The sequence below is a fragment of the Caloenas nicobarica genome, chromosome 16 (genome assembly GCF_036013445.1).
Source record: "Caloenas nicobarica isolate bCalNic1 chromosome 16, bCalNic1.hap1, whole genome shotgun sequence".
Lineage (NCBI taxonomy): Eukaryota > Metazoa > Chordata > Aves > Columbiformes > Columbidae > Caloenas > Caloenas nicobarica.
Genome location: NC_088260.1, coordinates 14,493,571 through 14,554,518, shown reverse-complemented (window position 1 = coordinate 14,554,518; position 60,948 = coordinate 14,493,571). Strand labels below are relative to the sequence as shown.

The 60,948-nt window shown below is 59.7% G+C and overlaps 4 protein-coding genes across 5 annotated transcripts in view; all 4 read right to left on the bottom strand.

Moving 5' to 3' along the window:
• Positions 1-2,857: 2,857 nt before the first annotated feature.
• Positions 2,858-7,147, bottom strand: SLC7A4 (solute carrier family 7 member 4). Its single transcript, XM_065646359.1, has 4 exons — positions 6,105-7,147; positions 5,319-5,995; positions 4,418-4,526; positions 2,858-3,313 (listed from the first exon to the last, which is right to left on the bottom strand). Exons 1-4 carry the CDS (start codon positions 7,084-7,086, stop codon positions 3,120-3,122), a joined length of 1,962 nt encoding a protein of 653 aa, XP_065502431.1. The 5' UTR covers positions 7,087-7,147; the 3' UTR covers positions 2,858-3,119.
• A 5,379-nt stretch (positions 7,148-12,526) lies between these two features.
• Positions 12,527-21,367, bottom strand: LOC135995188 (protein DGCR6). Its single transcript, XM_065646314.1, has 5 exons — positions 21,194-21,367; positions 20,920-21,080; positions 20,206-20,306; positions 15,210-15,350; positions 12,527-13,399 (listed from the first exon to the last, which is right to left on the bottom strand). The coding sequence occupies exons 1-5, from the start codon at positions 21,328-21,330 to the stop codon at positions 13,316-13,318; spliced, it is 624 nt and encodes a 207-aa protein (XP_065502386.1). The 5' UTR covers positions 21,331-21,367; the 3' UTR covers positions 12,527-13,315.
• A 12,124-nt stretch (positions 21,368-33,491) lies between these two features.
• On the bottom strand, positions 33,492-55,745 carry SCARF2 (scavenger receptor class F member 2). Its single transcript, XM_065646732.1, is given in 12 exon segments — positions 33,492-35,467; positions 35,853-36,005; positions 41,460-41,581; positions 43,066-43,183; positions 43,263-43,366; positions 45,776-45,904; positions 46,296-46,514; positions 46,630-47,149; positions 47,464-47,565; positions 49,324-49,382; positions 55,356-55,631; positions 55,633-55,745. Coding segments are annotated over 12 exon segments (3,105 nt in total). The 5' UTR covers positions 55,731-55,745; the 3' UTR covers positions 33,492-34,262.
• Positions 55,746-60,335: 4,590 nt separating this feature from the next.
• PRODH (proline dehydrogenase 1) overlaps positions 60,336-60,948 on the bottom strand; it is an 11,658-nt gene continuing 11,045 nt past the window's right edge. For both annotated transcript variants that reach the window (XM_065646606.1, XM_065646607.1), the window contains one exon: positions 60,336-60,948. This exon is cut by the window's right edge and continues 377 nt beyond it. In XM_065646606.1, coding sequence (XP_065502678.1) covers positions 60,854-60,948 — 95 coding nt within the window. In that variant the 3' untranslated portion in view covers positions 60,336-60,853.

Sequence of the window (60,948 nt, the reverse complement as noted above, 5' to 3'; positions counted from 1 at the left end):
CGCTGACCCACATCCCACACTGGTGCTTTTTAATTACATTGATTTCCGTCCAGCCTGACCAGGCTGATGAGACCATTTCCATGAGGCCCAGAAAATATGATTTTTTTAAAATTAATTTGGAGACAGATACCCCTGTGGCAAATTGGTGTGAAACGAGCCACAGCAGAACAGCGACCGGCTGTCCCGTCGTGTGCTGTGAAATGGGGTTTTGTGAGCTGCACGTGGGGGTGGTTTGCTTTTAAATCTGGCTGGATCACACATACGGGCTACAGATGGGGGAACTGGTGTTTTTTCTCCTACAATTACAGGCTGCCATCTTACAGCACCCTCACAGCGTTCCGTTTGGATTTTTTCTTTTTCCTGCTGAGACAATTTTCAGGAGCAAATCATTGTAGGAGTGTTCCCTTGGGGGCAATAGCTGCTGACAACCCCCTTTTTTTCTGGACATTAACAGGTAGACAATTTAAAATCAATGTTATATGCCCGTGCAGCGTACATTACTGTAATAACATGGTGTATGGCACAGATGAACCAAACAGTTTTGTAATCCTATTTAAAAAAACCCCACAAGTGTTCTCGGGAGGGCATGCTTGCCTCCCAGGCTGCCCTTAATTATGTCTCAATCCTTTAATTCCCCCTCCAGGCTGTGCAGGGGGTACCCTGAATCCACGTGTGCTTTTTATGGTGCAGCCTAGCAGTAATTTCTCTGCATTTTTACAAATGAACCTTTTAAAATAGGTTATCAATGGTTAGGAGGCTCATTTGACAACTCTGAGATCTTGGCCAGTTTAAAAGGCCAACCCAGAGCCCACGCTGGGTGAGCCTGGCCCTGGCGACAGCCGAGACCATTTTGCGATGCGACCCCTATGGCCCTTCCTCCAAAAGAGAACAGAAAAGTGGTTTGAACCTCAGCCTGTTCTCTCTGTTAGGACTTCACTGCTCCTCCCCAATCCTGCTCTGGGCTCCTTCGCTCCCGATTCATCACTACGGTTCTTTCTACTCGCCTTTATCCTGCTGACAATGGATTTATAGCAGAGATTAAAAGTCAACAATTGATAAGGAGAGTTAAGTCTATGTGTCTCCCTGGATACCTGTTGAATATTTTTTTAATAAAGACTTTATTATCACAGGAAGGAAACTTCCCTAGTGAACGCCAGCAGTGAGGATGGGGTGTCTGCGGGTTATCTCCAGTGACTCACACTGCAATTCCCATCACTTGCACTGGTTCACAAGTTCTCCCATCCACTCACCTTGCAACCCGCGGCAGCTCCAGCGATCCCGTCCCCGCGCTGCTCAACATCAGCCTCACTGCTGACAAAGGGGTTCAGGCCCGTCTGGCTGAACGCAGTTATATTTGTGTATCTGTACAGCTCAGGTTCCAGGCTGCCCTTGCACGGCTGCCCCAGCCCCTGGGGGTCCCAGCTGCCGTGGGTCTGGCCAGAGCCCGTCCCTGTGTTCGTGACACCCGTGCCAGGGGCGCAGAGCTGCTGGGTGGCAGTGGGTGGCACAACTGTCCCCAAGCTTTCAGGGGCTTTCCTGAGCACTGGCTGCGTGAGCAGCTTCCCCACGTGGGCTCTTGTGGCGGGACACACAGCACAAAAAACCAGAGCCACCACAGAACCAGCATTTATGAGGGTGAACGCGTCAGCCCGTTGCTCACAAGCCACTACACAGAGGTGCCAAGCGGGGCCACAGCACGGCAGGGACACGCAGCTCTGCTGGCAGCAGCGGCAGCGCAGCGGGGGCGGGACGTGGAGCAGCGTGAGCAGACACGAGGGTTCACCAGGGAGCCGGCACATCGTACAGAGAACCCCCATGGCCCCTCCGGGCCCCCCAGGGACTGGCCAGCGAGAAGCAACGGGACCGGCTCGCCCGCGGTCCCCGGCTCCTCGCGGGATGCTGATGAGGTTGCATGTCCAGGATGGCTGCAGGGAGCATGGTGTCCACGCTGCAAGGCCTCGCAGCTTGGCAAGCTTGTGCCTGACTGTTGCCTCCACGTATTTTTTCCAAAATGTCCTAAAACCCCCTTCCCTTCCACTTCAGGCTGCTCATGGGCAAACCAGCCAGGGGTGGCTGCAGCAGTGCTGCTGGGGACCCCCAGGACAGCACAGCAGCCGGGGTGAGCGCCAGAGATGCTTGTTGGGGAGGGGGCAACACTGAAAAGCACCTGCAGAGCCTGCCCAGAGCCACCGAGAGCCCGGGAGGGGCAGCATGGGGGGCTGAGCCCCCATGATGGCCGGGCAGCAGTGCGGACTGTGCTGCTGGGGAAGTGGGGAGCCAGCTCCAGGCAGCCCAGCCCAGGGATGCTGCTGGGGACCTCTGGGGACAACACAACAAACCTTGGCTCCTGAGCACCCACAGCCAGCACAGGGCTGGGGCGAGAGCCTGGCCCGGGCAGGACCACAGCAGCACCTTCCAGCCGGGCACGGCCCCAGCCCACCCTGAAACAGCCAACGCCAGCGGCTGGGAAGGTGCAGTTGGGCTTGTGCCGTGCCAGCCGCACCGGTGTTCCCGGGATCCCTGCCCAGCTGCTCGCTCTGGTATTGTCCTTTCTCCATCTCATGTCCCCTGCTGCTCCTCGGCCCCCTCATTCCCAGCATTTTAGGAGAGCGACCCTGGTGGGGAAGTGAATTTGGCCCCTGCCTCCTCCTGCAGGAAGGGCTCAGCAGGAGGCAGGGGCTCCATGAGACCCCACACTGCAGCCAGGATGAGACCCAGGATGGGCAGCGCTGGGCTACCTGCCCCGGTCCCAGGGGACCCTCTGCACAACTCTGCATCCCCCGCTGCGCGGATGGGCCAGCAGAAACGAGATTCGCTGCACGGCGCCTGGGTGTGCACAGGGGAAGGATGCGGCTCCTGGTGAGCAGGGCAGGCAGTGGGCTGAGCCCCAGTTCCTGAGTGCTGGGGATGGTGAGGGGGCGAGCCAGCCCCCGCCGCGCTCTGCGGGGAGCTGGTGGGGAAGGACGAGCACCCTCAACATCTCTGGATGGAGCCACAAGCCCAGGGCAGCCCCGGTGGCTCTGCTGCAGAAGGACCAGGCGGAGGAGAGGGGGTCTCTGGCCTCGCCATGCGGGGGGGTCAGATGCTCCCATCGCCAGGTGCCCCGGTCCCCTGGGGTATCATCTCTTGCAGTCCTCGGTGTCGGCGTCCGGCAGCCCGGCGGGGGGCTGGGGGCTGGGCTGCACCGCCTGCACCCTCTCCTCCAGGCTGCCGCTGGGGAACACCACGTACCGGGCGCTGACGCGCTGGGGCCGCGGCTCCCGCAGGTTCTCCTTGCTGTGCCAGATGCCGTAGCCGAAGTAGACGAGCAAACCTGCGGTGGAGGATGGGAGAGCGGTGGTTTGAGCAGAGGTCGGCGGCTGGCAGGGATGCCGTCGGCGCCCCGTCGGAGCAGCACACGCCACTGCACCAGGGGGGCTTCAACCAGCTGCTTGCAGGTGGGAAAGGACCCTGGGGCATGTTGAGACCCGGGGAGGGGCAGCCCCTTGCTGGGAAAGGCTCCCCAAGCCCCAGCGAGCCAGGGGGTGGTTCTGGGCCAGAGCTTGGAGGAGGATCCAAACCTTAACAGAACAAACCGTAATACTCTGGGAACCAGAGAATCACAGAATGTCAGGGATTGGAAGGGACCTCGAAAGATCATCTAGTCCAATCCCCCTGCCAGAGCAGGAACACCTAGGTGAGGTTACACAGGAGGCGTCCAGGCGGGTTTTGAATGTCTGCAGAGAAGGAGACTCCACAACCCCCCTGGGCAGCCTGTTCCAGTGTTCTGTCACCCTCACTGAGAAGAAGTTTCTTCTCAAATTTAAGTGGAACCTCTTGTGTTCCAGCTTGAACCCATTGCCCCTTGTCTTACTGTTGGTTGTCACCGAGAAGAGCCTGGCTCCATCCTCCTGACACCCACCCTTCATATATTTATAAACATTGATGAGGTCGCCCCTCAGTCTCCTCTTCTCCAAGCTAAAGAGCCCCAGCTCCTCAGCCTTTCCTCATAAGGGAGATGCTCCACTCCCTTCATCATCTTTGTGGCCCTGCGCTGGACTCTCTCCAGCAGTTCCCTGTCCTTCTGGAGCTGAGGGGCCCAGAACTGGACACAATATTCCAGATGAGGTCTCACCAGGGCAGAGTAGAGGGGAAGGAGAACCTCTCTGACCTACTAACCACCCCCCTTCTAATACACCCCAGGATGCCATTGGCCTTCTTGGCCACAAGGGCTCAGTGCTGGCTCATGGTCAGAGACGGTCAGGGAAACGCTGGGAGACCTCAGCTTGTGCCTCTGAAGGGGAACTGGAAGCCAAAAGGGGCATGATGAGCTTTATAAACCCATCACTGAGGGAAAAGATGTCCTGAAGCCGCCAGCTGGTGCCCAGACAAGCCCAGTTCCCCTCTGCCCCGAAGCAGCCGCCGCGGGAGCACTCACCTAAGAGCAGCCAGACGGCGAAGCGGAGCCACGTCATGTAGCTGAGCTTCAGCATCAGATAGATATTGAGGACGATACTCAGTGCTGGGGAGAGGGGCACCAAGGGGATCTGCAGGAGAAAGAGAGCCGGGGGGCGGTGAGACCATCCTTAAAACTGCACAGACAAAAGCCAGCACTGGTAAACGTGGGGGACAAAGTGATTTTCACTCTGGGCTTTCTGAAAATGATTTTTTTTTTTTTCCAGGAAGAAGGCAGTGAAAAGGAACAAGGGCTGGATAGGGAAGCAGGAGCTGAGAACCAGGCTGCACGCCAGGCTGGTGGGGTGAGCACAGGCTCTGGAAACAGCCCAGAGGAACCGTCACAAGGACCAAACAAGCCCCCAGCGCAGCCCAGAGTCCTCGCTGGAGAAGCGGGGCAGATGGGAGGTGGTGTCACCACTGGTGTCAGTGTCCACGTGCCTGCACTGCACTGGGGCCCAGACAAGCTGGAAACTGGAGAGGGGGGAGCACGGGATGCACAAAAGCGATTTGGAGGCTGAAGAAAAGAGCTCCACTACACAGCTCGAGGCGGGACCGAAGGCAGGAGCTGGGACAGGCAGGAGGGAAGCAGGGGGCTGTGGGGATGCAGAGGAGGGAGCCCAGGACAGGCAGGAGCAATCCCGTGGGATGGACGCGAAGCTGCTGGCCATGTCCCCTCCCAGGGACAAGTGATGGTGCAGAGTGACACCACGGGCACCAACACCTCCCTGCACTCCATGCTTGCTGACACTGTCCTTCTCCTTCAGCAGCTGCGGTGCCTTTACCAGAGCAAGGTGACCGGGACCTCCCGTGGGTCCATCACAGCTGCTCCCACCCCGCTGAACCTGCAGAGGGACTGATCCTGCCCGGGCCCCCCAGCGTACCTGGAAGGTCCGTGTGCCATGCTGCTGCTCGTGCGCCCAGATGAGCAGGAGGCTGAGCAGGAAGCCCAGGCTGAAAAGGACCAACAGCAGGGAGTAGCTCCAGGTAGGCAGGTGGAGGTGGGTGTTGCCAAACACCAAGATGGAGCAAAGACAGATGGCAGACACCATCAGGGTCACCACGGCCACCGTGACCACCTCACCCGGGTAGAAGTCGCTGAGGAACTCCAGGTAGGGCTCGAAAGCTGCCTTCAGCTGCCCTGGCTCCCGGTGCTCTTTGCTCTTGTCCCTGTCCACCAGCTGGAGCTTGTCGGAGAAGGACTCGTACTCCTTCAGCTCGCCCGCAGATGGACCCTCGCGGGGCTCGGGGCTGGGACGGCCGCCGGCCGCCGGCACAGGGGCATCCACCTTCTGCTGCTGGAAGCGCAGGACAATGATGCTCGCAGCCACAAAGGTGTAGGCCAGCAGCGTGCCGATGGACAGGAACTGCACCAGGGCCTCCAGGTCGAAGACAAGAGCCAACAGGGCCATGAGCAGCCCGAAGACCACGATGCCAACAACGGGCACCTGCGTGCGAGGATGCACTCGGGAGAAGACTTGGAAGAAGAGCCCGTCCTCGGCCATGGCGTAGACGATGCGTGGCAGGGAGAAGAGGTTGCTCAGCAGGACGGTGTTCATCGCTGGGGGATGAGCAGAAGAAGGTGGACCATGTCAGACCCAAACCACCCCGGTTCCCAGCCCCCATCGCGAGCAGGGTGGGCAGCTCCCACCGCCGCTGCCCGTACTCACCGCAGATGGAGCCAGCGGCCACCAGGAACCCTGCCCAGGCGTAGCCCCTCCTGTAAAACGCGTCTGCCAGGGCAGAGTCAGGGTCCAGCGTGTGCCAGGGCACCATCAGCGTCAGCACCACCGACACCAGGATGTAGGCCCCAGTGGCCAGCCCCAAGGAGAAAGCGATGGCCCTGGGGACAGCCTGCTGCGGGTTCCTGGCCTCTTCGCTGGAGGCTGCAATGACGTCGAAGCCCACGAAGGCGTAGAAGCAGGTGGCTGTGCCGGCCATGATGCCAGACAGCCCGTACGGGGCAAAGCCGCCCTCCTGGGAACTCCAGTTCTTGGGCTGCGCGAGGACGAAGCCCATGACGAGAATGAAGAGGATGACGCTCATGCTGATGGCTGAGAAGACATGGTTGAGCCAGGAGGACACTTTGGCGCCGAAGGAGATGAAGGCAGTGGCTACCAGCAGGATGGCGGCTGCCAGGAAGTCGGGGTAGCGGGCCAGGAACGGCACCTGCCAGGTGCCCACGTGGGTCTCGGTGAAGTTCTTTATCTTGTGGTTAAAGATGGAGTCCAGGTAGCCGCTCCAGGCCCTGGCCACCGCGGCGCCCCCGATCATGTACTCCAGCAGCACGTTCCAGCCGATGAGGAAGGCCCAGATCTCACCCACAGACACGTAGGTGAACATGTAGGCAGAGCCTGTCTTGGGTACCCGGGCTCCAAACTCGGCATAGCAGAGAGCAGCCAGGAGCGAGGCAAAGCCCGCAATGATGAAGGAGACAATGACAGCGGGGCCAGCGATCTCCTTGGCCACGGTGCCTGTGAGGACATACAGCCCGGAGCCCACCATGCCCCCGATGCCCAGCAGCGTCAAGTCGATGGTGGAAAGGCATCTGTTGAAGGATGTCTCCATCATGTCATCCTCCAAAGTCTTCACGCGGTTGAGTTTCTGGCAGAAGCGGGTCAGGTCGGCAGAGCGAGGCAGCCATCTCGCCATCCTGAAGCAGCAGGTCCTGCCCTCGGCAGGGTGAGGGCTCCACAGCGGTGACCCCTGCCCGGAGACCTGCTGGAGGAGCAGGGGGGGGTGAGCGGCCCGTCCTGCAGGGAGGCGTCTGGTGGTGAGGACAGGGTGGAAAAGCCACCAGGGCACATTCAAGGTGCCTCTCGCTCCTCAGCCAGCGTGGGGCTCAGCACCGGAGCATGTCCCTCTCCCAGGGTGGTGGCACAGGACACCAGCCACCCCGCACAGGGACCTGTGCTCGTACACCAGGTGGGAGGGGAAACCACAGGACCCCCAGGGCAGCATCTCCCAAGCTTGTGTTCCTAAAACAGAGCTGCATTAAAGCCCAAACCAGGCTGCTCTGGCCGTGCTGAAGGTGTCTGTGCTGCTTCCTCTCCACCTTATTCAACATCTACCTGACCTTCTCCCATCCTGCTGCCAGATACAGCGTCTCCCCGCACTCAGCATCTCACTGCTTCCCCAGGGAAAGCCCAGGCGTAGTGCTGAGGTGCCCAGCAGGAAGCGCAGAGCAGCTCCAGCGAGGACGTGGATGTCCCTGGCCAGACCAGGAAACACGTCCAGTGCCCAGGGACCGGCCTCGGCTGGCACCTGTCACCAGGAGAGCGGGAGGACGCAGCTCTGGGGACCTTCAGGTGCCACTTCACAGCGGATCCACGGGGCAGTCTGGGATTTCGGGGATGCTCTCCCCTTCCAGCCACCCTCCTGCCCACGCCAGGATACGTGTCTCCCCGCATCCCAAACCACGGGTCCTGCTCAGAGGGCTCGTGCCGCTCGGTGCAGCCCTGCTCCCTGGGTCCGCCCGCCTCGGAGGCTGAAGGGTCCCAGAGAGGTCACCGCGGGCTGACCGCACGATGCCGGCCTGTGGGGACAACGGGCCCGTTGGCACCAACCCCGCTGGCCGAGACCCCCCCAGCCCCGCTCGCCACCTGCACCCGCAGCCCCGCGACAGGGGCTGGCAGCCCTGGGGCGCCTGACCCCAACGCGCCCAACAGCCGCAGCCGGGCAGGACGTGGAGCCCAGCGCCCCTCGGGGGAACAAGGAGCCCTCCCGGCCTGGGGGGTGGTCGCGGGTCGGGGTTCAGCCTCCGGATTCGCCCCCGGGCGGGCAGAGGGAAAAGTGTCGCCCCTGCTCAGCCCCAGCGCCATGCGGGTCCCCGGGCGCTATCGAGCCCCGGCCCCGCTCCCCCCGCCCGGCCCCGCTCACCTGCGCGGCCCCGGCCCCACCTGCTCCGCCGCCGCCGCCGCCTCCCGCCCCGGCTCCGCCTCCCGGGCCGGCGGAAGGGCGGGGGCGGGCGGGGCCGGCGCGGCGGCTGCGGGAGCCCCTGGCGGGGCCGCCCGGGAGCGGCGGGCGGGGCAGGAGCCTCCGCAGCCGGGGATGCTGCCAGGGGGACACGAGCCCCCGCCGCAGGGGTGTCACCCTGGGAGCCGGCAGCAGGGGCCGCGGTGACCGGGGAGCACCCCGGGGAGCACCCCGAGCCCCACGTTGAGCCTGACCGAGGCTTGGCGACACGGCAGCAGCGTGGCGGCGGCTCCCGCGGCCTCACGGCTGCGGGGGCGGCAGCGCCGGGCGGGGGGACGTGCTGGAGCGGCCGCTGCAGCCTGAGCCACGCGTGAAGGGAACGGCGGAGGATGGAGCCGTTATCCCAGATCCCGGCTGCTGGACACGGTTCTGACGGAGCCCTGCTGCCCTCCTCCTTGGCCGTTCCAAGGGGCGATCTGCCTGTGCCCCCGTGCTCTGCAGGACCTGCACAGAGGGGCCTCCTCTGTGCTCAGGTAATTGCCATGGAGAAGCAGAGGTGTTGGGGAAGCAGCTGCAGGGAAGGTGAATTCTTCAACAGGCCTTCAGGAGTGAAAAAAAGCCAGCGCCTGGGCAAGAGCACAACAACTGAGCAAAAGCAGGTAGTGCTTCCACCTGGCCCCAGGTGCCTGCAGCTCAGTGAACGGGAGTCACCTCTCCCCATCTGCAAGGTGAAATGCATTTATTTTCCAGGAGCGCCTCAGCTCTTCTTGAACCAACATAAACCTCCTGCTTCTCCAGCCCGAGCAGGCACCTGCTCCACCTGAACCTGCCTTTTACATGCCTCGTGTAACACCCCAGCTCTTCTACTTGAAGAGAGTGAAGTCCTTCTCCATGTCACCCGTAGTTTTATCTCTACCCTGTCCCCTCTTGGGAACCACATTTTCAGAGAGAGGAGTTGCTGAAAGGTGGTCCAGACCACCGGTGTCCCCAGGGCCTTTTGCAGAGCCTGGTCCTGCTCTCCTGGGATGGGGGGACCTGTGTTAGGGTGCTGCTGCACCCGCAACCCCACAGCAGCAAAATGTTTTTCATTTTCTTCTCTGCTTCCTTCCTAATGTCCCATTTGATTTTTCAATGGCTACCGAGCACCAAAGCTGATGTTCCCATGGACCCGTAAGTCACAACCTCAAATGTCACTCGTGAGTGGTAATGCAGCCCACCGTGCAACACTGAGGGCTCCCACGCGCATAAATTCACCCTTATCGACCTCCTTACACAGAGGGGACCTCACTATCCTCCTCATCAGCCCAAAGTCCCGAAGAAGGAAGCAGGAAACAAGACTTGTCCCTTTCTACACCCATCATTGTCCTTTGCCAGCTGCCGGGGCTGGCACAGAGCTGGAGCTCCCGCCGGTCACCTCGCACCATGACAGGTATCGCCACGTTGCTTCTGGCACACAAGGAGACCTGGGCAGGACCTTAAGGTCCAGCTGCGTGAGTGGCTGAAACCACGGGAGCTGCCACCAAAGGGGTCCCCAGCCGCGTGTTCCTGGGGCACCAGTCGGGCGCTGCACAGGCAGGTGAAATCCAGAAACCCTTCACGGCGTGTCCAGCTCCTTCGGACCGGCCGACACGGCAATAACAAACTGCAGCAGCACGGGGACAGCTGGTGCTGTGGGACAGCGTCACCCTCTAGTGACACAAAGGCACTTGCTTGGAAAAATATTGGTGTGTGCTGGCGTCGTACGGTCCAGCAGTGCTTGGCAGGGGCTAAGCAAGGCTTGGAATGGTGCCGACCAAACACTCCCTGCCCACGAGCTACCCCGGGTGCTCTGTTCTTCAAGATAACCTTTTCCACCAATTAACCATGTCTGACCGCCCTGCCGCTCTCCGCCTCGCGCAGAAAACCTCGCTGAAACACAACCTGAGCACAGGCATGGAAAATTCCAGCTTGGATCGGCTGCCTGGCAGGGCCGGGAGCTGCCGTTGTCATGGCAGTGCCGGAGCAGCCGCCGCGATCCCGGCACCGGCTGCCTCCGGAGAGCCGGCGGTGGAGCCGGCAGGAGCAGCTGTCCTTGGCGGGGAGCTCTGGGCCAAGGTGGGCTCCGCTCTGTGGCACAGGGCAGCGAATCGCAGCTGAACCCCCGGCAGCAGCCCCGACGCGCTGCGCTGGCTGCCCCCGAGCTGCTCCAGCCGCACCATCGGCTCTGCGGTGCCGGAGCGTTCGTGTCAGAGAAGGGGGGTCAGCACTACACTACCCCAGCAGCCAGGTGTTCTCCTTTCACAGAATGAATCACAGAATCACAGAATGTCAGGGATTGGAAGGGACCTCGAAAGATCATCTAGTCCAATCCTCCTGCCAGAACAGGAACACCTAGGTGAGGTTACACAGGAAGGCGTCCAGGCGGGTTTTGAATGTCTCCAGAGAAGGAGAATCCACAACCTCCCTGGGCAGCCTGTTCCAGTGTTCTGTCACCCTCACTGAGAAGAAGTTTCTTCTCAAATTTAAGTGGAACCTCTTGTGTTCCAGCTTGAACCCATTACCCCTTGTCTTACTGTTGGTTGTCACCGAGAAGAGCCTGGCTCCATCCTCCTGACACCCACCCTTCATATATTTATAAACATTGATGAGGTCACCCCTCAGTCTCCTCTTCTCCAAGTTAAAGAGACCCAGCTCCTCAGCCTTTCCTCATAAGGGAGATGCTCCACTCCCTTAATCATCTTTGTGGCCCTGCAGTAGGACCCAACATTCATCCCCACCCTCCTCATCCCCACCTCGGGAAGCAATTTCCTTGCTAATGGCTCTGCCCACAGCCAGAGGGACACAGACGCCTCCTTCAGCCGCTCAGCACCAGCCGCTCTGCACGTGCCCTCCCAGGCAGGATGAAGGTGTCTCCAAGGGGAACGTTGCCCACTCTGCTCCTCGTCATTTCAGCAGTCGAGTGCTGGGCTCCCAGCTGATGGTCAAGTGGCGACACAGTTCAAGGTGGTTTGCGGGGCTCCTGCGATGGTCCCACATCAACCCGCGTTCCAGCGGTGGGTTTTAGTCCACAACGTGGAAGCCCCACAAGAGCAGAACCTCTTGTCTCCAGCTGCTGAACCACAGTCGCACGTTCCCATGGGGAGGAAACACCACCCATGATGGAAATTGGACGGGGTCTCAGCTCCGAATTTGGAAAAGCAACTACAGAGACGTAGTTGCCGATCTTCAGTGTGTTTGTCTAGAGCAGTGGGCAACCCCTCCACCACGATCTCTCCCTCCCAGGCCACACACAAGCTCTCCCAGCACCCCTGCAGGTTTTGTCCCTCCAGCTGGTCCCCCAGCGGGCTCACTCCAGCTCCAGCGCTCTGCGTTCATGTGAACGTAAGAGCTCCTGGTGCCTCGGGCAGCGGGTACCGACCCATTTCCCAGCCTTGGTAATTAACAGCACGCTGAATCTTCTCCCATTGCCTTCTGCTGGGAAGAGATTGCTGCAGCAGTAGCAGAGGATGTAGGCAAGAAGAACTGATAACGCCAAGGACACGTCTCCCAAATACAAGCCTCGCTCTGGGAATGCCAGAAACCCCTTAAAACAGGGCTGTCCAGCTCATTTTCACCAGGGGCCACATCAGCCTCGCGGTTGCCTTCAAAGGGGCGAATGTAATTTTAGGACTGTATAAATGTAGTAGGTACATCCTAAAATTACATTCGGCCCTTTGAAGGCAACCGCGAGGCTGATGTGGCCCCCGGTGAAAACGAGTTGGACACCCCTGCCTTAAACAGTGACCCGGGTGTAATCAAACCCTCCCAACACGCAATGGCCCAAAGCGTCTGAGCCGCCCCCACCAGCTTCTCCAACTTGAACTCCATCCGCAAGAACCCATCTGCTCGCAGACTCTCCCTCGCAACACCCTGTTCCCAAGGCAGCCACTGCCTGCCAGCAGCACAGCTCCTGCACCCGAAACAATCTTTTACCAAGTTTCCAGCAAGTGCCCCCACTCCCTCTGCGCACTGAGTCCCAGGATGCGACTCAGGCTCTCGGAGTCATCACCTCAGCCTGGAAAGGTCTCAGAAACACTCCAAGTTCAACCCTCCACCAGCTTTAACCTGGTGCCCCCCAAACCCCACACTCCTCAAGCAAGGATGGGACAAATGTCATTGCAATCCCTGACATTTAGAAAGTTGCAGCCCCAAAAGGCAGGACAGAATGTTTTATTTCTCACTATTTGCAAACTGGTTTAAAGTAACAAAGCAAAAGCTCTCTGCTATCCGAGTTGGGTGGGAACACTGCAAACGTCACAGTCCAGCAACGCTGGGCAGGGGCCTGAAATCCTCCTTTAATAAAGCTGATGCTAATATCTGCCTAGAGATCTCCCTGGGAAGGGTCTGCCTGTTTAGGAGGCTGTTTCTGCCTCAACACACACAGAAGCATCTTCTTGTAGATAAACTTTGGACTTTTTTTCCCCAGCTGCCAACCATCTGCCACGGCGAGCGGCATCGGATGGCGAGTCCGCGTTGCTTCCCTGTCTGACGTGGCAGCCACTCACCTCTCATTCCACTTGCTCCTCCTCCTCCATCGGAAGAGGAGATTGCAGCTGGGAGATCACATTGCTCACCTGTTCGGTTTGATTCACCTGAACACAGGGCTCACCCACACACAGCCGGGCTGGGTTTGCTGCCCAGCCCCGTCTCCCTGGCTCATTAAACGGTCCCACTGAGGCTGCAGGTTGTACGTGGTGATGAACACCCTCTGCTGTCTCTCATCGTAGCAAGACGTGCAGCACACACCCTGCTCCGAGCAGAGGCAGCCCCAGGTTCCCCTGCCCTGGGCTCTGCCTGCCCCAGCTCTACGGTCATCTAAAGGCCTCAGCTATTTCTTGTACAGCCAGCAGCCGCCTCCTGACACAACGTAAAGCAAATGCATTAACAGTCTGTTCTTTAGAGGCAAGTCAGAAGAAAACTCTGGAAAGCAAACAGCAGATTTGCTCATTCAGGAAAAGGCATTCTCGTACTCGGATTCCTTCTGTTGTAACTTCCGAATCAGCTCCAGTAAATTCATCTGTAAAGTCAGCTCCTGCAAAGCAAGAGAGATGTTTTTGCAAGAAAACGATGATGCCATTCCCTGCTGCAAGAAGCAGCAAGGACTGGTTTGCACCACCCACTCAAGAGCTACTCATCTTCAGGGAACAAAAGAAAAAACAAGCAAATACAAAACGAAGCCTTCATCTTCTTTAAGCATTTCTATAAAATACAAGACAGTAATACCTTAGGAGACCTGCTGCAAACTCCAGCTGTGTCAGGAATCCTAGGGCTTTACAGTCCACTAAGGATTCAGATTGACTATTTTTGATCACGGTTTAGCAATAACCTGAGTGAGGGCCAGCCAGCTCCGCAGGTTCCCCCTCTGGAGCAGCCCCAGGAACAGGGCAGCTGTGTCCCCAAGGCAGCCGTGTCCCCAGGGCAGCCACACACCCCGGCAGGCGCTCTCAGGTGGGCTCAGCTCCCTCCCCATCATCATCCAGCACGGGGGGCAGAGCCATCACTTGGGGTGCTCTCCAGGTGGAGTCTAAGCTGTGCTGGGGCACCAAATTCCCTCTGGGGATTTAATTCCCCTGCAAAAACTCCCTTTTCCACGGCTGTAATCAAGTGAGGACCTGCAGTCACCAACATCAGCTGATGGCTTCCTCGCCATCTGCTTGTTCTTTAGTTACACGTAGCTCACAAACCATTCAGCGCAGAGACTACACGGCAGAGTAGCTAATCCAGTGAACTCTATTCTGTGACTCAGGCTTGCAGACATTACCTTATGGAAACAAAACCCTACTTTTGTAAAAATATATCAACTGCATAAGCAGGCATTTTATACAAGAGACTGGGAGGAAACACAGCAGCTGATGGGAAACGCTGGGAGAACAGTTCCCAGCAGTGATTCCTTACACGGTGGTGCTGTTCACAGGTACAAGCCAAGCTCTGGTTTGCCAGCTGTCATAAAGGCAAACATAAACAACACCCAGTAAATGGGAACCCTGTTAAGAGTCATTAACTTACAAAAATAACATAAAAGGCAGGGGCAGGAGGGAGAGAAAGAGCTGCTTTCATTATACAGATGAGAAACAGCAGCACAGGAAAAATAAGAGGCTTGTTCAAGGCTACACAACAGGAATCGTGTGGGTTTTAGAAAATGCCTGTTTATCTTAGTTTAAGCAGTCTTTTCTCACTAGTAGGTTTTTAGCAACGTGAAGTTTAATCTGCTCAAAAACCAGAGTTAAGAACACCCTATTTCTGCATTCCTTGCAAACTTCTGTGGCATTACAACGAGACTTTGGAAGTTTCATTTTTTCATTCCTGTGGTGGCGTTAAGACAACAGAGAAAAACCCAAGCGATTGCTCGCAAGTTTTAAGAGCAGATGCACTAGGGAAACCAAGAACAATTCTCTAATCACAGTCTGAGATCATCTTCAGCAAGTCACGTGCAAGAATTAACAAGATGCCTAATAAAAAGGCTTCTTGAAGGCAATTTGTACAGCTAAGCTAGGTACAAAAGCAATAAACCCACGCAGCCAATTATTTTAGCATAATTCAGGCCCATTTGTGAGACACAGGACTACAGGCTGTTGGCACAAACGTTTCTTCCCTCCACACTGGCAAAAACATTGCAGCAAGCTGGAGATGTTGCCCTGTGTAATGGGTTTCTGCTCTTTGTTATGAACACGGTACTGGGTCTGCCCAGGGCACGCTGCCCATCAGCTGCTGAGGCAAAGGACGGATCGTTCTTTCTGAGCCAGCGACTCAGAATTCACTAAGAGCAAGATTTAAAAAAAAAAAAAAAAGAGATAGTAACACAGGAGCAGTGCCAGATCGCACGCTCCCTGCCTAACCCCGACCTGCGGGTTGGTGGTGATGTAGAAGCCGGACACCCCAGCCTTCTCCAGGGTGCTCTGCTGGTCTATCACTTTTTGGTCCAGCTCCAAGACTATCTTCTCATCCATCATTCGCTGCTCTTCTCGGATTCGTTGCTCCACAGCCTGAAAAAGATAACAGTCGACAGGAAAAAAAGTGAAATATCTGACTTCCTCCTGTCTTGTTCTCGTCTCTAAGTCTTTTACTGAAACCCAAGAGCAACTTGATCCTGAAGCACTGACGGGCCCCAGGGACAGCAGGGAGCAGCAAGCACAGCCCCAGATCCCACCTCCTCCACTTGCCGAGTCGTACAGCAAAGCCACCACACCAGAAAGCGCAGGGACGCCACTGGGACCAGCCTGTTTTCTGTGTGTTTAGAGGCCAGGAAAGACCAAGAGCAACAAAAGAAGTCAGCAGCGCAGGAACCGCAAACCCCTCACGGGACTGGTGGGGCTGAAGAAAGACTTGGAGGAATAAGAGAGGGCACCGAAGCTCATCAAGGTGCCATCTCAGATGCACCCTGAGCCTCCACATTCCCTGGACACACAAGAGCTGGAGCTGTAAATCACCCCCAGATCATGCTTATTCACTAAAGGAGCTGAACTCCTCAAGAATCCAACTTTGCAACTGGGAAGTCCATTTAGCTTGCTGTTGTCAATACAAAATGACACCTCACTTGGCACGGCAGGGTGCTGGGCCTCTGTTTTTGGCAGGCTGAGAATAATATCAAACAAGGGCTTTGCAAAATAGCCTCAACCAGGAAGAGACAGCCCCTTCTGCCTCGCTCACATCTGCCCAAACCTCAGCAGAGAAACCTCCGCGTGGCCTCTGAAGGAGCAATGGAGCCGAGCGACCACGTGCTACATCAGAGGAGGAGCGGTGGGCACGCTCCGGGAGCGCTGCCGTGATCCACTGGCTGCGGAAACGGGCACCGCTGGTCAGCTCTGGAGGAAAATCAACGCAGCAGAAACTCTGCCGGAGAATCCCAGAATGTCAGGGGTTGGAAGGGACCTCGAAAGCTCATCCAGCCCAATCCCCCCGCCGGAGCAGGAACACCCAGATGAGGTTACACAGGAAGGTGTCCAGGCGGGTTGGAATGTCTGCAGAGAAGGAGACTCCACGACCTCCCTGGGCAGCCTGGGCCAGGCTCTGGCACCCTCACCGGGAACAAATTTCTCCTCAAATTGAAGTGGAACCTCCTGTGTTCCAGTTTGCACCCATTGCCCCTTGTCCTGTCACTGGTTGTCACCCAGAAGAGCCTGGCTGCATCCTCCTGACACTCCCCCTTTCCATATTGATCCCCATGAATGAGTCACCCCTCACTCTCCTCTTCTCCAGCTCCAGAGCCCCAGCTCCTCAGCCTTTCCTCACACGGGAGATGCTCCACTCCCTGCAGCATCTTCGTGGCTGCGCTGGACTCTCTCCAGCAGTTCCCTGTCCTGCTGGAACTGAGGGGCCAGAACTGGACACAATATTCCAGATGAGGTCTCACCAGGGCAGAGCAGAGGGGCAGGAGAACCTCTCTGACCTACTGACCACCCCCCTTCCAACACACCCCAGGTCCCATTGCCCTTCTTGGCCACAAGGGCCAATGCTGGCTCATGGTCACCCTGCTGTCCCCAGGACCCCCAGGTCCCTTTCCCCTACACTGCTCTCTAATAGGTCATTCCCCAACCTGTACTGGAACCTGGGGTTGTTCCTGCCCAATGCAAGACTCTACACTTTCCCTTGTTATATTTCATTAAATTTTTCCCCACCCAACTCTCCAGCCTGTCCACGTCTCTGGATGGCAGCACAGCCCTCTGGTGTGTCAGCCACCCCTCCCCATTTGGTGGAAGAGAACAGGAGGGTTGCAGGGGACAAGGAGAGCTCAGCTCAGATAAAAAGCTGCGTGTGCACAGAGATGAGGCAATACAGCTTTCCTGGGCTGTACTGAGCTTCTTTCACAAGGGAAAGTCAGGAAGCATGAAATCCCATCTAAAACATAGGAAGGTGGCTTCTCTTTCAAGAAATAAATGGCACAAGTTTCAACACTGTACTTGTGCAACGCTGCCCCTTCGTAACACAGGCAGGTGTTCAGCTGGAAATATTCACAGGGGTTTGTGATCCCCACTCCACGGGAAGGGAGAAGGCACCGAGTCTGGGATGCGGCTGGTGGTTTAAGAGACCTGGGCAGATCCACCCGACAGGGAGTGGAAACCCTGCGGGAAAAGCCAGAATTTGGGTGACAGAGATCTCGGTCCTGAAGAGCCTGCAGAAGAGCACAGGTTTGTCCCCTGGACGTCACCAGGGGCTGTCTGCAGAAGGCCAGACCTAAACGAAGAGCAATCATTACCTACATGAGGCAGGAGCTGCCTCATGTAACTGTTCTTGGATGTACGGGCGTCAGTTAGTGTCTTAAATTTTTAATTATGTCTGTAGGTTTGGGAAAGTTTCGCAGAACTACACACTATTAATGAGGATGCAGGACTGTGATCCACCAAAAGATCACCATACACCAGCCGCTCCGCAGAAAACACCTGGGGCAGGACTTTATTAGAATAAATGTGAAGAAATTCAGGACAACTTGAGCCTCAATAAAAGGCAAGGCAGAGGGGCTAATTGCCTCCTTCACTATGGGATGCCAATGAACCTAAGAAAGCTCTATCCTTAAGCATCCTCCAGTCTAGAGGTTCATACTCTTTGTGGAAGATGTGAGGGATCCATATACCTCATTCCCCAAAGACTTTCCTTCCTCTCAGCCGCCTTGGGGGAATACCAACCATCGTCTCCTCCACCTGCTGTGCTGGAGGAGACTTTCCTTGGGTTTGAAAAAAATAACAGATTTAAGTGTCTACACAATGTTTAGGGTCGGCACCTGATTCTGGGCTACAGAAAAGTGCCTAAATCCTGGAGAAAAGGCTTAAACACAAGCTTCTGCTTCAGCTCTGGTGACACTGTACGACAGGCAAAACTTTTCTAAATGCTGTGGGTTCCACTAGGAAGCCAGACATCTCAAAACTACATCTTGTGCTACCGCTCCTGTGAGCCCAGTCCCAACCCATCTCCCGGGAGCTGGGCTTCGAAAGCATTAACCGCAGAGCGCAGCTCCCATTAGACATGTAGCGAATGTTACTGCAATGATCGCTCTGTTCCCGAAATGCTCTACAGCAGAAATATCAGAGCATCAAAAAAAAAAATGAAGAGATAGCCCTAGTAACACCTGGCAGAGGAAAAAAAAGAACAAAGGCCGGGGAAGGAAGTAGCAAGAAGTTGCACATCATGTAAGACAAGGAGAAATGACACATATGTGGTCTACTTAATGAGCGAATACAATATTGGAAATGCTTTAAAACAGGCAATATAGCTTATTACTTGCTGCAAATGTAAGTTACTTTGACAGAAGTAAAGGGGATGGCTAACAGAGGTCCAGTCTGGCTTCAGTCACCTCGATAGGAAACAAGAGATGTGGAAACACCAAAACAAAAGATCCAACAGCAAGCGCTGACGTGGTGCTTGTCATGGGTGATGGTCAGGAAAGAGCTGTATTTGCACAGTTACCTGTTTGCCTTACATGGAGCAAAGCAACTTCCCCTCTACATTTAAAGGCCATGGATTACGACAACTAGCTACCTGCAATTTCCTTTACCTTATAGAAGTCCTTCTCTCTCATCACTAATATACAGATAAGTCCTTTGGGACTAAAGAGGTCGCTCGTGCTCAAGTTTCTCCAAACGCCTTGGGATGCTCCAAGAAACTATTTCTATGCTTAAGTATCTCAAGGTAGTTCCTGTTTATCAGTGCTACAAAGCAAAATGTTGTTTCTTTGCGTATTCTCTGCTTTTTACTTGCTATGACGTAAAGGCAGATTTCACACACCTCTGTGTTTTCTATCAACTCGCTCTCTATCTATACAAGGGTTTCAGCCCATCTTATAACAAAGACTCGTTAAAGCCTTGTGGGGAGCATCGCGCCTTTGGAGTGGGCTCCTGAACTTGCACAGTTCCCAGATCAAGCCTGGGGTGCAGCTGCCTCAGCTGGTGAGAGCCGGGGCTGCCCAATCTTGGGGCAACAAAAGGCAGAGCAAGAGGAGCAGAGCCCCAAGTCGGGGTGGGTGTCGTAGTTTAACCCGAGCTGGTGATACAACCACAACAGCTGCTCGCTCACCCCCTTCCCATCCCCTCCCAACAGGGGAGAGAATCGAAAGGGAAGGGAGAAACTTGGATTGAGATAAACACAGTTTAATAAAATAACAAAATACGAATGCACTACTAGTAAATATACATATAAATTAGAAATAAAAGATACTCAAGGCAATTCCTCACGAACTCTGTCCACAACTGAGCAGCCAGTCCCAGCAAGACAAACCTGATTCTAAAGCCGATCCAGAGAGAGAGAAGAGAGGAAAAAAGGCAGAAAAGCCCAGAGGCCTCTGCAGGATGGCAAAAGCCGGACTAAACGTCCCACACCAAAAACTCCCCTGGCTGCGCCAGAAAGAGCAAAGAAGAACCAGAGAGATCGGAAGAGCCAAAAACCAGAAGCTCCCCATTCTCCTTAAATATGCGGCATGAGGCTAATGGGCTGGGACACTCCCATGGGTCAGTGTGGGTGTCAGTCCAGCTCTGTCCGTCCATCCCCTTCCTCGATACCTCACACCTGTGGGCAGAGCCCAGAGTGTCCTTGGCTCTCAGACCTGAGCAATTGAAACATTAACTCTGTGCTGGGCTGTTATCTCTTGTTCTCAGACTAAGTCCAAATAATGAACACGCTAGCTATGGAAAAGAAAGGTTTCTAACTGCACGAAGAAAATTAACCCATTTTCAGTCAAACCAGCACAGGGTGGAACCTCAGGCTGTGCCGGGAAGACCAGACAGGACGGCTGGTGGCTCCCGAGGCGTTAAAGCCTCTGGATGCTGCAACGCTCCCGCGATGCGGGAAGGGTCCTGCTCACAGCAAGGGGCTGGGAGCCCCCTAGAGAAGGAAGGGACACAACCCCCATACCTCCATCTCGCGCTGCTGGGCGGCGCGGAGCAGCGGCAGGTTGTGTGGGCGGCAGCACTGCTGGGCCTCCTTGTGCCGGTGGAACAGCTCCTGCTTCAGCCCTGCGCGACCGGGACCGGTCAGGGAACCGGCCACGTGTGACCCCCCGGCGTCCCCACCACCTCCCCGCAGTGCCCCGGGCCTGTCCCCAGTGTTCCCATCCGCCCCGTGCACCCACTGCCTGCACCCCCAGCCTCTCCCCTGTCCCCCAAACCTCCTGGATGCCCCGGCCCCGCCTCTCGTCCCCATCACCTCCCTGCAGAGTCCCCACCGCCTGCCACCCCCCCAGTGCCCCCGGACTGCCAGCCAGTGCCCCCCCGCGCTGCTCTCCCTCAGTGTCCCCAGCCTGTCCCCTCAGTGCCCCCCCCAGGTGCACCCCACCTCTCCCGGGCGGCCCGGCCCTGCTCCCCCCGGTGCTCCCCCTTCTCCGCGGTGCCCTCCCCGCTGCTCCCGACCTCTCCCTCAGTGTCCCCCGTGTCTCGGGCCCGCTCTCACCCGGGACCCCATCCCTTTGTGTCCCCCCCATCCCCTCGCGCTCCCCCCCCTGCCTCGTGCCCCCCCCCATCCCCGCGGTGCCCGCCCCCCAGCGCCCCCTACCGCCTCCCCCCGGCAGCCTCGGCCCTGACCCCCCCCCGGGCCCTCCCCGGTGCCCGCCCCGCCCGGCGCCCCCCGGACCGCGGTGCTCGCTGTGCAGCTGCAAGCGCTGGCTGTAGAGGTTCTTCTCGGTGAGGTGCTGGATCTCCAGCAGGCCCTGCACGATCTCGAACACGGTCCCGTCCAGGAGCGCCAGCGCCAAGTCGCTCAGCGTCGTGTAGGAGAGGCGCTGCTGGCAGGAGCTGCCGCCCCGGGCACGGCACCGGGTCAGCGCCCGGCCCGCCGCCGCCTCCCCGCCCCGGGCCCCGCCGCCGCCTCCCCGCCCCGGGCCGCGCCGCCGCCGCCCCCCGCTCACCTGGGCAGCGCCTTCACCAGCGCCTGCAGCTCCGACAGCAGCCGGTAGTGCCGCTCCTGCTGCCGGGACAACTGCTCGGCCGCCGCCACCTCGTACCCGTACTCGCAGCCCCCCGCGCCGCCGCCGAAACGCTCCATGGCGCCGCCGAGCGCGCCCCCGCCCCGCCGCGCGCATGCGCGCTCCGGCCAGTTTTCCCCGCCCCCTGACCACGCCCTCTCTCCCGCCCCGCCCACCGGCCCCGCCCACCCCGCCGAGCATCCTCCGCAGGCGCCGCTCCCGGCTTCGGCAGCGGGACCGGAGCAGCGACCGGCGCTCCCGCCGGGCCCCGTGTGCGCGGCGGTGCCTCGATGGCTCGGGGCGCCGAGAGAGCGGGGCGGCGCCGCCGCCCACACGGGGCCCGGGCGGGAGGGTTTTCCTGGAGGTTTCTCTTCAGCCCATCCCATGGGATGCACGCAGAGAGCATCAGCGGGTTGTCCGTCTGCTCGGGCTTGAAAACACTTTAAAATGTTTTCGTTTTATTAAAAGCGATTCAGATGGAGTTGGCAGCTTTTGAGTTACTGTACAGGGTGACTTTGTCACGGCTGGAAATGCGGTGCCCCCTGGCATCGTGGGAATTTCACTCTCAGGGCTTCGTGGTTTCAATTCAGCCCACGAACTGGGGACCATTCCCTACAGATGCTGCACCACAGCAAAGCTGGGCAGCATCTATGGGTTCACTGAGGAGCCCTGAGAAGGGCTGCAGGCTCCTTTCTAATCCCTTAAAACACACAGAGTTTATTAAGTGCCTTTCAACTTCAAACACACTGCTGGGATGGCAATGGTTTCTTTTCGTGAGCGCTGGGGTGCAGGTAATGAGATCAATGTTTAGCACAGGCTGAGTTGCAAATTCATTTCATTCACCAGCACGCACAAGAAGGGGCCCAGCTTGAATTTTCAAAACAAAAAAAGAAGTAGCAGTTTTAACATGACTACAAAACTTACAAAAGCTGTGCTGCCTGCTTGAAGGGAGTGGAAATGTCTGTGCTAGAGAAGAACACAGAGCATCCCCAGTGAAATGAGCCATCCCTAAAATCTCCCTGAATTTTGCTCCTTGTTTTTTTACCCCTGTTGGTTGCCTTGGATTTCCATCCAAGGATCCCAAAATCCCATGTTCTGGAGAGGCTTTGGGTGGGCTTACTGCAGACCCCTCTGCCTATGGGCTACTTAGACCTTGTATGGTTAACCCTGCCACGTCCGTCTGTCCTGCCCATCCCCTGCCTGCTCTTTCCCCAGCTTGGCAGCAATGTTCCCATGAAACGGCCGCCCCGTATTTTGAACAGGCAAATCACCCCAAGCCCATCCTCAGGAACTGCCAGAGGTTTTGCTGTGTTGGAGCTGCCTGAGGCAGAGCTGCGCTGCAGAGCCTGGGGGGCTGCACCCTGTTGAGCCGCTCGGGAAGGGAAAACAGAGTCTTTAACGAAAAGCTGTTGATTGTGCTGCTCAGTGTTGGCTGGGGTGCTGTGAAAGACCAGGACGGAAGCATCACTGACACTTTGTCATCCTCTGCCACGAAGCTTTTGTAAATGTCCTTTCCTGGTGTCACCTGAAGCCAGGGTTTGCTGTCACAGGGTTTAGCTGTCCTGGGGTGTTCCCCCAGCAATGCAACCCAAAATCCCTGTGGCAGCCGCAGATGCTCGGGGACAGAGAGGCCAAGACTGCACAGGACCAAGCGAACTGCCTGTCCCCGGCACGGCTGCCTGCACTGGCGCGGACCTAAATGCAGCCCTTGCCCTGTCCCCATCCAAGCGTCACATCCGATCATCATGCCACGGAGCAGACCCTGCCTTGATCTTGCCACCTTCACCACCTCGCCGGGGCTTCTGTTCTGTTCCCAAGGCCAATTCAAGGGGGAGCTGAAGCCCGGTGGTGTCTGGGCATGGGGAGACTTGTCTTGACCCCAGACTCTGAGCAGCAGGGTTTTGACCTTGACCCTGGTCAGCACCAGACTGGAGGGGAGAGAGCATGCATGAGGCTGGGAGGGCCAGCACGGCCATGAGAGCCGTGTACAGCGGCCGCGGGCAGCCTGTGCACCCCTGCGAGCAGATAGGGGGGCAGCTGGGGAGTGGAGGGGCTCAGCAGGGAAGGATGGAGCACATCCCCAGGGACAACCTCCAGCAGTTGCAGCAAAGGAGCAAAGCACAATTCGGTGCCTTTGCACCTCTAGCAAAGGCATCACCACTGAGCCAGCGGAGGGACGGGGGGACCCTGGGGCCTCCACTCCGCCACGGACATTCCTCTCTCTTCCTTTGTGCTGCAGGAAATCTGTGCTTCCTCCTTCCCAGCGCTGCTCCCTGCTCAATCGCTACCAGATGTGGGTCCCATGTGCTTCTCATTAGCCCGGCAGGCTCCAGGCGCTGCCGTCTGCAGTCTGGGGCCGGCACAGGCTGGGCTTTTGGGGACCTGGAGCAGATGTCTGAGCCGGTGTGCATGCCACCAGGTAGCTGGCCCTGGTTTGCATAGGGCTCGTGCTGCCTTTGTGCTGGGCTGGGATGCGGTGGGATGGCAGCGGTGATTCAGAGTGAGCTTGCTGTGCTGGATGAGCTGGGGGACAGGGGGCTCTGCTGGGACCTGCACAAGTGCCATGGGGACAGAGGGACAAGGGGCACGCCGGTGCTTTGAGTTGAGGGGAGAAGCTCAGCGAGCTGAAAGCAGCTGAGTCTCCCTTTGGGGACAATGTGCAGCCCCAGGCTGGGCCTGGGAGGGTGGGTGGCACCAGGGCTGGAGAGCACAGGTGACCCAGGGATATCTCAGGATCTATATGTCCCAGGTGTTCCATGCAGGGAGCACATCGTGATCCCGTAGGATGTGCATGAACCTCCTGGGCCGTGGGGTCAAGTTGCAGTGGGGGGTACCCGACCCAGTGATGGTGTCAGCAGTGGTGCCACAAGCAGCTCAGGTGGTACAGCATGGGAGGAGAAAGCATGGGCCCTTCCCACACTCCCCAGGACCTGCTGTCACCCAGGAGAAGATCATGGTGGCTGGACCCGGGGGTTTGAGAGCAATAGCCCCACAGCTGGCTATTGATGTCTGGGAAGAGCATCAACCTGGCCTGGAGGGAGCTATGGAGGGACAAAAGGAGCGAGAAAGCTCCTCCTGTCCTTCCCCACCACGGAGCTCACCCAGGCAAGAGGGGCTGGGGAAGAGCCCAATGGGACTTGCAGGTGGTCTCACCACATCGTCCTGCTTCGGCTGCCGCTGGCCCACGTGTGTGGAGTGATGCGCCCGGCCGGGCAGGATGAGGCCACATTCGGGTGCTCACAATGTGGGGCTCTGCACCAGGGGAGAGGGACGCTCCTTGCCTTGGCAAAGAGGGAGCCAGGGACTGATCTTGGCCCACTGCTTCTTTCTCGAGCCCCTAAACCAGCCGCAGGGATTTCCTCACACTGCTGGTGGAGGGGTGAGTGGGGAGAAGCAGGGGTCCAAGCACATGTCATGGGATGGAGCCCGTGCCCCGGCGTGGGACGTGCAGGGACACCCAGAAGGGCAAAGGGACTCTGTTTCCCACTGGAGCTGCTCTCCTCTCCCCCAGGCAAAGTGTCCCCTGTGGGGTTCAGGCTTCTTGCACTCACCTGCAGGGAAAACATCTCCCAGCATGGAAAGATTTCCAAAGGTGACTGCTTCCCATTTAAGGATGGGATGCCTGGGTGATACCTTCCCCCAAAGGCAATGCTGGAAAACAGCATTTTTATGGCCTTGCTGGACCCTACATTATGCAGAGACAGCAGCAGGAGTGGGATGCCCACATACGTGGAGCAGGACAGCTCGTTTCTGCGACTGGAACACACTGTGATTAGGAATAATCCCCTGGAGAAACCCATCTGCTGCCCAAAGCCGGTGTTCCTGTGGGAGAGCTGCCACATCACCACAGCTCTGCATCACCGCTCCGGAGCTGGGAGCTCCCCCGGCTGCTCAGCCTTCGGCGAGCGCAATTCCACTGGGCATCCAGCCGTCACCAAAAGATGCTGATGCGCTGCAGCTTTTGCACCAAATGTAGCTTTACTGCTTTTACCATGGGGTGGAGGATAAACAGCATCACCTGGGGCTTGGGCTGGGAGCTGGTGAGCATCCTACCAGCAGCTCTGCTCCCCGTGGCACTGCTGGGCACGTGGCTTTGCCACCTATCCCCAGCCTCCCTTCCTTTTTTGGGCCGCTTTAGACTTGTGTTTGACCTCAGCCTCATGCGCACTCGTCACCTGGGCAAGGAGAGCTTGTGACGGGGAATGCCAGAGCCTCAGGGCCTCGGGCTCACCAGATTTATTCCAATTTAAACACCGTGGAGTAAATGTGTTTCCCCCACTCTGGCCTCTAGAGCTGAATATCTGAATGGGAATTTCACCCCTGAGCTGCAGCTAAAATAAGATCCGGATGGAGGTGGTCACTGGCTCTCGGTGGTGCCGGGTGAAACCTTTGTGCTCCCCGATCGGCTGCTTGTGTAGCCAGCAGAGCAAGGGCTACTGAGCTGGAAAGGCTGGGTTTAACCTGCTGGGAGGAACATGCCTGGTCAGAAACATGCTGCAAAACATGGCCAGGCTTTTGTTATCTGTACTGAGCATCCATGGGGACTCCAAAGAGACACTGCGCATGCACGCACTGGCTGCACAGGAGGAGATGCTCCTTCACCAGGAGGAGGTGCAGACGCTCAGCCAAGGCAAAGTCGTGTTATGGGTCAGCAGCCCAGGAGCTCCTTGTGCCTCCACTCCCTGCAGAGCAGAGCGGTTATCAGAACATCTGTGTGACACAAGGCAACGGGTCTAGATCACCCCGTGGACAACATGGTCCTGCCTGGTGAGCCTGGGCTCACTTGTGGCAAGGGATGGGAGCTGCTGGGCGGGCTCCTGCCGGCTGGCATGGGTGCTCTGGGGTCACTGCGCGGTGCTTTGTCCTGGGAGAGAGGGGGTGAGGGTCAGGAGAAGCGTGTGGGCTTGGCTGGGAGTTCTGTGCAGGGGCCAAGGGCTGCGAAGGCTGAAAGGGTTGCAGTAAGGCTGCAAGGGGCAAAGCTGCAGCAGGATGTAAGGGATGCAGAGAGCTGCAAAGGGTGCAAGGGATGCAAGAGTTGCAGTGGATTGCAAGTGATGCAAAGGATGTGGGCTGCAAGGGATGCAGCAGACTCTGCAGCCAGCTCCTTCCATCCCTCGGCCCAGGGCTGCCCATTTCCCAGCTGTGCCCCGCTGTTTCAGCAGCCTGGCTTCTGCAGAGACGTGGGGGTCCTGTGACCCAGACGTGGGGGTCCTGTCTTCTGGGCTAAGGGTGCTCCAGGGGCTCCATCTCGCCATGCCCCTGCAGTCGCCACGACAGCAGGGAACAGCTTCAGGCCACGCTCGCTTCCCCTCAGGATATTTTCAGGGTCTTCAAACATCCCAGAGGGACCAAACCACATCCGACCGAGGTGGCTGCTGCTCCTCACCTGCAGACAAGGCGCCCGTTCAGCCCCAGTCCCCCACCCGCCACCGCTGCATCCCGTGCAGCTCCGCGGGGGGAGCCCAGCCAGCCCCCAGCAGCAGCCGTGGCCGATCATGTGGCTCCTAATGAAATCCAGACCCTGGCAGAGCGATGACATCGCGCCGTGATTTGTGCTCCCACACAGACTAAACACGGCTGGGCGCGTTACAGCGTGTGGCCGGGCCAGCACGGGCGTGGGGATAAATCAGGTAGAGGTGGCGCGGATGCCTTTGCCATTCTTCTGCCTGATTATTTTGCTCAAAACTCATGCTTTCTGCAATGCAAAAATAGGGCTTTTTCCAAAATGATGCCAAATAGAGATTCCAGAGGCTGGAATAAAGGCTCAGGCTCTTGGATCTGCTCAGATATGGCTCCATGTGCTAGAAATGCATTTGCAACCCAAAGCGCTGCAGCTACTGAGCTTTGTCCCTTTATTCTGGGCAGTTCCTTATGGCCAGGGAGTCCCTGGTGCCCTGGATCACGTGCAAATGCTTCCACTACTGCACTGGGTGAGGGAAAGTCTTGAAATGGAGCCAAAGTGGGTTTGCTTGGCCTGCTGCCCCGGGAGGTGTTGCACACACGTCCAACGCCTGCCAAGTCGGAGGCTCCAGCTGCAGCCTCCAAGTGCCCTGGGGTGGCTGAGGGTGCAGCACTGTCTCCCCAAATGGCACCTTCACCTGCACTCCATCCTGTGGTCTGAAGGGGCAGGGACTGCGGAGGGTCCCCCGGAGATCCCAATGTGATGTGCTGCAGCAGAGGATGGGGCACAGGAGCATCCCTGTGGCCTTTTGCCCAGCCCTGGGTGCCTGTCAGCGGGGACAAAAATGACTTTAGGGAGGTGCCAAGACTTGCTCGCAGAGCCCAGAGTTGCTGCTGGGCTCAGGGTGTGCAGGGAGGGACAGTCCCGCTGGACACCCCGCTGTCGTGCTCCCCACAGCTCTGTGCAGGGGGACCCCGCACCCGCGGCTCCCGCAGCCCAGCTCCTCCGGGAGATGCCCAGCGTGGCACTCGTTGGATTCAACGTCACGAAGACCTGATCTGTGGATGTGGTGTCTGGAGGTGCCTGGGTGGCACTGCCACGTGGCCAGCGGTGACAGGGCTGGCACCTGGTGCTGGGGGCGTGCTCAGCCCAGCCTGGCCGTGCCCGCCTTCGGCTCCTGGAGCTTATAGACACGTGTGTATATATGTACACATGTATATATGCATCTATTAGTACGTACGAAAAATAAATAGAAGCATATAAAAATATAATTATATATCTAAAATATATGTGTAGATATCTATACCTGTATGCTTATAAGTATATATAGTATATACTCCAGGACTATATAGGAGAGTATGTGTGCATATATAAAAACCATATATATATATATATATATATGTAATAATTTGCTCCTGGAGTATATAGGAGTGTATACTGATGTGTGTGTGTATATATAGATATAAAAATTTATACTCCTGGAGTGTATATTTATATTGATGTCCTGTGTCTCGTGGCATTTTGGGCACGGGGAAAGGCTGCAGCAACAAAACCGCCCCCAGCAGCCCCCCATGGGGGAAAAGGCTGCGAACAAACCAGCCAAAGGCTCCGTCACCCCAGGGGATGCTGCAGATGCTGGTTCCAGGCATTCATGTTGCTCCAGGGCTGGTGGCAGAAGCTCCTGGAGCCACAGCCCGTGCTGGTGGGGACCCCGGCTCCCCGAGGGACCTCAGCACCGTGCTGGTGGCACCGCCGGCTCCTGCGTGCCCAGGGCTGGCAGCAGCTGAGCTGGTGGACACGCAAGCAGGAGGTGATGGCCTGCAAAAAGGCTGCTCCGTATTGCCACCCAAATGCCACTGGAGTCCTCCGGGGACGTTGAGGAGGTCACCGATGGCTGTGGTGAGGAATGGATTCTGGTGGCATTGCGGTGGCTGCTCCTCTCTGGGGTCCCAGTCCGCAGGTGATCTGCTCAGCCCGGCCGCGGGGAGCCCCGGGCCAGCTGGATGGTGTCTGTGTGGAGATGTCACTGGCGTGGCCAGGACACATTCCAGTGCCCCCATCCTAGATCCAAACATGCCCAGGAAAGACAGCCAGGGACCATTACATCCACTTTTGGGGGTAAAGGAGGAATATCCCCATGGATAGCATGTATCCACACAAAGCCTCTACATTAAGTGTAGGCTGAATATACATTTATACTCCTCTCAGCTTACCCTGGCTCATGTTGTGGTGCTGGTGGAACTGGTGGATGTCCCCAAGCCCCTCACAATCCCTCCTCCAGCATGAAATAGCCCTGGCACCCCCGCCCCGCCTCCCAGCGAGCATCGAGAGAGAAACGCCTTGTACAATTTCAGGACCCCCTTGTCTCGTGCGTGTTGTGTTCTCATTGGAGTTTCCCTTCCAAGTTTATTTTTGGTAGGGCCTGAAATAGGAAATGAATTGTTGGCAATGAGACCGCTTTTATTGCCGCTCGCCGGCCAAGCCAAAACAAATACGTCATTGTCCAACCCAGTGGTTCCTTCTTCAGTTTGGGAAATTGGGAGGAAATGGGAGGAAGACCCGTGTTACAGTGTTGATCGAAAAGAAAATGGGCCCCAAGTGCCTTTGTGCTCCTCCGCTTCTCCTGGACAATGTCCTGGTGGAAAGGAGGGATGTTGGCCACCGGGCAGGTCCTGCTCCACCGCAGCATCTCCTGCCAGCCTCATCCACTGATTCTCCTCGCTCATGGGAGGCCACGCAATGTGCTTGATCAAGCCATCACATCGTCAGCAAACACCTCTGACCTGCCTGTCGGGGATGGTGACTTTAGGGAAGGTGGCTTCTCATGGTGGCTTCAGAAGAAAGTGGCTTCTGCTCCATCTTGGGTGAGCAGAAGACCTGGGTTTGGTTGGCATTATGCTTCCTCCTGTGATTGGGTTCAGCTGTTTTTCCTTTGAGATCGAAGGTTTCTGCATGTCCAAGAGACTGGTGGGAAGTGGCTAAGAAAAGCAAGTGTATTTATGCTATGTATGGTCCTTCTGGTGGAACTCAGAGGTGCAGGGAAATTGTTTTACAGTTTTCAGCCTCTGCTGCTTTGTGGACCCTGAAACAAAGTTGGTGTTTATCACAGGGTGCTGTCAGATACCAAAATATGGTGGCGGTAAGAAAGCCTGCAAGCCACGGCAGGATGTTTAGAAAAGAGATTCATGGACACGCTATGCAGAGAAATCAGCCCTCAATGATGCTGAGGTGTGGCAATGCCTCATCCATTGTGATGGTGATGGCCCGTGGCATCACAGGACATTTCTTGGAGAAGTACCTGACCCATCTGAACTGGAAGGACTCTGCTGAAAAGAACCTGGAGGCTACAGTGGACCTCAGGTTGAACATCAGCTTGTGGTTGCTCTTCTCCAGAGTAAGGCAAAGCCCATAGTGAGGGGTGCTGGGAAGGGCTGGGAAGGAAGCTGCTGCTTCTCCACCCAGTGGAGGGGCCTCCCAGTTCAACAGCGATGTGAAAAACTGGAGAATCCTGGAGGAGGGATACCAACGTGGTCATGGAGCTGGAGGACATTGCGCCAAGAGGGGTGGGGGAGGCTGGGCTGGGTTAGCCTGGCCATGAGGAGGTGAAGCCAACCGCTGCGGTGATGGAGTCGAATCCTTCTTGATGGTGCCAGATGATACGATGGAGGACAACAGCCACTGACCCGCTTGGGAGGTTCAGGTTTGACCCCTAAGAAAATTCTTCCCCAGGAGAGCGGCGCACCCTGGGACAGTCACTGGGAGCTGGGGATGTCCGTCCTTACACGTTCTCAAGGCTCAGCCAGACAATGCCACAGCTGCCCTGACATGACAAATGACTGCCTGGTTGGACTGGAGCCTCTTGCCAGGACGTGTGTCTGTCTGTGACGCAGGATTTTGTCTTTCCCTGGAGGCTGCTCGCTCGCAGGCTCTGCTCTGGCTTGCTGGGGCTGTGGTCGGAGCCTGTGGACGGGCTCAGGCCAGGGTGAAGCTCTGCTGTCCCAGGACAGCCTGGGCGCTGGGGCGAGCTCGCGGTGCCCAGCGCCCCTGCGGCACCAGCCCCAGCTCCGCTGCCTGTGCCAGCGAGGACGTGCCCTGGGAGGAGCCTGGGGATATTCCCAAATTCACCGCTGGGTCACCATCATGAGCATCGTGGCTGGTTCTCCCCATATGCTCTTCAGTGCTGATGTGAAGAGATTTGTACAGGACTGTGTGATGTCTGCAACAACCTCTTTAATTGTGTTTAATTTTGCACTTTTATTGCCTGAATTTGACTCCTTTCCTTCTCCTAGGTCTTTAGGAGCCTTCTGGAAGCCCCTTTTGTTTCTCCAATGGCCTCTGTGGTGGAGGGAGAGGGGCTTTGATGCTGTCCCAGGTCTCATAGGCTCAGTGTGCCCATTTTTCTATTGATTTTGTCAGTTTTGGCTTTGGTGACATTGAGCTGATTCCTCACTTTCTGTTACTGCATTGCGTGATGTCCCAGGAGTGGCTTCAGCCGTTGTCCTTCATCATCTGGTAAGCAACACCAACAAGTCACATGATGTCCAATTCCTTTTATTCTTCAGCTTTTTGCTGTGAGATGATGTTTCTCCAGCCAGTGTCAGACACTGAACTGGCACCAGCTCCAGCTACACAACGCTGAGCGATGCCAAGGACTGTGCTGGAGCCCCGTACCGTGCTGACTGGGCTGCTGCCATGGTACCAGGTGGTCTCATCCCATCCTGGTGTCCACCAGCTGCCCTCCTTCACCTTTCTTCCTGGAAAGGGCTGTGGGGCATTGGAACAGGCTGCCCAGGGCAGTGCTGGAGTCACCATCCCTGGAGGGGTTGGACAGGCGGAGATGAGGTTCTCAGGGACATGGGGCAGTGCTGGACTTGGCAGTGCTGGGTTAACGGTTGGACTTGATGATCTTAAAGCTCTTTTCCAACCAAAATGATTCTGTGATTCTGTGGTTGTTCTCCTGGGCCATCATTCCCCACTGTGGGCAGAGCTCAGGATGGCTCAATGGTGGGCACCAGTTCTCCCAGCTCCCCGTTCCCGCTTTTGTTTCTGGTGGCCAGGAGGGTCCCCTCGGCTGCGGCTCCGCAGGCAGAGCTGGGCAGAGCGGTGGGTGCTGCGGAGGCTCCGGCTGAGGCTGAAGGAGCCTGGCAGGGGCAGAGCCGCTGCCCCCAAGGACCCGGCATCTCCAGCCCCGCAGGCTGTGGGCCCTGGGCACGCACCGGCAGTGGCCGGACAGGCAGAGCTTTGCTGCCACAGTCTCCTGGGCCAGGCAGCACCCCTGCCTCCCTGCTGCACGCCCCGGCAGTGACAGAGAGCACAGGCAGCGTGCGGGCAGCATGTGGGCAGCGTGCCAGCAAAGTGCAGGCAGAGAGCAGGCAGAGCACAAGCAGCAGGCAGACAGCTTGCAAAATGCACACCGAGCACACAGGCAGCACACAGGCAAACGGCAGAAGCATGTAGGTAGCATGCAGGCAGGGTGCAGGCAAATTGCAGGCAGGACTCCTCAGGAATCTTGGGCAGAAGCTGTGTGGGAGAAACTCCATGTCACCTGGCCCCTGGGCTTGTCCCAGCCTTGTCCCCTTGGCAGGGGGATTAGAAAGCTGGGGTCAGAGCCCTGCACCCCACTGCCACAGAATCACACAGAATCCCAGAATGTCAGGGGTTGGAAGGGACCTCGAAAGCTCATCCAGTGCAATCCCCCCGCCGGAGCAGGAACACCCAGAGGAGGTTACACAGGAAGGTGTCCAGGCGGGTTGGAATGTCTGCAGAGAAGGAGACTCCACAACCTCCCTGGGCAGCCTGGGCCAGGCTCTGGCACCCTCACCGGGAACAAGTTTTGTCTCAAATTTAAATGGAACCTCCCATGTTCCAGTTTGTACCCATTGCCCCTTGTCCTATCACTGGTTGTCACCCAGAAGAGCCTGGCTGCATCCTCCTGACACTCCCCCTTTCCATATTGATCCCCATGAATGAGTCGCCCCTCAGTCTCCTCTTCTCCAGCTCCAGAGCCCCAGCTCCTCAGCCTTTCCTCACACGGGAGATGCTCCACTCCCTTCAGCATCTTCGTGGCTGCGCTGGACTCTCTCCAGCAGTTCCCTGTCCTGGAGCTGAGGGGCCCAGAACTGGACACAATATTCCAGATGAGGTCTCACCAGGGCAGAGCAGAGGGGCAGGAGAACCTCTCTGACCTACTGACCACCCCGCTTCTAACCCACCCCAGGTCCCATTGGCCTTCCTGGCCACAAGGGCCCAGTGCTGGCTCATGGTCACCCTGCTGTCCCCAGGACCCCCAGGTCCCTTTCCCCTACACTGCTCTCTAACAGGTCATTCCCCAACTTATACTGGAACCTGGGGTTGTTCCTGCCCAGTGCAAGACTCTGCTCCCTGTGTTCCCCCACGCTTGTGTCCCAGCAGCCTGAGCACCCATCCAGGGTTGTGGTCTCTTTGCCAGACCCCTCTTGAGCTCCAGGGGCCAATCCTGGCTATGCTGGAGAGGGTCTGGCCACAAGATCAGTCTGCTCCCTGGGGCTCTTGCTGGGCTGGGGGAGGATGCTGGATACAGGGGGATGAGGGGCTCCTCATCTTGCCCCCAGGGCTGGTCTCTGCTGACAGGTAAGCACGTAGCAGCAGCCACAGCGGGGATCTGCCTCCCCACCCTGCCTACCTGCCTGCCACCATCTGTACCTGCTGCCAAGCCATCCACCTCCCCACCACACCCTGCTCAGGACCGGGCTGAGCACCCAAGCGAGACAAGGTCATGCCCAGCATGTTGCCTGTCTACAGGGATCCTGAGGCACAGAGAGACGGCACCCACTACGTAAGAAATACATTTTTATTAGGAAAGCGCTCTGCAGAGGTGCCAGGCTCTGTCGTACCAACTGATCCCTCCAACTCCGCTGGAGGGGACGTGGGAGCCCGAAGGATGTCCAGCTCTGGCCATGAACAGTGCTTTCCTCCTGGCCAGAAGCAGCCCCGGGGCGGAGGGGAAGGTGGCATCGGTCGAAACCAGCTCGACCCCACTCCGGGCACGGTGCGGCTGCCGTGGGACTGGCAATGGAGAGCTGTGCCTGGAGCCCAGGGTGCCGGAGCACGAGGTTTGCTGCCGGTGATGGAGCAGGACAGGTGCCCGGCGATGCCCTGGGTGCCGAGCAGCAGCAGCTCCCTCTCCCATGCACCATGAGCCGCACAGACCGGAGTGGGGTGCGGGAAGTGAGTGGCTCCGTTACTGCAGAATATACCGTGGGTACGCCTAGTACAACAAGCGCTGCTTATGCGATTGATAATACTGCTACAAAAAAGTGGGGGGATATGCCAGGCACGGACTCCCCCGGGCTGGCGGCTGGGCCGGCTCCCTGCGGTGCTGCGCTGCCGGGAGGGCGAGCGGCCAGAGCCGGGCAGGGAGCAGGCAGCAGGGCACATGTGGGGAGGACCAGGTCCTGGGGCAGGGGAGGCTAAAGGAAAAAGGGAGATGAGAGAGATGGAGGGAGGGAAAATGGAGGCTCAAGGCTCTTCCAGTGCCCCCTGCCCAGTCCAGGCTTCCATGTCCGCTGGCTATGCCAGCAAACGTCCTTCCTGCCGGCGCACGGCCGGCGCAGGGCCGGTGCCCGGCTCCGGTCACTGCACAGCCTGCGCGGGCACAGCGGCTGCTCGGGGTGGCTCCAGGCTGGCTTCTCGGCTTTTCTTCCTGGGAGGCTTTTTAATGGGGGTTTTCTTGGCCACTTGCTCGCTGGGGAGAGCCTGGTCATGGCTGCTGCTGGTGCTTGGCTTCTCCACCCGCTTGGTCTCCCCAGCCGCTGGCTCGGCCACCCCAGGGATCAGTTTTTGCAGGTGGGGAGAGGTGGGCAGCAAGGGCTTGCTGGTCTTCTGGCCGCCGGCGGCCGCCGAGCGCTTGGCTTTCTGTGGAGGGGCTGGCTTCTCCCGCTGGGCGCCCACCCCGTTCGCCCGGGTGCCGCCGTCCCCCTTGTTGAGGCTCTGAGTCTTTTCCTTCAGCTGGGCGGCCAGCTCGGAGGCCAGCTGGGGATGGAGGGGCTCGGAGCGGGGTTTGCTGGTGCCGGGGCTGCGGGGAGCATCCTTGTTGTCCCCGACCCGCCGCTCCGGCTGGAATGCACCCATCTTTCGGAAGGCGTTCTGCACTGCCCCGTTGATGTTCTCTATTGGCTCTGAGCCAGTTTTGTTCCTCTGCTTGGGTTTGGAGGGCGACTGGGGCTCCCCGGTAAGGCCAGCTTTGCCCTCGGGGACGCTGGGATCCTTCGGTTGCTTCTGTGCTTTCTCCTTGCCCCGTGTGCTGCCCTTCTCCTCCGCTCTGCCCTGCACGCCGGCTGACGTCTCACTTGGGCTTCTCTTCCTCTTGGCCAAGCCCTGGCTGTGCTCGGGGCTGCCGGGCCGGGCGGCTGCTGGCTCTGGGGACCGGCTGGGCGCCGGCAGCGAGTTGGACTGGCTGGAGTTGTACCTGCCGTGGATCCAGGAGACTTTGGGCTTCGTGGCTGGGTCCGGAGGACGGGGTTTGGTCCTCTCTGGGGACGGCGGCTTCCCGGGGCTGCGGGGCTCCACGGTGGCATCCTCCTCCTCCTTGGACTGCTTGGAGAGACGGGCGACCCGGGCGTAGAGCACGGCGCCGGCCGAGCCTGAGCCGCAGGAGGACCGCTCGCTGTCCGAGGACTTGAGCAGGGGCGTTTCGCTGCTGTCAGCTGGGAAGGCTCTGACAGAGCCCGTCTCCTTCAGGAAGGTGTATTCACCTGCTTCTTCCCCACTGGCCGGGGCCACCAGCTTGTCCCCAGGGCTGGCAGGTGTCCCCCTGTCCCTGCTGTCACCCACGCTCTCTGTGGGAAGAGAGCATGGGGATGTCAGACGGGGATGTGCTGGTGAGGGGAAGGACCGAGATGCTCCCGCAGCACAGTGGGACAGCATCTCACCTGGCTCCCCCCTGCGCCACACTGTGTCCCCAGGTCCCCCTGTTCCCTCCTCCCAGGCAGAGACCCCAGCACTAGAGAGCTCTTAAAACAACCCTGGAGCAGCCCGTCCCAGAGGAGGGAGGTCTGAAACTGTGTGAGAGGCAACACTGGCACCTGCTTCCCTGCCCAGGGCATGAGGAGGCAGGGTGGCAGGGTCCCCACCATGCAAGGGTGACGCCTTTCCACTGAGCAGGAGGTGGCCTCTGGCAATGACCCCAAAGTCCCCTGGGGAAGCATCTGTCCCCCTGCTCACCTTCGTGGGGGACGCAGTACACCGGCCCCTCATCCGTGGTGTCAAAGGAGGAGAAGGACCCGCGGGATGACCAGGACGGGGAAGGCTGCTCCACCACCGAGGGCGGCTCGATGAAACTGCAGTTCAGGGTGTTCTCCAGGTCATGGTGGGCCACTGTGAGGGCAAGGAACTGCTGTCAGTGCCCATCCTGCTGGAGCCCCCTGACCCCCATGTCAGACAGGAGGGTGGGATGCTGCACAGCTCCCCCAGCCCAACTTGACAGTGGGTGTTTGGGACAGGGACAGCATCCCAGGCACAGGGACAGCATCCCAGGGACAGGGACAGCATCCCAGGCACAGGGACAGCATCCCAGGGACAGGGACAGCATCCCAGGCATGGGGACAGGGACAGCATCCCAGGGACAGGGACAGCATCCCAGGCATGGGGACAGGGACAGCATCCCAGGGACAGGGACAGCATCCCAGGCATGGGGACAGGGACAGCATCCCAGGGACAGGGACAGCATCCCAGGCACGGGGACAGGGACAGCATCCCAGGGACAGGGACAGCATCCCAGGCATGGGGACAGGGACAGCATCCCAGGGACAGGGACAGCATCCCAGGCACAGGGACAGGGACAGCATCCCAGGGACAGGGACAGTATCCCAGGCATGGGGACAGCTCTCACTGCGCATCTTCACCAGGTCCCCCCAGCCAAGCGCCCACTGAAGTCACCAACCAGCAGTGGTGGTGACCAGCAACCCCCACGCTTGGGGACAAGTGGCTGTGGACAGCAGAATCCATGCAAGCCTTACACCTCCCACCTGTCCCTCCTCTCCACGGCAGGTCTCCAGCTGCCCAAATTGAGGATGCACATGGTAGAGGGACAAGCCACCCAAACCCCTGGGCGCCACGAGGACACAGCCAGTGTCCTGGCAGTCATCGTGAGCTGTGCAACCCAGCACAGCCACAGCAAACAAAGTCCTGGTGCTGTGACCATTCCCTTCCTGGGGAAAGAAATGAGCTGCCAGTTTTAATTGCAATAAATTTCCACTTCACCATCACCGTTTGCATTTTCCTTCTCCTTCTGCTTCTGCACAAGGGGTTAGAAGGATGGTAAAAGGATGCCTATGGCCCGGGAATGTGCATAACCATTTTTCCCAACTCTGCCATTTTTCAATCCCTTTCCCAGCTTCTCCCAGCCAAAAGCCGAGGAGGAACGTCCCTCCTCATGCCAGCGCTGCCCTCTTTGCTACAGAGGCTGCCCACAGAGAAACCGAGCGAAAGAGAAAAACCACCAGAGAGGAAAAACTTGTTAAATACATTTTCGGTTACAACAGTTAAAAAAAAAAACCTGAGCAATGGCAGTTGTCTGGGCCAGGAGGGACTGGTGCTTCTGTTTGACCCTTTTAAAGGCTTTTAGTTGGGTAAGTTTGTGTCCCAAAACACTCAACAGGGCTTCCCTGAGCACCCACAGCTTCAGCATCATTATCAGGGCACCCGCAGGACATGGGCAGAGGGGACTGACCCCCCCAGGAAGCTGGACATCACCAGATACCCTTGTCCCCCCCACACTGGCTTTTGTCCCCTGGGGTGGTGGCAGTGGCTGCACCCCCGCAGAGCCCTGCTTTGCAGCAGAGGCTGCAAAAACCCAGACGCAGGGCAGGTTCCCCCTGCCCAGCTGCTGTACATCGATATTTCCAGGTATTTGTAACCTCTGCCTGCACATCCCAACCATTTAAGTTGTGCTGCAATTTCCTGCTCAGACTGATTCTTGCACCATGTCCCTGTTTTACAATAAAATAACTCTTAAGTGTTACTGGGATGCCCACTGGAACATTTATTCTTTATTAGGGAATCTGGCTTCAGAGATGCAAGCTCATGAAAATGACAGCAGCGATGCACGCTCGCCCCTGCACAGTTTGGCTTCTTGGAGAAAGCTAAAAAAAAAAGCGTCGATATTTAAAGAGCAAATGGCCTAGAGAGGGGGAAGCAGCAGTTTCAACATGGCTTTCCTCGTAATAAAAACCAAAAGGGGAAAATTAAAAGCAGCCGGCTGGAAGCGGATGAAGGGAGATGCTTCCTGAGAGGGGGCGAGACGAGCGGCTGGGACTCGCAGCCATGAGGTGTCTCTGGGGCTCGGTGAGACCCGGGATGTGGCCAAAGGATAAAACGAGGATGTGCAGTGCACCCAGAGCCGGGTGCTGCCTGGTCCCCTGGGATTTATCCCCCTCGGCCGATACACCATGGGCTGATGGGGCTGGGAGAAACATGGAAGCTTCCCACAGGTCCTCTCCTGCCGCTGCACCCCAAAAGCTCCCGGGCCCACAGCATGGGGGTGCATGGGGGTGCCGGCACAGCCCTGCTCGCACAGCAGCCCATTGCTCTCAGGACTGGGACGAAGCAGTGAGGAGCCACAGAAGGGACACAGAGGGTGGCCCCGCGCACCCCCAGTCCCCCCGGTCAGCATCACCCCGGGGCTGGTTGAGCTTTGCCATGGGGAGCAGGTGTGGCGGGGGGTACGGAGAGGGACCGTGCGGCGCAGAGCTGGGCGGCCCCCGCACCGCGGGGTGACACGCAACCGAGACCCACCCTGGAACTGCCTGTGTCCTGGGCAAGCGAACCCCATACAATCATTTCAGTTGGAAGAGACCCGCAGGATCACCAAGTCCAACCATAACCTAAGTCTAGCACTAAGCCACGTCCCTAAGAACCTCGTCTAAACACCTTTTAAACCCCTCTAGGGATGGTGACTCCACCACTGCCCTGGGCAGCCTGTTCCAATGCCTGACAGCCCTTTCTGTGATGAATTTTTTCCTAATATCCAATCTAAACCTCCCCTGGCGCAACTTGAGGCCGTTTCCTCTGGTCTGGCGCTTGTTCCTGGGGAGCAGAGCCCGACCCCCCTGGCTCCAAGCTCCTTTCAGGCAGGTCAGAGATCAGAAGGTCTCCCCTCAGCTCCTGTTCTCCAGCTGAACCCCCAGCTCCCTCAGCCGCTCCCATCACACTTGTGCTCCAGCCCCTCACCAGCTCCGTTCCCTCCTCTGCCCTCTCTCTAGTATTTCAATGTCCTTCAATGTCCTGAGGGGCCCAAAACAGAACACAGGATTCAAGCTGCAGCCTCCCCAGTGCCCAGTACAGCGGCACAATCACTTCTCTAGTCCTGCTGGCCACATCAGTGCTGGTACCAGCCAGGATGCTGGTGGCCTTTTTGGCCACCTGGGCACACGCTGGCTCATGTTCAGCCGCTGTCACCAACACCCCCAGGGCCTTTTCCAGCCGCTCTTCCCCAGCCTGCAGCGTTCATGGGGTTGTTGTGACCCAAGTGCAGGACCCGGCACTTGCCCTTGTTGAACCTCAGACAATTGGCCTCAGTCCATCGATCCAGCCGGTCCAGATCCCTCTGTATGGCCTTCCCACCCCCCAGCAGATCAACACTGCCACCCAATTTGGTGTCATTTGCAAACTTACTAAGGGTGCACTCTATCCCCTCATCCAGATCATTGATAAAGAGATTAAACAGAACTGGCCCCAGTACTGAGCCCTGGGGACACCACTCGTGACCGTCTGCCAACTGGATTTGGCTCCATTCACACTCTTTGGGCTCGGCCCTCCAGCCAGTTCTTCATCCACCACAGATACACCCATCCAGGCCATGAGCTGCAGCTTCCATCTGCTGTCATGACACAGGGATGCCCAAACCTGGCACTGGGGCCGCTGGTGTCAGCCCAGGACGTGGCCACGCAGCTGCCGGCTCGGTGCAATCGCCAGGGAGATGCTGTGGATCCAAAACTGGTGCCAAGGCTGGGGAGCAGCTTTCAAGGGGGGTACCTGGGGCTCCAGGCACCTGATGAGCTTTGTTGAGGCTTCAAAACCTGCTGCCCCATCTGGGGAGGTTCTACCACATATGGGCTTGTGCTGCCCATGACCATAGTCATGTTTGAGCCCAGAGGGGAAAACTTGGCCAGCGCCAGCAAACGCAGGGCCACACTGGCAGCTCTGCAAGGACGTGAGCAGTCCTGGAGCAACCATCTACCGGGTGTCCTCAGCTTTGGCCAGCACCAGTTTCACCATGACAGCCCCACGGAGTCCTGAGCACCTCCAGCACTGAGCTGGGGTGTTTCAGCATCTGCTGGACCCTCCTGCTGGGGCAGGACCAACATGGGGCACAGGCGGCCTCTGCCACCACATACTGGCCACTGTGGCTTCCAGGTGGAGCCGATGTGGCACCGTGGTCACCGGGCATCACAGGGATGTGGCTGCCACAGGCACCCTGGCAGATCCCCCTTGCCCAGGGGGGACCCAGATTCAGCAGAGCTGGAGGCATCACCAGACCATACGCCAGAGGGACCGGGGGCTGCAGAAAACCCAGACCAGCTCTGCCGTGTAAGATAACATGAACACGAGGCAAGCCCTGACCAAAGCCTTTCCCTCCAGTGGAACAACAAGCCCCAGCCCCACAACCAGGCTCCGGAAATTGCCACAGTCCTGCCGGGACCCGAGACCATCCCGAGCATCCCTCCGGCACCGCTGCTGCATCCTCAGCCCTTCCCAGGGCTGCTGCCGCCCTGTTTACACAGAGGAGCTGGGTGGGCGCCAGCCAGACGCAGGCAGCCCCCCAGAGCCCCCCCTGCCCTCGCCGCACACAGGCACCCTCTGTCCTCCCTGAGCCCTGCTCGGCCCCTTCCACAAACACGGCCTCTGTTATCCTCTGTTATCCTTGCAGCAGGAATGTTTCTCCGGCCCCGGCGCACTCTGCTCTGGGGCAGGGCTTTGCCGTGCCCCACGCAGCAAGGAGTCATCCCCCCGCTTTGATGCTGGAGCTCAGGCACAGTGTGCTGGCATAGGGGTCACCTCCGTGCCCCACCTGGCATGGGGAATTTGGCCTCACACCAAGCGCTGGGATGCGGCTGCTTGGGGCATCCCACTGGCATCGCACCCCCGGGAGGTGTGGGGCTCGGGACGCGGGCACAGGGCTGAGCCCTCTCCCCGCACCGGGGTCCTCTATGAGGCAGCAGATCCCCCTGCTCACACTGGGGTGAGCGTGAAGCAGATAGTGTCCCTCTGCTGCCGGGATGTGGGGGGTCCCTGACATCCCAAACAGTCCCAGGTCAGCGGCTCTGCTGGGCGCAAACAGCCTCCTACAATTCCAGTTTGTGGCCGGGCAGTGCAGGGAGCTGACCCCTAATCTCTGCCCCTTCATCCCACTGCACACAGCAGCAGGGTGGGCTCTGCCCCGCTCGGAGGCTCCTGCCCCGTGCACAGCTGGGGCAGGACCAAAGGGGCAAACGAGGCATTTCGCTGCAGTGACAGGGAGTGTTCCTCTACCTGGGGAACCTAAAAACCTCACAAACCCGCTCAGCAGAGCTCCAGGCAGCGCGTACCTGCCCTTGTGAAGCAAAACGATGCACTTTGAGATCCAGAACCTGCAGCATGAGAAAGGGCTGAGCCCTGGCGAGCCAGGAAGCTCGCACTGAGCATCGCCACGGTCCCCGGCACTGCTCTGCCGTGTTCACCGTCCTGGCTTCGGGGCTGGAAAGGATGCTGTGAGTCATGTGCACTGCCCTGCCAGGAGTAAAGCCCCAGGGGTCTGGCTCTCTGCCCCCCGCCCAGACCCCAGCACCTTACCCACGACCTTGGGCAACTTCTGGCGGCGCAGGGGGATGCGCGGGAGCTTCATGCTGATCCGACTGAAACGCCCGCACAAGCGTCTCGGCGGTTTCTTGGCTGCTGCCGGGTCCTGGCTGGAGCTGCAAGAGAAGGTGACAGTTCCATCAGAGAGGCGCTGGCACCTGCCCCGTGATGGGGACAGCCTTCACGGGGACATGGACAGAGTCAGGAACTCAGGGATGCTGCAGATGCAAAGGGGGTTCAGGGAAGGGTCTGGGGCGGCTGTGGGCAGGGGGCACAGGGGGTTGGGGATACCCTAGGGCTGCTGCCAGCACCGGCCACCAGCTCCCACCGCACCAGGATGCAGAGCGGGGCCAGATCCAGCCACGGTCACTGGCAACCCAGCCCCAAAACACCCGCAATACCAGACCAAGACCCTGTGAATCTTTAAAAAAATAAAAATCATCCCAACCCAAAACCAAACACATGGCTTCTTTTTATTTGCTCTCTGGTTTTGAAGCCTCCTGGGGCTGCCGTTTCCAGCAATTAACTGCAGCCGCAGGAGTGAGCAGTTTCGTGTGTTGATGCAAAGCAACCTGCGACGTGCCCACTGCCGCCGCAGTCCCTTGGGATGCTCTGGCGAGGGACCGTTGCTGGGACAGCACCACGGTGACCCAGCTGTTTGGGGACACTGCTGAGCCCAAGCACCCTGGGAAAGATGGATCTATTTTGAGCTATTTCCCCCTCTCCATGTGATACCCCAACATGTGAGGCTGCGTTTGTGCTTTTATCAGTGGGATTATTACACACAGCCCCCAGGCTCTCCAAGCCAGATGTGCTGGGCTGGGATTGAGCTGGCAAGGCTGCACGGGGAGGCTTCCGGAAAATTCCTGTGCAGTGGCTGGCGGCACAAGGGGAGGCTTTCTCCTCAGCCGGAGGAGCTCCCACCGCTCGCTCATTCCTTGCTGAGCAGCACAAGCCTCTCCCCCTGCAACAGGACTGTCCCCAGCCCTGTCTCCGTGGCAGGATGTCACCCAGTGCTGCTGAAATGCAGGTTCATCTCCATCTTGCTGCAGGAACTCACCCTCCTGGCCCTGAATGTCCCCATGTGGGACAGCTGGCAGTGCTGCAGCTTGTCACCCCCAGGTGTCACCCCATGGGTTGTTCTAGGGGTCATAGCCACATCTTGACACCCTCACTGTATTTTAGGGTTCCCTTTGCAGAGTGGCTCTAGCTCCCCAGAGACTGGAGGGGACCTCGTGGGTCTCCATGAAGTGATGGACCACAAGAGGGAAAAGAAGCTGGGGAGACGAGGCAGCGCGTCCCCAGGCAGGGCTCACCCCGAGTCCCTCCGCCAGCTCCTGGATGGGTGCTGCCCCGAGGATGCAGCCGGACCACTTGAACCCCGAGGATCTGCAGGGCACACGGTGCCGGGCGGGCAGCGCTGCTCTGCCTCAGTTTCCTCGCAGCGCTGCTGTCCCGGTGTGGTCCCTGTAACCCCCACACCGGTCCCAGCCCCACACTGAGCACCGACATCCCCAGCTCCCCACAGACCCGCAGCTCCCCACTCTGCTCGGGCTTCACGGCAGAGCCCAGCGAGAGCCCCCCCAGCACCAGCACTCACCCGTGGGCTTCGTCCTTCTTACGGCAGACGCAGCAGCAGCAGAGCAGGGAGAGCAGGAGGATGAGGAGCAGCGCCAGCAGCGCTCCTGCCCCGATCACTCCCATCCGCTGGTTGGCCTCTGTAAGACAGAACCAGCTGCTCAGCCCGGTGACACCCTGCGGCAGAGCCCGGCACCCTGGCCTGTGCCCGGCACTCACCCATGTGGCAGGCGCCCGTCAGCGGGTCACAGGCGCCGTCGTGGCAGCCGCAGGATTCGGCACAGTTGGCTCCGTAGCGGCCGGGTGGGCAAGTCAGGTTACAGCTGGAGGGAAGGGGCCAGGTGAGAGCCATCGTCACCTTGGCTGCTGCCTCCCCCAAACCCCCAGTGCTGCGGGGAAAAGCGGGGGGCACTTCCCCAGCCTCTTCTGACACAGCCCCCCCATACCCTGGGGAGCAGGAGCCCATCGCTTGGGGGATTTGGCCCAGCTGGAGCTCAGATGCTCTCGCTGCTCCCCATGCAGAGCTTTGCAATTAGGCACAGCAATTATGAAAGGTCATTCACCCAGCAGTCACATTTAAAGACATCCCGGTGTCATGCGCAGGGTTTCCATCTCGGTTCAGCGGTGATGTGGCCGTGGCACCCCCGGGCCCCCCACCCTCAGCTAGGCAGCACCATGGCAGCCACGAGCTAGGGAAGTGCACGGATTGATTTTATTTGTATTTTTTTGGCCTCCAGGAAGAAAAAAACAACTTAACAGCCCTGAGGCATCGGCTCTGTCAAGGGAGACCCCCCCGATTCAGCTAAGCCTGGAGTCAAATCTCCACCGCTGGTGCAATGACCTCCCTGGTGGCATCACCAAGGCGATGGGGACACACATGAACGGGCCCCAACCCACGAGCATCAAGGGCTTGAGGACGTGCCAGGCACATGCCAAAGGAATCGGGGCTCTCGGTGTCGGTGGGACCAACCCAACCTGTCAGCCCAGCTGTGGGACAGGGACCACGGTGCAGGACCCAGATGGATTTGGCGGATGCTGGCAGCGCTGCTGGGCACCAAACCATCCACCAGCTGCTCCCTGGCAGCAGCGTCGTGGCCGCAGCGGTTGCAGCCGTGAGGAGCCAGCGGGGCCCGGCCCAAACCCGCTTCCTCGGGGCCGCAGCTGCCCCGGCCCTGGGCGCCGTGCCCGGAGGCGGCTCAGCCCATTTTACGCTCTGCCGACTTGCAAAGCGCCAGCGCGGCTGAGCCTCGTGCCTGCCAGGTGCCGGGTGCCCGCCGGGACGGTGCTGAGCCCCCGCGGCCGCACCGGGCAGCTGCACCAGGGCAGCAAATGTGGCAGGATGGGAGCCGGGATATTTCCTCTGCAACCCAAACCTCACCCCACTATTTCTGCCCTGGGCTGGGGTTTCGGGAGAGCAGAGGAGGTGTTTTTTCCCAAGAGGGTCCGGAGACCTCTGGGAATGCTGCAGAGGAGATAAGCCACTTTTTGCACACCACGGTATTTTAGGAGTTTTTCCTTTAGCATCCTCCCGACGTAGAGCTGAGGGAGGGTACACTCCTGCACAGCGAGGACATCGCTTCTGCCTTCCTTCCAGAAATCATCTCCTTTTTAGCAAAATTATATGCTGCTGACAAAAACACTGGTTTGCACGTAGTCACAGGGATCCGCCCGAGGACCAAGGGCGTCCCCGCGCCTGCCCGGCGAGCACCGTCCGGCACAGCTCAGCCGTGGTTACAGCTCCGGGATGCTGCTGGGGCTGGGGCTGCAGCCTGGGACCCACATCCCCAGTGCTGTGTCAGGGTCTCAGAACAGATTAACTCACGTGCTGTCCTCCGGCACTGTGCCGAAAGCATCCCCGCACACCCCCGCTGAGCCCCAGGGCCCACTCTGCCTGGGCTACCAAAGGTGGCAACGATGCCCAGGCTGGGCACCCTGGGCTGGCACCGGTGCCCAGCCAGCTCCTCCAGCAGCACAAGTGGTTGGTGAAGCCTCCCAAAAAACCGCCCAAAATGCAAACGCTCCCTGTTTATAAGCCCTGAATGAAACGCTGGCACAGGCAGGACACCAGCTCCGAACCCCTGTTGCTGCCATCACCCTTGAGTTAATTGCTGGGAAAACCTAAGCAGCATCTGGCAGGACCTGGGGAGGGTTTGCATGTCCTGGCTTGGGTGGAAACACTTTCCTTGCCTTTTCAAACAGCATTGCAGTCTCATGCTGGAAAAACCACCAGGGGATGTGAGCAGGATGGCAACGTCCCTGCGGCCCCTCCTTGGGCAGGGGGCAGGGGGGACGAGGTGGGGGCTCTTCCTAGGGGTGAGGAAAACCCCGGCCAGAGCTGCAGCTCGCAGCAGGAGCACCCCATGGATGCCATGCCCATGAGGCTATTTGCTATTCTGGGATGTGGTTTTCTCTCTCTTTTCAGCTAGAAATTCCACTCTGGACTTAAAAAACCAAAAAGACCTAAACCACCGTTCTGTCGACAGCATTTGTTTTTGCCAAACAGGCATTTCCTAAAGCAAAACCCCCGCCTCGTGGCCTTACCTTGCTTCTAACAGCTCTGCGAGTGAGACCTTTTCCTTCCACTCCAAACACCATCCAAATTATTGCCCGCGAGCACTTCCACTGCAGGAAACCTCGCAGGTGGGAACCGCGCAGGACCCAAGGGCACGGGAGGTGCCCGAGCATCACCCGTGCCTGGGGTGCACCCCGAGGTGTTCGCCGGGCTCACTTACTAGGTGCCGTGGGAGCCGGGGTGGCAGAGACAGCGGCCGGTCTCGAAGTGGCACTGGCCGTTGACGCAGTCGCTGCAGACGAAGGCGCAGTTCTCCCCGTACGTCCCATTGCGGCACTTGGTTTCACACCTGGGGAGGGATGAGGGCAGGTGGCTGGAGCACCCAGGGCTCCGGGGAACCCCCGGCATTCCCCAGCCCCACGCCTGCAGGCAGGGAGATGGGGCTGTGTGTTGCCAGCCCCATTTGGGTGCTGCAAAGCCCTGGAACCAATCCTGGGCACAAGAAAGCATCCCAGCTTGAGAGCTGAGCCTCTCCACAAGCACCCACCATTACCTGGGGCACAGGGCAGGGGTCTCGCAGGCTCCTTCCAGTCCCACAGCTGTGCCAGTGGGCTCAGCCCATCCCTGCCCTCCCCTCCTGGCTGCAGAACCCCCAGCCAGCCCTGCTCCTGGCCGGGAGCACCAGGGAGACCGCCCACGGCTCCCCCGTGCCCAGCTCCATCCGTGCCCCCCGCACTCACCGGTCTCCGATCCAGCCCGGGTTGCAATGGGAGCACCTGCCGTTGATGTGGTTGCAGGTGTGCCCGTCCTTGCAGGGGGGACAGAGCTGCTCGCAGCCCTCTCCATAGAAGCCAGGTGAGCATGGCTGGTCGCACTTGGTGCCGTTCCAGCCGGCCTCGCAGGTCAGGCAGCGCCCATCTGCCACCGTGCACGGCTGCAGGCTCTTGCACTGCCCACACCTGCAACGGCCAAAGAGGGACCTGTCACCCAGTGCAGCATCCCCAAAACCTCCTGTCGCCACCCCCTACCGAGCCCACGGTGCTGGGTCAGGCCCAACAGGCTCCGGGCACTCACCGTCTCCTGCAGCCTTGCCCATAGAAGCCAGCCGGGCACGGCTCGCGGCAATACTTCCCCCGGTAGCCCGGCTCACACGTGCAGGTCCCATCCACCTGATTGCACTTGCCCTTGTAGCACTGGCAGTACCGGTCACAGCGGGGCCCGAACGTCCGCTCCCGGCACTGGCAGCGCCCCGTGAACTGCTCGCAGGGCGAGTTGTTGCAGGAGCACTGGTTGTTGCAGCCGCGTCCCCACCAGCCGGGCTGGCACAGGCAGTTGCCCGTCTGCTGGTCGCACTGGGAGTTGTGGCTGCAATAGCAGGAGCTGGAACACTGGGGTCCCCACCAGTTGGGCTCACAGGTGCATTTGCCCGTCTTCTGGTCGCACTTGCCGTGCTTGCAGAGGCAGACGTTCTCGCACTTGGGACCCCAGCGGTTGGGGTTGCAGGTGCACTGGCCCGTCACGTCCTCGCATTGCCCGTTGGGGTGGCAGCTGCACATCTCCTTGCAGTCGGGACCCCAGAACTGCCGGGGACATTCTGTGGGCAGAGCCATCAGCCCTGGCACTGCCCGTGGGACGACCCCACCACTGGGCACCAGTGGAGACCCCTAGTCCCAATGGGACCTCTTGACCACAGGCCTCCCGTCCTCCCAGCGCGCTGGATCTCACAGGAGACCCCTCCAAAGGGACGATGCCCTGGGCACAAAGTTGGGGGACAGAAAAGGGCAGAAGAAGAGCATCTGCAGCTCCATCCCTGATGTTCTGCACTGGAAAGTCACCCCAGATGAGCCAGCACCTCAGGGCCGCCCTGGAAAAACCCGCTGAGGACACGCGGGCACATGCAATACTCACTGGTGTCGCAGTTGGCGCCGAAGTAGCCGTGGCGGCAGCGGCACTCGCCGGGCCTGACACACACCTCATTCTCCTTGCAGGTGAAGTTCCCCTCACACACAGCTGTACGGGTGGACAGACAGATGGCATGAGCGCAAGTGCCACCAGGCACGTCTCTGCCACCCCAAAACTCCCCCAGCCCCGCAGAGCAGGGGAAGGGCTGCGCCGTAGCTCCCTGGCTGCTGCTGAGCTGTGGCGCCGTGACCGTCCTGGCAAGCGGGCAGGCAGGCTGGATGAGACACTCGCCAGGAATTTGCCACCAGCCTCCTGCCACCCAGCCCGGCCCCGGCCCTGCCACCCGCTGCACCCGGCAGCAGCGCCCCTCGCTCAGGTCTGTGCCACCGGCAGAGGCAGCGCTGGGGGAGAACAGGGACACGGGTGGGGGGCTGCAGACAGCCACAAGCGCAGGCCCCCTGTCCCCCTCCCTGCACTCCTTATGGACGGCAGCGGCGTCACTGCCACCCCCAGCACCGCCTCTCGCATGCGGGTCACCGGCCCCCAGAGGCCACCAGCCCGTCCTGCCGAGGGCCCTGGCTGGCGCGGGGCAGGCGCGGGACGGGCACGGGCAGCACCGCGGCGCAGGCAGGCGCAGGCAGATCCCGCGTGGACCCGGACAAGGCTCCTCGGCCACCGGGAGAGGGACAGCAGACCACTCACCCCATCCACCTTACCTGGGAGTTCTTAGACCTACGGTGATGGATACTATAGAAACCCCTAAAATAGACAGATTACACAGGTTAGGAGCAGTGAGTCTAGCGGTTAGAGCGGGCGGGCGGCAAGGAGATGGGGCAGCTCACTGGCGGGACCGTCCTCCCCCCGCTGTCCTGGCAGGCCCCGTCCCGTCCCTTCCTGCCGGCACGCCGCAGGGACCGTGTCCCGTTCCCGGTGCGCGGGCACCCATCGCATGCAGCGAGCGGTTACGAGGGCTCATGCACGGTGGGTTAGTTGGTTACGTGGTCTTCACCGTCGGCTGCAAACTGACGAGCCCTGGGGCCAGCGTGTGGAGCTCCTCCAGCCCTCCTGGGCAAGGCAAGCCCCGCGGCCAGCCCGGACCGTGGGGAGCAGCACAGGAACCCCAAACCAGCTGCGGGCATCACCGCGGCAGTGCAGGGGATGAGACCTCCCAGGGCTCCATGCTGAGCATCGCCGCTGAGCTTGCCAAGACCTGGTAAGGGCTGTGACGCCCGGCACGGCCCCAGCCGGGGCTGCCCAGCCTGCAGGCCCAGTGGCCCCACAGCCGACCTGCCCCGGCAGCCGCTCCCCAGGCGGCCGCGATGGACACGGGCTGGTCCCGGCGGCTCCTCCTCCACTGACAGCTCTGGCTCAGCTCCCCACGCTGCTGCAGCACCCATGGGAACTCTGTGGGTCCCGCCCCTGCAGCTACACCTTCCCTGTCCCCACACTTCACCCTGGAGGACACCTCACTGTCCACTGGTCTCAGAGCAGCACCTCCAAATCCTTAGACCCAAAGCTGACCAACATGGAGGGAAATCCCCCGGCCTGGGAGTGGGGCTGAGGGTCCCCACGGAGGAGCCCACGGGGGGCTGGGGCAACCCAGGGCATCGCTGTGGGGCAGGGGGTACCCTAGGGCTGGGCTCTGTGACCAGCACCCCAGAACTGGGGCTGAGCACCCCTTCCATCCACACGCTGCTGGCCTCCAGCAGCACGGGGAGGCAGGACACCCCCCGGTGTCGCTGGGACGGGGGGTCCCCACTGCAGGGCACATCAGGGTGGCCCCTGGCAGTGCTGGTGTGGCCAGCAGGGCACAGCACAGGTTGGGCAGATGAGCATTGTCCAATGAAGCAAAACACGGGCGCTCACCTATTAAACACTCGCTTCCTTGTTGCCTCCATCCCGGGCAGCATGTGAGCACCAAGGAGCTGCAGAGGGAAAAAAAAAAGCACCACAAATGGTTATGACCCTCAGCAAGTCCTGGTCCATCCCAAAATCCCAAAATGCTGTGAGGGTGAGGGGTCTTGTTCCCAGTCAGTTGAAACCGGCCAGGGGCTGCTGCACCCCCATGGGGCCAGGAGAGCTGTCGGCTGCTCCTCCAGCACGCAGGGAGCACAGATCTGCCAGGGGCTCCCACGGGCACCGGCTTGAGATGCTGGGAGTGAGGACAGGGCCAGTTTCTCTCATTAATCGGGAGCGATGAAACAAAGAAAGTCAGGTTTGCAACTGCTACTGTAAAAAAAAAAAAAAAGGTCCCCCAAGCCCGCAAAAGCTGGGTAAAAAGGGAAGGCTCTAAATATCCCAGAGGAAAACCAAGTGCTCTGCACCCGAGGGTCCGGCAAAGCAGCCGGCTCCTGGGATGGGGTGGCACGGTGCCCGCAGCCAGATGCCCGGCTTGTCCTCCCGGCTGCTGGATCTCCCTGCTCAGGGGGTACTGTGGTGAGTGGGGGCCACCCTGCTCCCCCCTCCCTGCACCCCCCCCTGCCTGCACACCCCCCTGCCTGCACCCCCCCCTGCCTGCACACCCCCCTACCTGCACCCCCCTGCCTGCACCCCCCCGCCTGCACCCCCCCCTGCCTGCACCCCCCCGCCTGCACCCCCCCCTGCCTGCACCCCCCCCTGCCTGCACACCCCCCTACCTGCACCCCCCCCGCCTGCACCCTCCCCTGCCTGCACACCCCCCTGCCTGCACACCCCCCTGCCTGCACCCCCCCTGCCTGCTCACACCCTCCGTGCCAGGTGCCAGGCAGCAGGACCCGGAGCAGAGCGGGAAGGATCCCCGCAGCACCTGCAACCACCCCAGGGGCAGCAAGTCCCCCCTGGGCTCAGCCCTGCCAGCACTGGGCAGCACAGCTCAGGAGACCCACATTTCTACCTGGCTGCTGCAAAAGGACCGAACATGACCCAAACCCCGGGTTAGCCGCTCAGGGGCCTGGGGACAGCACCCCAAAGGCCAGAACCACCCCGCTGGGATGGCTGGGGCACAGGGGACATCCCCCACATACGAGCTGGGTGATGCCAACTGCAGGCAGCTGGGATGTGTCCCTGAACCCTTGGGTGTCCCGGAGTGCCACCACCTCCAGGGAGCACGGGATCATCAGCCAAACAGGTTTTGGCACAAGCTGAACCCCAGCCAATACCAGTATGGGGTCTCAGACCCCACCAGAGGCTCAGCCAGAGGTGTTCAGCTCCCTGCTGGCATGGGACACGTGGGCACACCTCACCCGCACTGGTTCAATGACCCCCCAAGCGAACGGCTGGGCGCTCGTGATGCTGAAACCCAGGTGTGGGGAACACGTTCCCCATGCTGTGACACCGCAGGAACCCCCCAGGTAGGGGAATCCTGCTCATCCCTGGGGTGTCCCGCTTGTCCCTGGGGTGTCCCGCTCATGCCCAGGGTGACACACTGCCAGCAATGGGAGCGATGCTGGAGGGTTATAAACGGCCCAAGCAGATGCTGCAGTCAAGCAAAACCTCACCCGGGCTGGTCCGGCAACGTAGCCTGGAATGCATTTTGCTTTTTTTTTTTTTTTTCTTTCCCTTTTCCTCTTTATATGTAACAAATGCAGAAGAGGAGGAGGAGACATCGAGGAAGTATTCGCTCGAAACCCAGCACAGTCACAGGACCACGTCTGGCTGCCAGACTGCCTTGTCCTGGGGCCGCGGAGGGAGCTGCCAGCAGCCCCCCGGCCAAACGCGGGTACCGGGGGCTGGATGCGGCTCCCACCGCCGGCCCCTCGGCGGGCAGCACCCGCGCGGCCCAGCCGGGAGCTTTGCGTCCCCCTTTTTGCAGCGGACGGTGAAAAATTGGAAAGGAGGCAGAAAAGAACCACAAAAATGATTCAAGGCCTGGAAAAAATGCCTTGCAGCCGGAGCCCAAAATAGCTCCATCTATTCAGCCCGTTGAAGCGGTTGCAAGACGCTGCGATCGCAGTCGGCATGTGCCCCCTGCGTGGGGAACCCGAGTGGGGGCTCTGCTCCAGCTGAGCATGCGTGGGGGTGCACAGTGATAATGGCAAACAGGGCCCAACCATCAAACAATCCACCCAAGAAGCGCGTGGGCTCGAGACAAGGTTCTTCTCTGCAAGGGGCTTCAGGCTGCCCTCCCTGAAAAGCTGTGCTGGGATGCTTGGGTGCAGGCAGGGAAGGGTCTGCGGTGCCCCGACCCTCCCACGGCGTGACCAAAGCATCTGCTGTCCCACCTGGGGTTGCTTTTGCCCCTCCACCCTTTAGAAATTCAGTGTTTGGCAGGTTTTAGATGAAACCATCGCAGGTTTGCAAGGGGAAACCCCCGTGCTTGGGAAATCTCCTCCCTTGAACAGCTCAGCCTGGCCACCAAAACAGGTATTGTAGGTGATGCACCGAAAAGCATCACCGGTGCTGAAATCCCCAAGCTGACGGCGGGGAGCTGGGAGCTGCTGAAACATGGTGGCAGGAGGGAAAAACCCTTTTCCTGCTGCTAGCCAGAGGAGGCGAGCAGCACCGCGACCACCACCAGCCGGGACCACAGCCCACCCACCGCCCGGTCGGACGCAGGATTCCTGCTTATCTCTTCACTGATAGCTAATCTCTCCTTCACCGCGCCTGCTGATGGCGTCCCACACCCCTTCGCTCACCCCCGCCTCGTTTATCAGCAGCTTTGACAGCAAACAAACTTGCTGCCATTGCAAGGAGAGGCAGCTGGGATGCAGCACTGGGTAACTGGTGCTCCCAGTGCAGCACATGGACCGGTCCCTGAGCACAGCCAGTCCCAGGTAGGGTCGGTGCTGGCTGCAGAGGTGACCAGCACCCACCGGGGTGCAGGTCTAAAACACGTCTTGTGGTCTCATGGCTCGCTCCATGTGCCCTGTGACCACCGGAACTGGGATAACTGGGAGATTTGTTTAAAAGCTCGCTCCTGACCCACATGGACATGCCACAACTGACACGCACAGTGCAAATATATTTTCTATTTCTTTTTCTTTTCTTCAAAGCACTACAAATGCTGTGAAAGGCCGAAAAGCTGCCTCCGAGATATGACCAGGGCTTGGGAGCCTTGCTGATGTGGAGGAAAAGGAGCGGGGACACGGGCAGAGCCAGAGCCATGAGCTGCAGGGACGAGTGCTCAGCGCCAGCGTCGTCCCCAGCGCATGGCCACATCCCGCTCACGTCGCGAATCAGCAGAACGCAGAACCTCTGCACATGCTCTGGGGGTCTCTACAGAGGCAGAATATTTTTCTTGTGGATTAATATCTCATGTTGCTCCCTGAAGCATGGTCCTCTTTACCTACAGCTGTGGAGGGGGCTCCTCATCCAGACCAACGCAGCCTCCCAGACAATGAGGAGCGGGCTCACACCCCCGAAAGCAAGAGAGAGACGTGGGGTGTGGCTGGGAGCTGCTGCCCGTGGTCCCATACAAAACGTCCCCGCTCTCAGCCCAGGGGCCGGAGCTGCAGAGGAGCCCTGCGGGCGCCCACCATGCCCCCGAAGCCCAGAGCATCGCTGTCACCTTCCTCAGCCACGGGGCCACCCCCAGTGCTCCCCACCCCACTGATCCTCCCGAGCATCACCCCAGCACTGAGCTCCGTCTTTCTCCGTGTCACCTATCACTCGGTGCCACCAGCTTCCCCGCGTGGCACACAGGGCTCTCGGGACAACCGGCTCCCAGCCAGCGGCATCGCCCGCAGCCAACGCCAGCCGCAGCTCCTCGACCCGAACCCAGCCTCTGGTGCAGGCAGAGACAGCAGGAGTAGGATCACGCACATAAACAGAAACTCTTCAGGCAGAGAAAGAAAAGAAAAATCAGTTAAAAACCAAAGATTACCAAAAGAGAGCATTAGTGAGAGCAGGAGATGAACAAAGCAATGGCCAGGCGCACAGTGCTCTCATCAGCCTGTATCCCAAATGGCAGCTTCGGACAGGGTCACACCAACTTGTAACTGATTATAAAAGAGCTTCAAATTTAAGAGCAAGTAGTAGGTAGTACACAAAACTTTAACATCAAATAGCTCCCAAATATGCCCTTTTCTTCTTCCCTACATAGTTTCTTGGATTACTACTTGCTAGCCAGGTCTCAGGAGGCTGCAGGAGGGGCTGAAGCAGAATCCTCCTCCTGAGCCCTCCAAAACCCGCAGCTGAGGGATGCCTGCATGCGCTTGGCAGAGCCACATGGTTCAGAGTCCCATCAGCAGCTTTCCCAAGCGTGGGCAGGGGACACTTCAAGCCCTCTGCAGCCCGGCTGCCCAAAGCCCCAGGCACAGGGCATAACCTGCAGCACCTGCTCCAGGTTCTTGGGGCCACCAAGGTGGGTTTGGATGGTGACACATGGGGTATCCTCCATGCCGAGGGGAGCAGCACAGTAAAGACAGGGGTGGGTGTGAGGCATATAGGTGGGGAAGGAGAAGGGTTTGCAGAAGGGTGAGGAGTGGAAAAAGATGCAAACATCATCTCAGCTTCCTAGGGACCACCCCCTCCCCACCTTGTCTGGCTCCTAGGCTGTCTTCATGCCTCGTTCCACGGGAGGATGGACACCACCACCTGCCCACCCTGTGCACCCTGTCCTGCTCACCAGCACGTGCCTCTTCGCACCCCACGGCACCCGTGGGTGGCACAGGGAGTGACTCTGAGGCCTGCGGCACTGGGTGCAGCGTGTCCCCCGCCTCCACCCAGCAGGGATGGGGCGGGCTCTGCGCAAGGGGAGCACCCAGACACCCCATCCCCAGCACACGGGGCAGGATGCTGGGAACGGGGGACACTGCTCACATCCCCTCTGCCACCCCAGGATGTGGTGGCAGTTTTGCAGGGAACCAGCTTGGCAGCTCACAGGCCACCGAGGAGAGACTGCTCCCCGCATCCTCCTCTGCGAGGAACAGCTCGGTGCTGGGAGCTGTGGCCGCTCTGGCTCATGAAATGCCTCCTTAGGAAACTCAGCCTGTAATCTGAGGAGGGGGCACCAGCGCCCTGTGGCCCTGCTGAATGGAGCCATTATGCGGCCCCTCTCGCTTGCAGCACATGTTTTCCTTGTGGACTCGTCTGACCTCACGGGTGAGATGTAAAGGTGCATTTATGGCCTGGGCCTCCCATCAAGGGAGGGATCCTGCTCTCCCAGCCGGGAGGGAGCGGCGGTGGGTGCGCTCCCCCCTTTGCTGGGGCCAGCCTGGCCGAGGAGCCTGCCCAGCACCAAGCCTGAGCGCTACAGAGAAGCTTGGCCCGAGGTGACAGAGGTGATGCTCTGCAAAGCCACTCATGGTACATGGAGAGGGGACAAGGCACTGCTAGCTCCCGGGACTCTGCCTCTGGCCAGGCAGGCAGGACGTGATCCCGGGGACAGCCAGGCAGTGCCAGCGCCCACTTTCTGAAGCCAAACCCAAGAGCCCTGGAGCTGCTACTCTGCCATCCCAAGCAGCTCCACCAGGATACCCAGAGCATCCTGCATCCTGCCGGCCCGGGCTCATCAGTGCGACTGGCACGGGGCACGGGGGGGGGGCGGGACGGGCCCCTCACGGTGCAACCCGATTCCCAGAGGCACCCAGGACCGGCTCCGCACAGCAGAACCGGCCCCGAGGGCACAGGACCGGCCCCGGGGCACTCCGGACCGGCTCCCCGAAGCAGGACTGACCCAAGGGGGAGCAGGACAGGCCCCGATGTGCCCAGGACCGGCTCCCCGCAGCACGCCCGGGGCCCCTCACTCCCGGCCCCGCTCGGGCTGAGCTCCTCGCCCCTTCCCCGGCTCCCCCCGCCTCAGCTCCGCACAAGACGGACTTTGTCTTGGAAGGCGCCCAGCGCCGCGACTGGCCCGGGGGAGGGGAGCGGCGACTGTCCCCCCGCCCAGCCCCGCCGCACCCCACCGCGCCCCGGCCCCGAACGGCGGGTCGGGGGGTCCCGTCCCGCCCCGCCACACCTGCCCGCCCCGCCGCTCCTACCCGCCGGCCCTGCAGACGTTCCTGCCGCGGGGGCTCAGCTCCTGCGCGGCTCCGCGGCTCAGCACCAGCAGCAGCACCGGCAGCAGCACCGCAGCTCCGGCTCCGGCTCCGGCTCGGGCGCGGCGGGGCGGTCGCAGCCCACGGGCCGCCATGACCGTCGGAGCGGCGGGGCCCGGCTTGACCCAGCCCATCCCATACGGGGCCGGGCGCTCTGGCCGCCCCCCCCGCCCCGGCTCCGCCGTGCCCGGTACCCGCCCTGTCCCGGCTGCTGCTCGGCGGGCGGAAGCCGCAGTGCGATCGCTCCGCCGCCGCCTCCCCCGCGCCCCTCTCGGCAGCGGCGGGAGGGGCCCCGCCGCCAGCCAGGAAATTCCGCATTGGTTCCCCTGACGGCGGGCCAGGCTCCGGGGGCCGCCGGCCGCCGCCTCCCCAGCCGCGGGGCAGCGCCGCCCCGACGGCCCCGACGGGCCCGGGGGTGCCTAGCGGGAGGGCAGCCCCGGGAAGCGGCGGAGGGTTTGCCGGGACGGGGGAAGTCAGCGAAGTCCTGGCTTCCAGTTCAGCCCGAGGGTCCAGTAGCTCCCAGGTGCCCGGGAGTCCTGGGAGTCCAGTGGCTCCGGGGTTTGGGTGGCTCCGGGGTCCGGCAGCACCAGGGACTGGCTGTCCCGGGGATTCAGCAGCTCCAGGGGCCCGACAGCTCTGGCTGTCCCGAGGGTCTGGCTGTCCTGGGTGCCTGGCAGCCCTGGGGTCCGCCTGTCCAGGGGATCTAACAGTCCCAGGTGTGCAGTGGTGGTCTGGCAGTTTTAGGTGTCCAGGAGTCCCGCAGCCCTGACTTGGGGTTCCAGCAGCTCCAGGAGCCCAACAACCCTGGATGCCCAAGAGCCCCAGGCTCTGGCGGCCTCAGGTGCCCACCAGCCCTGGGATCTGGCTGTCCTGGGGGCCTGGCAGCCCTGGGTGCACAACAGCCCCAGGGTCTGGCTGTCCTGGTGGTCCAGCTGTCCTGGTCATCTGGCAGCTCTATGTGTCCAGCAGTCCCGGGTGTTCAACAGCCCCTGGACCAGCCCGTTGGGAGCCAGGGACCCGCAAGAGCCCAGCAGAGCCTGCAGTGGCAGGGCCGTGGGAGTCCCTGAACAGGGGCAGATGGGCTTCCAAGCAGCCACTGGTTAACCCACCATAAGAACACAGCTGGGAATTGGGGGGGACACACGGGGCACCCGCGGTGCTCCCACACCCCCGGCTCAGTGGGGCAGCCTGGGCAACCAGCCTCCTTGGTCTGACAGGACAGCATTACTGCCTGGACCACCACCCTGTGCCAGCTGGCTTTTCAGCTTCGTGGTCACTGCAGGAGATGGCTCAAGCTTGTTTGAGCTCCGGGGACATCTGACAGTTGTATGGTCAGAGCACGGATGGAGGACACTGCAACCATCTCCCATGTGGTAGCACGAATGCAGCTAAACAGCTACACCAACCTCCTGCTGAGGCTGGCTGCATCCAGGAGCTGTGGAGGAGGGTATGGGCAGTGTGCACCTCCCGCGGAGCTGGGGCTGAGCACCACACCCCCGGGCCTTTTCTGTGAGTGTGGAGCCTCCATCACACCAGGCATGGGTTGGGCAGCATCCTTCTGGAGAGGATTAGGGAGTCCTGGTAGTGTCCTGGGCACCTGGGATCTTTTCACCCAGCAAAGAGTAAATGAGTTCAGTGGGTTCTCACCACCAACATCCTTTGGAGTTTGCAGTACATAGGGCTGGTGTGCGGGGAAGCCTTCTCTCTTGCTCAGACAAGAGGTTCCCAATGGGGAAGTCTCTGGTGGTCTTGTTAGTGGGAATTATTTTCTGCAGTTACATCCCAATACATCTGCCTGCAAGAGCCTCGCTGACCTCCCAAAGCCCAGCCATGAGCAGTAGCTTGTGCAAAGTGCACAGACGGTTTCGACTCTACAGGATTGCCCCCTGCAAACATGTGTTCTTTGCATTGGCTTTCAGAGACTGGCCCGTGGCCCTTGCACGTGTGATGCCACAGCAGGGAACAGTCAGGACTCTCTGTGGCATGAAGCCGGGAAGGCAAAGCCGAGCGCATTGCTGCTTCCCAGTGAGTGACATTGGTGTCGGGCCACCAGAGGGGACTCAGATGGCAGTGACCATGCCCAAGGCTGCCTTTTCCCCATGCCCTGTGCACACTGTGCCTGACATCCCACTAGCGGCATCCTTGGCGCAGAGGAAAAGTCTGGTGGTTAAACTCACCAACTTTCCTTTTCAGACCTGAGCTTTCAAATGGGCTTGTGACCATCGTTTAGCCCCCATTTTCCCCTCTGCAGCCCCAGCACTTTCCACATGCCCCCAGTCCCCTGTCTGGCAGCAGCACCAGGAAGCAGCATCCCTTGCCCAGCCTCCCCTGCCTCCACATCCCTGTCCTCCTGTTCACCCCCTCCTGCTCGCTGGACCTGTCTGGAGGGTGCCCAGAAACACGTGGGTGTCCCTGCTCGGCGCCCATGGCTGGAGCAGGAGCACCAAGACCGCGGTGACTTGGCTGCAGTGAGTTCTCTTGGGACGTCCCTCAGCCCCAGGCTGAGCTCAGCATCCCTGTCTGTCTGAGGACGCAGGCTGGGCAGGGAGGTCACTCCCAGGCTGGGCAGGAAGCCAGGCTTGGTGTTCGCATCCCCTGGCAGCTGTGCCCACCTGCAGCTGTGGCCTCGCTCCGGCTGTTTCCGTAACAGGGATTCCCCTCCCATCAGCTCTCTCCATCACCCCCCAGCTGTCCCCAGTGTGCCCGGTGCTCCTCTGCCCTGTTCCCGGTGAGCCAGGGCAGGCTCGCGCCGCCACACCTTTCCCTGCTGTTGCTTTGTGCAAGCATGTGTTTGATTTCTGCTGTTTTCTGGCTTCAGTAAACAGTTTTCTCTTCTGTGCCTGCAGGCAGCAGATCCCATGCTGCTGCTGCTCTGTTTTTACCAGTTCTAACCCACACGAGGGCAGCAGTTGGGCTGTAGCCAGGGAGATAAGCTGGTCCCTCTGGTAGCCAGAGAAGCTGCTGGGGTAGCCAGAGGATGCTGCAGGGAGGAGGTGGAGGGAGGATCGGTGGTGCTCAGGGTGGTGGTGCAGTCTGGGCTGGCTGGGGTTGCCCGTCCCATGGGTACCAGCCGTTCATCCCGCCTCCCCCCGCTCCCAGCGCGGCTGGTGCCTGCGCCAGCACCCTGCGAGCGTGGCTTGAGGCTTTCCATTACACCACCATCCGCAGTTCCTTTTTCAGATTTCAGGCTGGAAACGCCCCACCAGGTGCTTGCCTCCCTGTTGAACTGTGTTTTGGAAAATATCAGAGAAAAAAGAAACATCAGCACTATAGTATTTCTGAAGACCAAACTAAGGAAAAATACATTGTTTTGTCAATGGTTCAAAAATCCCCGCAGCTGTTTCAGCGAGCAGGACTGCACGGTGGGGCAGCGGGGAGCCGTACGATACGAGGTGCTTGTCACCACCCTGCCGGGGCACAGCCGGGCTCTGCTCCTTGGAAGAAGCCCCAGCTCATGTGTGCACCCAGGCTGCTCACGGCATTTGAGCGCAAGGCTGTCGAGATGGTTGCTGCAAGGACATGGCTCTTTCATCTCGCAACTCCCCCTGCTGCTGTAGCCAGCATCCTTGCAGCCAGCGTGCTGCAGCATGGGCCACCGGCATACCTGCCACCGGTTCATAGCTCCCCTTCCTTTGGGACAAGCAGAAAGCAGCTTCCAGCTGCAAGAGCTAAAACGGAGTAGGGTGGGGAAAGCCTGAGATATATAGGTAGGATTAGAGAAATATACAGTGAGGGTTTGGTTGCGTCAATGCTCCCAGAAATGAGAGGAGCACTTGCTGTTTTCTGACTGGGTGTGGATAACGGTTGCTGGGAACGCGGGGATTTGGGGTTTCAAAAGGGCGTTCAGTGACTTGGGAGACAGGAGGCAGTTCCCTGCACCCTGACCCCACACACAGCCCTGCAAACAGCAGCACGTGCACCATAGAGACCTGCTGCAGACCTGTCCTTTCTGTCCTGGAAAGGGCCTGGAGAGGGGGTTAACTCCGAAAAAAGGGGGTCAGGAGGGGCTCTGTACAGATGCGCAAAGGTGCTGCTATGGAGGCTGCAACAGCCGCTCCTGCGATAGCTGTGCAGGTGCCCGGGGGTCTTTGCAGAAGCCTGCAGCCAGCAACAGCCGCTCGTGCATCCAGCCCTGGGTCCAGCACAGCGGCAGAGCCCAGGTTGTGGGCAGCAGCGTGTTCTGTGCCACCACCGCAGTGTCCTGCACAGGCTGGAGAGGCAGCCCTGGGCTGGCAGCGCATCTCCTCCCCAAAATACCAGGAGCGCAGCTGCTGCCTGTGCCAGCAATGCTTTTAAATACCAGCAGCCCTGGCCCCATGCTCCAGCCATGCTCCCTGCCCCTCCAGGTGGTTTTTAAGTCCTGGGAGTCCCAGCTGGAGAAAAGCCAGTAGGGGAACATCTCTGGGAAGCCTGAACTTCACCCCCTTAGCTTCGTGGTGGCTCAGCAGAAGCAGAGGAACAGGCTCAGGGAAAAAGGAGACCCTGCCTCGGCTGCTGGGCAGGAAAGCCCAGAGATGCCTGTGGTCCTGCAGAGCTCAAAACAAGCCCACAAAATCCTGCCCCCAATTGGAGGCAGTGAAAGCTTGCAGGGTTCCAGCCCCCCAGAAACAGATGTCAGGGTGGGGAGAGGCTCTCCCACAGCTGCCATCCCACCTTCACGGGTAGGAGGGTGCTCCAGGACTCCCAACTCCCCCAAGCCCATCACAGCTCCACAGCTTCTCCATCCCCCAGACCAGGGAAGTTTGGCCTCACTTGCTGCAGCCCATCCCTGGCTCCTTTCCCCAAGCCCTGGCTCAGGCACTAACCCCACTTTAAGACCAAGGCATTGAAGCACAGCCTGGGGACAGATGGTGTTGCCCAGTAACTTCAAGAGAGAGACAGAAGCAAGAACACTTATGATTTAACCATCACAGTTCTCTGCAAATCCAGTGTACAGTAGAGCTGAGCGTTGGCTTGGCTCCTGGTGCTCCCATGCAGCCACCACCCCTGGTCATCACTGGGGCCAGCGAGGGCAGGTAGGGCAGCAATAGTGCGGGGATGGGGCAAGAACAGCGCGGGGATGGGGCCAGCCCGCTCCCCTCGCCCCTCCTGCCCCACTGGATGTGTGCCTGGGGCTGGGGAACCCTGGGTGGCTTTGGCTCTGCTCAGCCTGGTGTGATGCTCCTGCCCAGGACCTGCCCAGCCAGGGGGCCCTGGGATGGGCTGCAGGGACACATCCTGCCCTGCCCACTGACTCTTCAGTGGTCACTGTGGCCTCTGCTTTGGCATCTGCCCCTACAGAGGTGGAAGAGACCAAGTCCTGGCAGAGGCTGGAGGAGATTCTGACCAATGCCAGCTTGTCCCCAAGCCACCCAGCCCACGCTGGACCCGAGCCTGTGGCATGAAGCAGGCGGCCAGATCTCTCTGTGCAATCCTGCACCAGGAGAACCCTGGGACAGTGTTCACCAGGGCAGGGGGGGGCTGGCAGGGGAGCCCCAGCATTTCCCCTGAGACAGCCCAGGGCAAGCACTGCTCGAGAACCCCTGGGTGGGCAGAG

Excerpts from the sequence above, each read along its gene's own strand:
- SLC7A4 (XM_065646359.1), bottom strand. The coding sequence starts at position 7,086 with ATGGCGAGATGGCTGCCTCGCTCTGCCGACCTGACCCGCTTCTGCCAG. Across the intron at positions 4,527-5,318 it reads ATGGCACACGGACCTTCCAG|ATCCCCTTGGTGCCCCTCTC; the intron begins GTACGCTGGGGG and ends TTTCTCCTGCAG. Across the intron at positions 3,314-4,417 it reads CGCCGTCTGGCTGCTCTTAG|GTTTGCTCGTCTACTTCGGC; the intron begins GTGAGTGCTCCC and ends CCTCCACCGCAG.
- LOC135995188 (XM_065646314.1), bottom strand. The coding sequence starts at position 21,330 with ATGGAGCGTTTCGGCGGCGGCGCGGGGGGCTGCGAGTACGGGTACGAG. Across the intron at positions 21,081-21,193 it reads CTGGTGAAGGCGCTGCCCAG|CTCCTGCCAGCAGCGCCTCT; the intron begins GTGAGCGGGGGG and ends CCGGGGCGGCAG. Across the intron at positions 20,307-20,919 it reads GCTGCACAGCGAGCACCGCG|GGCTGAAGCAGGAGCTGTTC; the intron begins GTCCGGGGGGCG and ends CCGGTCGCGCAG.